The sequence below is a fragment of the Etheostoma spectabile genome, chromosome 18 (assembly GCF_008692095.1).
Source record: "Etheostoma spectabile isolate EspeVRDwgs_2016 chromosome 18, UIUC_Espe_1.0, whole genome shotgun sequence".
NCBI classification, from domain to species: domain Eukaryota; kingdom Metazoa; phylum Chordata; class Actinopteri; order Perciformes; family Percidae; genus Etheostoma; species Etheostoma spectabile.
This window is the reverse complement of record NC_045750.1, coordinates 4,919,404-4,991,492: the sequence shown is the minus strand read 5'-3', so window position 1 is coordinate 4,991,492 and position 72,089 is coordinate 4,919,404. Positions and strand designations below refer to the sequence as shown.

The 72,089-nt window shown below is 42.5% G+C and overlaps 3 protein-coding genes and 1 long non-coding RNA gene across 4 annotated transcripts in view; 1 reads left to right on the top strand and 3 right to left on the bottom strand.

Moving 5' to 3' along the window:
• Window positions 1-7,839, bottom strand: part of slc35d3 (solute carrier family 35 member D3) — a 12,559-nt gene extending 4,720 nt beyond the window's left edge. The window contains exons 1-2 of the mRNA XM_032543819.1: window positions 7,446-7,839; window positions 2,206-2,416 (exon numbers count right to left, since the gene is read on the bottom strand). Coding sequence (XP_032399710.1) covers window positions 2,206-2,416; window positions 7,446-7,670 — 436 coding nt within the window. The 5' untranslated portion in view covers window positions 7,671-7,839. The remainder of the gene's footprint in view (window positions 1-2,205; window positions 2,417-7,445) is intronic.
• LOC116706832 (uncharacterized) lies at window positions 4,755-5,100 on the top strand. Its single transcript, XR_004336318.1, has 2 exons — window positions 4,755-4,809; window positions 4,936-5,100. It is a non-coding gene; the product is annotated as an uncharacterized LOC116706832 (long non-coding RNA).
• Window positions 7,840-15,166: 7,327 nt separating the features above from the next.
• On the bottom strand, window positions 15,167-59,791 carry pex7 (peroxisomal biogenesis factor 7). The gene is given in 12 exon segments (XM_032543848.1): window positions 15,167-16,195; window positions 26,853-26,952; window positions 36,444-36,499; window positions 40,369-40,400; window positions 40,403-40,481; window positions 40,871-40,977; window positions 54,715-54,823; window positions 56,966-57,043; window positions 57,288-57,438; window positions 57,572-57,629; window positions 58,724-58,870; window positions 59,609-59,791. Coding segments are annotated over 11 exon segments (963 nt in total). The 5' UTR covers window positions 58,833-58,870; window positions 59,609-59,791; the 3' UTR covers window positions 15,167-16,111.
• A 5,845-nt stretch (window positions 59,792-65,636) lies between these two features.
• LOC116706807 (uncharacterized) lies at window positions 65,637-71,436 on the bottom strand. The gene is made up of 4 exons (XM_032543838.1): window positions 71,202-71,436; window positions 69,894-70,163; window positions 67,155-67,545; window positions 65,637-66,038 (listed from the first exon to the last, which is right to left on the bottom strand). The coding sequence occupies exons 1-4, from the start codon at window positions 71,329-71,331 to the stop codon at window positions 65,786-65,788; spliced, it is 1,044 nt and encodes a 347-aa protein (XP_032399729.1). The 5' UTR covers window positions 71,332-71,436; the 3' UTR covers window positions 65,637-65,785.
• Window positions 71,437-72,089: the final 653 nt, after the last annotated feature.

Sequence of the window (72,089 nt, the reverse complement as noted above, 5' to 3'; positions counted from 1 at the left end):
AGGGGCCGGATGGCACATGCAGGCAGGCCAATCACGAGGGAGTTGCAGTAGTAGAATTAGAATACTTGGAATAATAATCTTAGTCTGTCGGCAACAACAGAACTTTTAGTGGACGCAGACGGATGCTGAACATTTAGCCTGTGGGGCTACATGGCAGCCCGGTTCACGGCTGTCGGTTACAGCGCTCACGCTCAATACCGGACCAGTTACAAAGATTCTTGTTTAAATCAGTCACTGGGACACAAATGCATGGGAGAATAGGGTCCAGGTTGACCAACAAAGACAAAATTAACCTTTAATGATGCAGTAAGGCAGTTTAAAGCCACTATTTGTAGGATTTGAATCGCCAAATGAATGTAACTAAAATACTTTTCTCAGCTCTAATGATTGTAGTTGCACTTCTTTAGCTTTAAGTTTTGTCTTTAAGCTTTTTGAGAGTTATTTATTTATCATCTGTTCCAGCTTCGACAACCCTTTATATATGACCGATATGGAGATAATAACGGTCCAAAATAATGGAGAAAAGAGACGCAAAACTACCACAAAGAGACAAAACACGACTACAAAGAGACGCCAAATGATCAGAGACCCCAAAACAACCGCAAAGAAAACACAAATGATCCAAAAGAGAGACAACACGACTAAAAAGAGACACAAAAACCCACAGTGACACAAAATGGGTAAACAGGGTAAGTAGAATGTTTTTCCTCAACATTTATTTTGAGGAAGGCCACCTAATCACCTCACCAAATAAACACATCTAAGTCTTCCACAAAGCGAGGGAAAACAAGGAATATTTACTCAATGATCTACTTTTTAGTGACAAAATATTGACAAAATTACATGATCTCACTTGATCAATCCATTAAAAGATGTCTGGAAAATGCAAATATCAAATTATCCACAGTTGAAAGAAGGCGATTATCACCAAAGATTAAGCCCAGAGTGATGAATCAGTCCATTAGATTCATATTCTGCACATTTCACACTTTGGGTTTAGACCCCTCCTCCTTCCCGAGAAACAGCGGCGGTGGAGATTGATTCAGGAAATGAATTATGTGTAGGTTTTTGTGTTCATGACTTCAGGATCATTAACAGTAATGGAAGAGGAACATTTGCTGCTGGGAACGATGATTAAAAAGATCTTTACAGGGCCAGAAATTCATGTTCACAGCTTTACATATGAAGAAAAGCTGTTTGACTGGGGGATTTATAAAAGAGACTAAATGCTGTTAGAGGACAGAGTCTGTATTTTCTTTTTCTTGTGAAAGTCAATGACATTAAAAGGGAGAGCGGGATGGAGAAAGTAATGGAGTTATCAGAGGGAGAGTTAGGGTGGGAAAGGAGGAACAACAGAAGAAAAAGAAGAGTTCAGCCTGCTGATGATGACATTAAGGTGCAAGTGAAAGCTGTAGTAACTACAGATGAGCGTACGTTCTCTTTACCATAGATAGATGAATAGATGGATTATTTTTCTGCTGCTAAAATTCTATATCTTCTACCTTCACCTCATGATGAATCTAACTTATAACAATCAGTGCTCTTAAAACTAAAAACATTTCTTTTTAGGAGAACTTATGAATTTTATTAACCCTGCAAGTCGTTGCATTGTCTATTTGTATTTTATATTGATGTTTTTACCATGCTTTTACTGTATGATCTAACTGTAGCACTTTGAGATTTGTTTCAAATGTAAAGTGCATTACAAATCAAATGTGTTATTATTATTTGCTCTGTTAAAAGTCTACTTTTGCCCTGTATTTTGTTGTCTGTTCTGTCCCTTGTCTGTCTTAAATGTTCTACTTTAAGGTAGTAAAAACACTTTATGTATAGTCTATGTGTACACAAAATGTAGCCTGCCTCAAATGTTTTTAAATAATGTCGTTTTTATGTATTTTAAATATGTAACACCACTTGATCCATGGTGAAATGTTGTTTAGTTTCACTATATACAGTGTATATGGTTGAAATGACAATAAAACCCACTTGACTTTCAATAGATAGATAGATAATAGATAGATAGATAGATAGATAGATAGATACATAGATAGATAGATAGATAGATAGATAGACTGGCCATAAAATACTCGTGAACTGTTGCCATTTATGTTTAAAAAAGGTAAAAAAAGGAGGACGTAAAGCAAATTTAAATGAAGAAAGTGGCTCTGAAAGGAAGGTAAAACAAGGGTGTGGGTGTGTGTTTACCGGCCAGTGCAGCTCCACCGGTGGTGATGACAACAGCGGTCACCACGCCGGGGGACGGCACGCCGTTCCTCAGCACGCACATGCCGATGCTGAGGGTGAAGAGCGGCAGGCAGCGCTTGAACACGACGTACATGGGCAAGCTGAGGCCGCGCAGAGACCACAGAGTGAGAGTGGATTGTAGCGTGGAGAGGATACAAACTGGGCCGAACTCCTACACACAGAGAGGGAGACACACACACACACACACACATTTTTGTCAGTTAGAAGTAAAGCTTGGTGATTTGCTGATAGGGTAGAGTTGGCTTAACAGAACAGAAACGCAGCTGTTTTTTCCCAAATAAAGGGAGAATTTTAGCTAGCTGGGTCAAACATAGGCTTTTGTTTACAACAGCAGCAAGTATTTACTCTAAGATTTAATGATTCACCTTGTGGGGACAAGTTTTTTATCCCCAAATGGGAGAGAAGTCCCCACAGTGCGACTGTGTAAACTAGTCCCCACAATGTAAGTCTCACACTCTCTCACACACACACACACACACACACAACACACACACACACACACACACACACACACACACACACACGTTTGTGGCTCTGTGAGGCTATAATGCTCATTGCAATAAAAAGACAGGCCTACATAAAAGTGGAGTCAGCAGTCATGGTGAATTAGACGTAAAACATTGTGAGCATGCAACACTGTTTTACATGCAAATTAAATCAAAACCTAGAAACACAAAAAATAATAAATAAGTAAAGAAACACAAGTACAACTGAGGGTCATTATTTTGCCCTGATGCGGACGCTAGATTTTAAAGGAATCTCTCCTTTTTTGAGACACTGTCAAGGATGTTAATTTGATACTCCCTTCCCTTTGTAAGAGATGACTTTGCCCTCAATCAATCTGTTGGTTTGTGTGTTGCTACAATATTTTTTGCCTTGTTTACAGTGTTTTAAAACTGTTTACTTTGTTGTACCGCCAACTGCAGAACAAATTTCCCCTTTTACTGTGAAATCAGTACATTACACACAGCTTTAAACTACCAGGAACATAACAGATTTATATTTTGCCACAAACTCAGGCTCAGGGAATGGGAAAAAAACAGAATTTATATTTAAACCAAGGTTACCTCAAATAAACAATGTCGGCAAAGAAAGCATTGCATGAATGTGTAGTCAATGCACCGTGGCGCTGTTGAAGGTGCAAACTAAAAGAAACTAATGCAGGGTGGACGGAAGCTGTAGGAGGAGAGCCACTGGGAGCACATGGACCTGCTTTTACAGGCTGCAAGGCCCAGGTGAACCAGATCAGGCTGATGACCCTCACCTGTCAGCCAATTGAGAATCCTACCGCCTCGGAGACAGTGGGAGCGTGCTGTCATGTGTGATATAGAAGAGTAACACACACCGAGGGTTGTAGTGAGGTGACGTTGGCTGGAAGACAATTTCTCAGGCCTTCTTTTAAAGATGCTTTCATGATACAGTATTTTTTTTCTAGTTTTGTTGCTTATATTTTTAATCAATGACATTGCCCTCCCCCCAAAAAATGCTCCATTAGTTAGTTTGAACAAGCATCAATTACAACTCATATGTGTGTTTGTAGGGGCTGCGCCTTCTAGTGACCGAAGTAGAAATCCGTTCAGTGACTGTCAGCATCACATATGATGTAAGGGGGGGGGGGGATGTGTCCAATAACACAAAACTTGCATTGAAGAGACCTGGGTTCATTTCCCAATTATATTTTTTTAATGTCAAATTGTTGTTGTTATTAACGCTAAAATTCTTCTTTAGCATTATATGTGGGAGTGAGAATGTGTTCAAGAACGTTCAGCCAAAACTGTTTATTTGTGTTGAGACAATATTTATATTTGATCTGAAAAATTTGAGTTTGCACAATTAAGTAACCATAATGAAAGTTACCTTGGGAAAACACACTGATTAAACCAGGGACCATTAATACCAAAACATTAAAGTAGGAGGCGCTGTTGCTGACAGAAGGAGCACTGAGGATATCTTAAACAAATGTTAATATCCGTTCAGGCAAACACGACATTCTCCCCATTTTTTTGCTGCAATCAGAATCCTCCGTCCTGCCAATAAAGTTAATGAATCGCGTCAGCCAATCAGCCTCTCAGCCAATCTTTTAGCCGGTCCGTCAATCATTCAATCGATCATCAACTGGAAAACACCAACAGGCAGTTTGACTGATATTGGGAGAGGAAGAGGAGACAGTGTTGAAACCATCATGCACATTTCTCCCATTCCAAACATGAAATGTAAATCATTAAAATGAGTACTGATGAAGGAGAAACCTTTTCACCTCTGCCAAATGGTAATGGTAATAAAATGAAGGTTGTGCTTTAATTTGGATTAGTAATAGTCTACCAAACCACAACATCCACATATTTTCTAGCTGCAGGTTGAAGGCTGCGATATATTACTGGAATCCAAAAGGCCTATGGCCCCCCCTATCTTGCACCTGGCGCAGCCTGACGCGAGTTTCTTTGCTATTCAAGACCGACGCAGTTGTTCATTTCCCGTCCTACGCCTACGTCATTTAAATAGAAAATGCACCTGTGCCCATGGGCGTGCTGGTCTTACAGGAAGGTGTGTTCAGGTGCATTCTGGGCGTGCTGGTCTTACAGGAAGGTGTGTTCAGGTGCATTCTGGGCGTGCTGGTCTTACAGGAAGGTGTGTTCAGGTGCATTCTGGGCGTGCTGGTCTTACAGGAAGGTGTGTTCAGGTGCATTCTGGGTGTGCTGGTCTTACAGGAAGGTGTGTTCAGGTGCATTCTGGGCGTATTGCTATCTCGAGGCGGCGGGAAGTGATCGCGTCATTGACCAACAAAAACCTGGTCTATAAGTAAATAACGCAGCATTTCATTGTTATTTCAACAGCGCACAGGGAAGCGCAGCAGCGCACACACACACACGCAAAAGATTACACATACAAATATTACGGTGAAAATCCTTCATAATAATCATCATAATAGCAATGCACCAACTTACAAATGCTCCCTTGCTTTTAAAGGGAATGGGAGATGACACAGGCCACAACCCTTTTGAACCATGCGCCCGGACCCTTTATTCCACGGTCACACTGGCAAAAGTGGATTTGGACACGCCCTAAACGCACCTACGTCATGGCATGGCTTCACGATAGGGCCCTTAAAGTGTTTAGACTGATATTATATTCCAACCAGTCCTCTAAACCTGTCTAAAATGACAATATCGGCTGTTCAACACGACCCACAGGAGCGTTTTCCGTCTTCACATCTAAACCAGAGAAGGTAACAGTCGTGGTTGTAAATATATCGGTAGTAATTATATGTAATGTTCCATCTGATGATCATAAATGACCTTTAACATCAAACAAGACTAAGGGCACTGTCTTGCACTCAGCGCAATTGACTTCGTACACCGACACATGTATCATTCCTATTTTGCACCCGACGCACAGCGGTCTATTTCCTCCACAGACTCACGTCAGTAAATCAGGGAATGAGCTCCCGGGGGCGTTTCAGCAAAAAGAGAAGGCTTGTTCCAGCACAAACGTTCTCTAGAGCTGTTTTGCCGTTTCAGAAAACAACTCCGCCACAGACCAGGAAAATCTAGTCTAAAGTCAGTGGAACGAAACATCCTGTAACCTATTTTGACGTCAAAACTGCCGCCGTTGTCTTGCTTTAATCAAATCGTTAGCCTATATATTTATGTTTACCCATCATTCAGAGTCTTAACATTAAAACATGATGTGTAAATAAATGAATATGTCAAATATTATTTTAATAACTTAGTATTGTATGCACCATACAAAAGGTATGTGTAAAGGGCTTCCACATGATTGTAGGCCCAGTTTAATAAGCTCCTCAATTTCATATAATATGTAGTAGGGGGGTCCCTGCTCTGTTTCTCCTTTAAGGATGTTTTATGGTCGTGCGGAGGCTCCACGCAGAGCTTTCTCTGTAGCCTACGTAGGTGGCTGGTGTTTTACTTGTGCGTGGTGTGTTGGTCGAGCCAGTGTTTGTGTGTGGGGGGGGGGGGGGGGGGGGGAGGGGGGTGTGGGTAGAGGGAGAAGTGAGAGAGTGAGAGTACTGACTCTAGAGTCCTAGTGAGGGAAACAAAGTGTCTCCCTGGTTCTTTCTGACCACGGTGACACATCTGCAGCAGGAGAAGTTAACCCTCTCCTTGATTTTTTGTTGTTTATGGAGAAGGAGAACCAGGAAATGAGTGGGGGGGGGAGAATGCAATGCTACAAAGCCACAACCGTGCGTCTCTGTGACGTGTAGTTACATTTTTCAAGAGGTGCACATCAGGCTACGGCGTAGGGTCCGACGTAGACGCAGACTGGTCTGTTGGGGGGACGCCGTCGTTTTGACGCAGAAGCATAAAACGGCCTTTAGCTACGGGGAGGATGAAACCGCTGCGATACAGAACCAGACACTACACCTGCAGTGTTTTAAGCATGTCATCTGCATAAAAATATATGGGTCTCAAATTGTTGTAGCTGCGTCCATTTTTTATAGCTTTTCATTGGTTGATTTGGAAGTAATCTAAAAGTATTCAGATATGACTTCTTTTCAATTGTGTAACTTTTTACAACAAAATGCAGAGAAAAATCAAAGTTATGATTGTTTTCTTGTATGGGCCGATTATAACAAGTACAAAGCTGTGGATGTTATTAGCTACTTTAGTCATTTTAGCCTAATTTGATTATCTAGTATAATATTTAAGTATGTTATTTGTGTCTTGTTAGGTCAAGTATATGCTAATTACATAATTACACTTCTGAATAAGGAGCCTTATCTTTTTATATAGAGCTTCCTGGAAGCCAGATCAGAATACTTTAACATAATTTCAGCCTTTATACAATAAAAATATGCAGATATAAAGAGTACAATTTACAAAGTAAAACAATCATGCTACACTGCAACTCATAGGTGTCATTTACTAAACTGGCCAGTACCTCCCCCCCCCCCCCCCCGCCCCCCCGAAACCTATTAGAATTTCCTTTACATAAATAAAGACGTTTGAGCCATAAATTGTTGCAGATTTTTTTTTTTTACGATCAAAATGTCTATTTTGTCCAAAAGGGGACCCCCCCATCCAAATCTTGTGAACCCAAAGTTACCCAAAGTTACGCCCTTACTACAAACACCCTTTGGAAATCTCCAAGTTTGGGAATCCCCAAAATCCAACCGAAACTGCGATATCAGAATGTTTTGGTCACTTTCTTTTCGTTTTTACCTTGGATAGCTGCACGCTGAACGGCGGGACTTTGACCCACCCCAGCCGCCTCAGCACCTCCAGGGTGAACGCCGCCGTGCTGCTGGTCAGCAGCTGGATGAGCGTCAGGAAGTTGAAGTTATAATTACTGATGAGAAACTTGAGCAAAATATTCAGGGAGCCGGAGAAAAAGCCGTGCGCAACGGCCACGGCGATCCCCAAAAAACGGCTCTTAAACACATCCATGATGCTTTGCTGCTGCTCGCTTTAAAAACTGTCATACAGGAGAGAAAGTAGTGTTTGAGCCCGGTGGTCCCTGTTTCAGCCGGGGTTGGGGAGCTGTCAGTTTTGGAGATGATAAGGGAAGGGTCCGGTTTGGCTTTTACGCACCGCCGCCGGACGGAGAAACGGTAGGAAATGAAGGGCGCGAGACTGTAAAAAGCCTACGTTTGTGAGGGGAAATTAATCCGCCCGCAGGAGTTTTTTGGGAAGAGAAACAGCAAAAGTGAGATCGGGAAGTAGGAGAAGAAAAGAGGGACTGATGCTCACGAGGAGATCCGCTGTTAGCTTCTGCTTCCTCGCCTCTTCTTTAGTTCAAACTGCAGTTGCGTCCAGCTCCGTTCCGTCAGCTGCATTCACTTAAAAACTCAGACGCTGTTTGAATTAGTTTCCATTCACTCATTATCAGCAGCACGAGACTTCATCAGGGACTTTGCACTTCTTTCCCAAAAAGGAAAACGTCCGGTAAGTGCGAGAGAAACAGACCCGCAAAGGAAGAGTGTTAAAAAGAAGAGGAGAGAAGAAGTGGCTCCCTGCGAACAGACGCCGCAGTGGAGGACAGAGACGCGCAGCAGATGTGCGGGAGTGTTCAGTAGAGGGGAGGCCGTCCTCTGCCAGGCTGCATGGGGGGGATGACAGTTTGCCGCAGAGCCTCCTGGCTGAGTACACGAGAGGAGAGAGGGTGGGAGGGGGGGGGGGGGGGGGGGAGGGAGAGAGGGAGAGAGAGAGGGGGAGAGTAAGACAGAGAGAGGGAGGGAGGGGGAGAGGGAGTGTAAGAGAGGGATAGAGAGAGGACAGAGTAAGACAGAGAGAGAGAGGGAGGGAGGGGGAGAGGGAGTGTAAGAGAGAGAGAGGTGGGGGAGAGCGACAGAGAATGGGGGAGAGAAAGAGACGAGAGAGAGGGGGGAGAGAGAAAGAGAGAGAGAGAGGAGGGGGAAGTGTGAGGGGGGGGGTAGAAATCAACCATGAACCCATATGATAATGCAGAAAAAACTAATGTAGCCTATAAAACAACAACTCCCATTTACTTTTGATGTATCAGAAATACTAATAATCTGCAGGGTAAATCCAGACAGCTAGCTGGACTATCTGTCCAATCGGAGTTTACTGCTGCACGACTAAAACTACTTACGCACACACCATGCTTGTTACACACACAGGGACACACACTATTCCTGTTACACACATAGGGACACACACTATTCTTGTTACACACATAGGGACACACACTATTCTTGTTACACACATAGGGACACACTATGCTTGTTACACACACAGGGACACACACTATTCTTGTTACACACATAGGGACACGCAGCAGCTCACACATGCAGAAGATTACATATAAAATACGACGGTGTAAATCCTCCATCATAACAATGCTCCGAGGTCCAAAGGTGCCTGGCTGTTAAAGGGAATGGGAGAGGACCTCTGATTGGTTGATTGCATGTTACGCCCAGAACACACCTCTGATTAACGAAGACACAAAGAACAACCCTTTAGGACCAAACTAGCAAATGTGCACCTGCACCGGGCGCTTCCCACGTTGTTAAAATACGGCCCGTTGTCTCACTGTAGCGTCTCTCTCTGTCTTCTCAGTTCATTTTAGTTCACTTCGAGTCTTTATTGGCGTGACAGATAAATAATTATAATCATAAAATTAATCATAAAAATGAACAGACGCCAGATTAAATGATCAACCGTTTCTGTAAAAGCGCATTAAGCTCGTAGAAGCAGCTGAGAACATTCAGTACGAGTGAAACCGGTGCACGTCAACACAGAACGCCAGGAGGAACGAGGTTTGTTTAGAGAAATATACAGTGTATATATTTCTTTTTTAAATTAGTAATAATTTCCCTCATAAAAATCAAATGAAATAGTGAAAAATGTCCGACGCAACTCGTGCGGGGCCAAAGAAGATGTCTTTGCACGTGTAGTTTTCTTTGACCAACAGCACTAAACTTAAAGAGTTCATACAACAGAAAAACAGCAAAATCCTCCCTGTGGACCCAGAGAGTGTCAACGATTTCAATATTTCAATCAGGAGAGACTCCGTTGCAGATTTGCAAAACTTTATTAGTAATCTACATGTGAACAATATGAATGTACAACGAAATTAAAGTCTTTGGAGATTACACTCCATCGTATAAAATATGTTATCAAGGGTTAGGGAAACCCAGACATATCCCCCGGTGAGTCTGGACACTGGTGGTGCGGTGAAGGAGCATGAAGACGGGAACGAAGGAACCGAAGGATCTAACAGACGGAAGAAGACCTGGGGTGGCGTGAGGGAAGACGACTGGGGGGGGGGGAAGAAGGGGAGGAGGAGGGCCACACTCTTCCTGAAATGACAACTGACAGCAGCAGAGGAGAGAACAGCGTTAAACCAGAGATGTCCCGCTGTGATTGGCTTACCAACACATGGTCAATACTGATTGGTTTAACTGAAAGTAGCGCCTCGAAACAGCTGATCAGTTTAGGATATAAGTGATAAAGTCAGACAGAATTAACTTTCAGCTGCATTTGCAACACATTCCCAACTCATCACATCACGAGGCCGCTTGGTCGTAGAGACAGCGACCCTGCGCAGTATCCTGATGTGCACCTCCCGAAAAATGGTGTCTTGGCAGCGTTGCACCCCCCCCCGACTCATTTCCTGGTTCTCCTTCTCCATAAACAACATGAAATCAAGGAGAGGGTTTTCTTCTCCTGCTGCAGATGTGTCACCGTGGTCAGAAAGAACAGGGAAGACACTTTGTCTCAATATGACTCTGGAGTCACTACTCGATCTGAAGATAATCACCATCCCTCTCCAACTCACTCTAACACACACACACACACACACACACCACACACACACACACACACACACACACGCAGGCGCTGCTATTCTCTTAAAGAGATTGAAGCCCACACCAACACACCAGTATAAACTTCAGTCCTCTTTCGTAGACCGTTTTGCGTGGAGCCTCTGCAGGATCATAAATCAGGCTTCAGGCTACGGTCAGGGTTAGGAAAAGATCTTGGTTGGCCAAGCGTCCTCATTTTACGTGGTGGGAGAGTGAGAACGCGTCGCCACTGAAGAACCGCCGTTGTTTGACGAGTTGGGACTGAGAACGGGTTGGTTATTAATCAAATTGTTGGAGATACACGGACACGTTTGTAGGGAGATAGAATTTTCCCCTTCATTAATAGTTAATTAGTGTGCCGACTGGAGTGAGTTTGAGTTCAGAAAACCTTTAAATTTCATTTTCATCTCTTTGTCTGTGGGTGGATGGAGCTTTAGAAAGTGCAAAATCTTTAAGAGTTATTCAAATATCTTAAGAAATAGTGTGCAACAACGCAGATAAAGCATCTAAAAAGAAGAGATTCACACACAACTTGGCTCAGGGTCAGAGAAAGAACAAAGGGAGGAAGCAGCATTTTCCTCTCGTCAAGATGAAGGGATTGCACCTGTCCTCCGTGCCTCAGCTGGGAATCATGTGATCTCTTGATTAAACAGGTTAATGTGCTAAAGGTGACAACAAGAAATGAGATAATGGGACTGTAATGCACACACTAAAACGTAAAGAGATTGTAATGTAAAATAATTATAATGTAAGTTAGAATGTGAGTTAAAGTGTTGACCCAGCAAAGGGACCAACACAAACTGCTTGCTGAAATAAAAAACTATATTTGTATGCTGTAGCTTTAAGATGTCCAAGACAAAAAACGTAAAAAACAATAAAAGTGATCGATAAAAACACCTGTAGATCTGTAGATGCAAATGTTTGGATGTTTTGCCATTAACTCGAGCATCTTTTCTGTTTTTATTTCCGAGCGTCTTCCTCCTCCTCAGCAGCAGAGACGTCGCCATCTCTCATAACCGCCGTGGAAGTGGCTCGAAAAAAATGTTTTTAATTGAAATATTTCATCAGAAAAATCAGCTTCCAGGGCCACGAGGGAGGGAGATCGGCCCTCATCGAGCCCGGGCCATTAGCTTCCAATTAACACGCCGGGACAGAAGACACGGACAGAGGCGCTTTCAAAAACATGAGCAGATTAAGACAGAGGGGGCGAGATGTGTGTGTGTGTGTGTGGGGGGGGGGGGGGGATTTAGACCGAGACCGTTCTCTGCATGGAGGAGACAAAACAAAATGCATACATTCATTATTCCACAGACTATAGCTATTATAGATTAGACTAAGTCATTTTAACTTGAAACAGAATGGAACTGACCTGATTTCACTCTCAAATTGATTTCCAAATGAATGTGTAGCACACAATCACACTGCACGACTGGAACGACAAGGTGGTTATGGTTTGTAGCGCAGCCGGCGAGTCAAATTTCTGAATTTGTGCAATTAAACTGGCATGTGTGAACATTTTTCTGGTGCAGTTGGATTTGTTCTTTTGTGCATTTTGTCTTAACAATCTTTAAAATACCAACATTTTAAATCCTACAAGTTGAAGAAGAAAACAGTATTCATACAGCATGTGAAATATTTCTCCTGGCCAGTCGTTATTGTTTTTATGTCTCAAATTATTCTTTTAGCTGTTTATTGTCTATCTTGTTAATTATTTTTGAATGCGCTTGCAGTTGTTGCACTCACAATGTCGTTGTGCGAGTCCCTGCGCAACGACAATAAAGGTTTATCTTATGTCACTATGAGTAAAAAACGGTTTGATTTTAAAATGAAAGTGTTATTTTTAAATTATGAACATTATGAACATTTTCTACTACAGTCAGAAACTTTATTCCCCATCTGGGGGGTTGTGTTTCAGTCTCAACGGCCGCTAACGGAGACCTCTGGTAACGCCGACACGGGCGCCAGCGTTTCTCTTCCTGATTGGGTCTTATCGATCACGACGTCTCGTTCTCTGAGACTAAAGCTAACGCTACCATGGCAACTACCCGCAGCGGGTGGAGTCTCCACGCTGCCTCCTCTTTATGTCCAGTACACCAGGTTGTTGATGAGACACAAGGTTTTGGGCGTGTTAGTTCTTCTACTGGACATGAAACCACGTTGTGCTCTGAGATCACTTTTGGCTCAAAACTCAAACGCTTAGAAACCAAAACGTAGCGGTGTGTATGGAGCCTAAATGAAATCCTTTTAGTTCCATAAATCCTCTGTTTGGAGCTCAGAGTCAGACCGAAGGTCTTAAAGATCTCTGACAGAGCGCAGCACTCAGCACCGGCCCTCTGGGACGTTTCCGTACAACACTCTAGTTCTCGAAATAAAAGAAGCTGCCACCAAAAGTTTAGCAGTGGTTGGTTTGCTGCAGAGTCATTCAAAGTCTGTGTGAGCATGAAGAAGAGGAGGGGAGGGGGGAAGAAAAACGGGGGGGGTAAAAAGAAGACTGACAAAAAGAAAGTGGGGGAGGAGAAAGAAGAAGGACAGCTACAAAAGTAAAGGAGATGGTTAGGGAAACAGAAACCAAAGGAGAGGAGACAAAAGGATAGGACATCTAGGAAACGAAAGGGGGAAAACAGTAGAAGAGAAGAGAGAGAAAGGGTAGGACAGGAATGGAAAGAAAAAGCAAGGAAACGAAAGGACAGGGGAAGAGAGTGAGGAGAAGGGAAAGAAAGGGGAAAGAAAGGGGAAAGGAGAGGAAAGCAGGAGAAGGAAGGAATGGAAGGTAAAGAAAAGGACAGGCAAGCTCCAACTAAAAGAAGGGAAAAAGACAGGAAAAGAAAAGAAAAGAAGGAGAACCGAAGGAAGAGAGGATGACGAGAGGGAAAAGAAAACCATGAAAGAAATGCAGGTGAAGATAACGAGAAGAGTAAGAGGAAGGGAAAAAGAAAAGATAGAAAAGAGTGAATGCCAAGACAGGAGGGAGGGTGGAGAAAGATGAGGACACGAAGTGGACGACTGGCGATCGTGACAGAAAGAAGAAAACCGAGAGAGGAAAAAAGTAGTGAGGAAAGAAAGAAGTGGGGGAGGAGGAAGAGGAGGAAAAGGAGGAGTGGCAGAGAGAATCTGTCTCCACAGGGTTTCTGTGTTACAGTTAGAGCGAGGCCGGGTTTCTCCCTGCAGAGAGACTGGCTGCAGGGCGGAGAGGAAGCCTTCCCGCATCATCACCAGGAGAGCTGTGATTGGCTGCAGGGCGGAGAGGAAGCCTTCCCGCATCATCACCAGGAGAGCTGTGATTGGCTGCAGGGCGGAGAGGAAGCCTTCATGCATCATCTTCAGGAGAGCTGCGATTGGCTGCGTGGGCGGAGAGAAAGCCTTCACGCATCATCACCAGGAGAGCTGTGATTGGCTGCAGGGCGGAGGGGAAGCCTTTGTGCATCATCACCAGGAGAGCTGCGATTGGCTGCAGGGCGGAGGGAAAACCATCACGCATCGTCAGCAGGAGAGCTGCGATTGGCTGCAGCGAGAACGAGTGGGGGAGCTCCGTACAACACACACCACATCATCACCATCATCATCATCATCATCATCATCATCTGTGACAGTTCAGAGGAGAGAAACAGAGCGCATTTAAGCCCCGCCCCCACGGGAGGGGGAAACGACTCTCTGCTGTCCATTGACTTGTTTTGCATGAAGGTTTCCTCTTCTTCAGTTCCGTCTTCTAGTGAACCACAGAAAAGCCAAAAGCTGCTGTTTGGCAATATTCACTACCAACAATGTAAAGAACCCAGATCTTAAAGCTATAGTCTGTAGTTTCTGCCCGCCCCCCCCCACATTCGAAGTGTGAGTATGATAACAGCACTGTCTGTGTGTCCACATGATACAAGCCTTCTGTGATCTACCTCCCCCCTCCCCTCCACACACTTGCTAGTAGCCATGGAGGAATCGCAGGATGAGTGATGGAGTACTCGAGTCCTGGACTCTGACCCGAGTCTCTATTCTAGTCCAAGGACTTGTACTTGGACTCAGACTATGGACTACGGACTATGGTTACCTGCTCCTCAGATCTCTGCCGGGTAAATCCAGACAGCTAGCCAGACTATCTGTCCAATCTCAGTTTTCTTTTGCCTTTGAATATACACATGTTCCACCAAAACAAGTTCCTTCCTGAGAATATTTAGCAGAGGCAGCGTGGCTCCATCCGGATCTTAGCACCGCCCAAGACAATTGTGATTGGTTTAAAGAAATGACAATAAACCCGACTAAAGTTTGTGTTTTTCTCCCATCAAGGAATGCTGGGTGGACTAGCCAGACCTTCTTCCGCAGCGCCGTGGAGGGAGGTCTGGCAATGCGAGACTACGTGACGACCAATCACAATGACATTTACGTTCAGCGTCTTTACAATTAAGAGAGTAAGAGATGACGGTCTTTTTAGTGGCTGTTGCTAGTTGAGTTTAGACGACAAAAAGTGAGCGTCATTTAGCGATGACAGTTAAGTTTAGGCAACAAAAAGACTTGTTTACATTGAATACAACAAACTGGGAGAAGTTAGTATGTGGATCTTGTTTCTAATCCCGGGACGTAAATTGTACACAAAAATTTTGATAAGCTAAGATAATATGCAGTGAAAGTTTTTCATGTGATATTCACTTCTTTATTGAAGGCACTGAACACACCGTAATTACACTGAGGACATTTCAGTAGTGAAATTAGTCACAGTTGACATTTTTTTTCAGTGAGCTAGATAAAGAGGAAGTAGATAATGACATGGATATATTATGGATCACACCAACTGTAAAGCATCTCGAGTTACATAATTCCTTAACACAACTTGTTAATTATAAAAGTGATTGGGAATCTCTATGGATTTTTCCCAAAGCCTGCTGTTGATAATGTGTGTGTGTGTGTGTGTGTGTGTGTGTGTGTGTGAGAGTGTGTCCATATTTATAAGACTTTGTGGGGACTTCCAGATGGCGAGCTACAGGTCCTGACCTAAAAAAATTAAAGTACACGTCAAATAAAGATGGTTTCTGTCATTTAAGGTAATTCTAAAACTGCGTAGTGTTAATTTTTCTGAGCAGTTTGGTTTTTATTAGTTATTTTATGCCATACAAACGGGCTGATCGTCACAGCTGGGACTGACTGCAGATGGGCGGGACTTCAATACTGGGGCTCCAACGCCGATAACTACTGCGCAGACTCTGGTCCAAAACTATAAGTATCCGGGAGATTTTGTCTTCACTTGTGGGAGGAAGTGAAGACTCATCGTTGTTAGATATTTATTGTCCGTGGTTGCAACGTTTAAAAAACGTATCCACTGATTTACAGATGTCTCTTTTGGCATGTACAGTGTGTCTATGGGAGAACGTAGTGTTGGGCCAGAGGGCATCACGTGACCGACGCAGAAGTGTAATTTCCTTTTTTTGGCCGATGTGTTCAATTGGCTTCAAAGACGATCGCACTTCCTGGTGGCCAGGTTCGCACATGTGGTTGATATCAGTTTAACATGTGTTTCTTTCCTTTGTGTTTTGTAACTCCCACAGACACGTCCTCAGAAGTGTAGTGATATTTGTTCTACGGGGCTGTGCTGTGAGCTCCAGCAGACAGACAGGCAGGCGTGTAGATCTTCACCGTCTCGTCCCAGGAACAGTCCACCACCTGCAACCAACACAACACAACGCACACCGTCAAGGCCAATTCATGCTTCTGTGTTAAATCCACGCCGTGGTTACGCACGTCGTTACAGGACGATACCGACCCTACGTCGTAGCCTGACGTCACCTCTCAAAAAATGTCATTACACGTCGCGGTGACGCACAACACTCGGCCGTGGCTTGGTAGCGTTGCATTCCCCCAGAACCATTACCTGGTTCTCCTTCTCCATAACAACATGAACAACTGCTGTTCTCTTACAGAGATCCACACACACACCAGCGCACAACTATAAACTTCATGCAACTTACGTAGAAAGCTGCTTAAGAAAGGTCTGTGAGGGGATAAGTGTCTTGCTCAAGAGCACGTCACAAATTTAGCGTCAGTGGGCTGTCCACCAAATGCCATCTCGCCTCTCTTCTCTCCATTCTCGCCATTTTCTAACTTGGTATCAATATTTATTTGTGCAGTTGGAGACTAAACAGAGAGAAACAAAACTTACATAATTACCAAAGAAGCACATGAACCCCACCAATGAGAAAACCCTGTCTGACTTTATTTCTGACAGTATGTGTCCTGATGAGTAAAACACACCAGAATCTAGTGACAAGCTGCTTCACGACCATATGGACTCAAAGCTCTCAACGGCAGGAGGACCAAGACTGAATAGACAGTGTGGTCTTTTTTAACTGAGTGCAAAAACACTTGAACTTCCATCGGAAATAAACCTGAACTCCTCGGAGCTCTCTCAGAGTCTCGGTGCTGCAGGTTAAGTGGGGACATGTCAGGGAGGACAGAGAGACGAGAAGTTCGGCTCTTTGTGTCCTCAGGTACACACTTATATCAAAGTGTTCCACCTAAATTACCCTCCATTATCAGTTTTGGGACAAAAGGCATTTAGAGAGATGGCCGTCTGGCCGCCGGTCTCCACTCTGGAGACTGGAGTCTGTCTTCTGTTCTTTCCTTTGCTTCCAAAAGTGAAGAGCATACTCTGCGTTTATAATTTCCTACGAGATGGTTTGCATCAGACAAAAGTTCCCCTAATTATTCGGTGTAATTCATCCTCCTGCTTTCATCACTTAATTATCCCTGTTAATGGACACTTTGCATCGAGTCAAGAAGATGCAGATCGACAGTAAACTTGAATCATGTTGTCCTTGTGGAGACGGCCAAGCTGAGGATTATAACTTGTGTTGAAGGGAGTTCAATAAAGTAAGAATGTATTAATAAGGACACTGAGTCGGTATAATCTCTATTTCTTTATTTTAAAATCATCTTATAATTCCAATTTCTCATATTTTATATGCCTATCACCTTGGCCAAGAAGGATGTATTTTCTGTTTGGGTTTGTTCAACTGTCAGCAGGTTTACAGAAAAACAACCGGACCTATTTCCCTAAAACTTGGTGAAAAGGTGAAGCATGAAAGAAGGAAGAGTCATTTCAAATTTGGGGCGTATCGTGGATACAAATACTACTTTTTACTTGTGTTAAAATTGCGTCATTTGGCCTTGGCGGGGGTCTGCGCTCCCTGAGTGCCCTTCTACTAGTTTTTAGATTTCTTTGCAATCTGTGAGCCTTTTACGGAAAAACTACCAGCCCGATTTCCCTGAAACCTGGTTAAAGGGTGAAGCATGAAAGAAGGAAGAGCCATTTCAATTTTGGAGCAAATCATATCAAGAAGTGGATACAAATACAAATTGTACTCTTTTTTTTTTTTAAAGTTGTGTCTTTGGGCCTAGGCGGAGGTCTGCGCTGCCTGAGTGCCATTCTACTAGTTTTTATATTTCTTTGCAATCTTTGAGCCTATTACGGAAAAACTACCAGCCCGATTTCCCTGAAACCATGCGTTTAAAGGGTGAAGCATGAAAGAAGGAAGAGCCATTTTAATTTTGGAGTGGATCGAATCAAGAAGTGGATACAAATACTATTTTATCTTTTTATTAAAATTGCTTCCTTTGGCCTTGGCGGAGGCTCCCAGAGTGCTCTTCTACTAGCTTTATATTTCTTTGCAACATTTTGTTAGCCAGTGGTCCAATCTTTGCACAGCGGACGTTGTTTCTATGTGAACAATTGCTGGAAGACAACATTTAGTCCAAATGGTTGGAAAGCTTTTCTCTCCATTCGGCTGTTTTTACCTCTAATTGCTGACATAATGACATAATGGTTTCTCCACGGCCATTAGTACGCACACAGGAAGTCATGGGCTTGCACGCCTGGGCACAACTCATAAAGGTTTGGGTTCAGGTGCAAATCCTGTCCCTATTTATCCTCCTAACACAATAATAAGACAGACAATGTCAGTCAGAGGGAGTCCAACGGTTCCTAATACACTTTCAAAAACACAAACATATACACCTCTGTTAATTTAAAAACAATGTCACAAAATCTGTTCATTAACAAAATTTTTCTTTCACAACAAAAACGAGATGTTGTTGAAGAGACGAAACTGATTATTTAAAAGTTTTGGACAAAAGGTAGAAAATGTCAGAGAGAGAGTTGAGTAGCCTAAAACTATTTTGAATTAGTTTTTTTCCGACACTTTTGTCTATTTTCCTAACGTTTTTTCAACTTTTTTGTCACTTTTTCCAATGTTTGCCCCTTTTTTCTGCGTTTTTTTTTACGTTTTTGAAGCTTTTTCCGACTTTTTTCATTGTTCTTTTATGAGTTTTTTTCATTGAATGCTATAAGATTGATTAAACACAGAAATTAGATTAAATGAAAGTAGTTGGGTGGGGTTAAAATGTCAGCGCGAGTTGATGAGATCAAACAAAACAAATGCATGTAGAAGTGGTTACTATTACATGCAACAAATACAGATACACCAGAGAAGTGGATGAGACAAAACTGAGAGTTAACCAAAGTGTTTTCTAGGGCTGCACGGCATGATCTAAGATCTAACAGGATATACAATCTATGTCTGAACTGCTACTTAACTTTGAACCAGCAACTTGCGTTTGAAGAAACCTCTTTTTTCTGCTTGTGGAGAGCTGCGTGGTAAACTATATGGATGAGGACCGGCGAGTCCGACAGTAAACCAGGCAGACACACATCTGACGCCCTGCGGGTGGAGGCGCTGGAGACTCGGACATACACGCCATGTGGCTCAGGACAGACCTCAAACCCCATTATCTTTTTTATTTTTTCAATATTTCCAAAATTCTTGAATTAATGGGCAGTCCTAAAATATATGCAGGTAATCCCCTATTTTTTGCCACATTTTCCCCGACATAGCGCCACATGTTGGATAAAGACAAAAGCTAAAGAAGTCCGACTTACAATCATTAGATCTGAGTAGATCCGAGTATATCTGAGTCATTTAGTTAGTTTGAATGCTCACATTGACTTTATAGTTAGTTGCAACCCTACTAACAAGGCAACACATTTTATTTTACTGTTATTTTATCAGCAATATTCCCATTGAGATTCAGAATGTCTTTTTTGTTTTTAAAAATTATTTTTGAGCATTTTAGGCCTTTATTTTGTATAGGACAGATGAAGACATGAAAGGGGAGAGTGGGGGGGGAATGACATGCAGCAAAGGGCCGCAGGTCGGAGTCCAACCCGCGGCTGCTGCGTCGAGGAGCAAACCTCTATCTATGGGCGCACGCTCTACCAGATGAGCTACCCGGGCGCTCCAGATTCAGTCCTGGCCGCATTAAAGGTTTCACATAAAAGAACGGACAACAGACCTGAAACAAAACAGCAAATAACATTAAAAAAACAATGACGATCAGTGTCCAATAAGAGGACATTACATATACTGAGTGATCAAATAGTTCTTAATCCTGTTTTTGTAATCTTTTATAATTGATCAAATAATGTAGTTTAGGAGACTCTGTAGCTCACACAAAGATGAGAGACATAATGGTGTCGTTTGCATGAAAGTGATATTTTGTAACAAGAAATTATAGACAAAGACACTTTATTTTGTTTCTTCAGCAGGTCTTTTAAACCGTCTTTTGAGTGTCGTCCGCTGTCTGAAGCTCTTTACTTTCTAAACCGAAAGGTTTCCGACGATGCAGCGGAGGAGAAAGTACAGCTGCGTCCCCACCCCCCCTCTCCTCCTCACGCTATAATCAAGCAGGACGTGACTATCAGCTGAATAACACGCCTCTGTGGGGGACGAGGTTATCATCTGAACGACACACTCCTTCTCTGTCATCTGTCCTGGCTGCAGAACACAAAGCTCGGCTGAGTTTCATCCCTTTTCTCACAGCCTGCACAGTAAAACGCCAGTTCCGCTTCCCTCTCACCACGAGGAAAATGAAGCCACTTTGTTATTCATATAATTATATCCGTTGTTTTATACCGTCACAGGTGTTAGAACCCACTTTGGGTTTGGTTCAACAATGAAGAGGAAGCTGCAGTCTGCTGGATGAGGGACTATAAATACGTGATTAAGGGTTTGGATCCAAACTGAGAGAGTTCTTGGTCCTCACTGTTTCACTTCCTGTTCAAAAAAGATTGCGGGCAGCACAGCCAATCACAAAAAAGCTCGGTCAGAGGATATGTATTAACATGTCGGCCAGGTTTGTGTTGTTAAAAATTTGAGGGTATTTTACCTGTCATATTTGTTTCCTGGTTTCATACAGAACATTTTCTGTTGGTAAGTCTGAATTATAAAAAGGCTTAAAGCCCACGCCGCTATGAGCCGTATCACCGTGGTTGTGCGCCCCAACAATGTTAACAATTAGTCACTGAAAGATGAGAAAAAGTGTTTAAAGGTGCCCTGTCACCCTGTTACCTGCTGCCAGGTGTAGCGTTACCTAGCGTGACATGTGGCGATGTTTCGGTTGCCTCTAACATCCGTTAAGGAGCATCACAGAGAAGTGGCAGCAAATATTCTATCTCATGATGAAAAAGAGAAGATTGTAGACAACAGGAAGTGAGATGTTATCTTAGTTTTTATTTCATGCAAAACATTTTAGTCTCGTCTTTTTTCGTCAACAATAATGCATGTTAGTTTAGTCTTAGTCAGCGCTTTTGGACATTGGTACAGTCTCGTCTTAGTCATGGAAAACGCGGGTTGAAATCAAATCACCGGCAGATTGGGTGGGGTTGGGGCGGTGTGTGTTTGTGTGTGTGTGTGTGTGGTGTGTGTGTGTGTGTGTGTGTGTGTGTGTGTGTGTGGGGGGGGGGGGGTTACCCAGTCTAAGTCCAGCTCATCCGAGATCAAAATTAGGGTGATGTGGCCCTAAACTAAAATGAGTTTGACACCCCTGGCCTAAACGTCCAGTATGTCCTCAAAAACAATGTGAAACGTGTGACGACACCTTTGTCACTCGGGAAGTGTCACAAAGCCCGTTACCATGACAACTTAACAGTGATAACAAGTGCATTGTACTCTGCATGTGCTTTTCCCACTGAGAGTACATACCGGCCACAAGCCTATTTTAATTATTGTTTCTTCATTCATCTTTTCCCCCTCATTATTAAGAAGACGTTAAATATTAGCCAGACTTTGAACTTTACCTTGCTTTTATATTTCCTTTAGTCTTTGGGTCTTGTGTTCCTCCTCATTACAAATCTCTCTCTCTCTCTCTCTCTCTCTCTCTCTCTCTCTCTCTCTCTCTCTCTATATATATATATATATATATATATTACTCTCTCTCTCACTCTAATTCTCTCGCTCTTTCTTTCTTTCTCTCTGCTTCCTCTCTTTCTTTCTCTCTCTCTATATAGATATATTACTCTCTCTCACTGTTATTCTCTCTCTCTCTCTCTTTCTCTCGTTCTCTCTCTCTCTCTCTCTCTTTCTCTCTTTGTGCTTTTGCTGCAGTCTTGGCTGTTGTGTGTGCCTTTCCATTACGACCAGCTGTTAAAGTTAATTAAAAAGGGCATTCCTCTCCTCAGCGGCTGACTCACTGCATGACGACTTTGCCTACTCATGCTCGGAAAGGACATTCAGCTTGTTGACTCGCTGCTTCAAAGATCGGATCAGGAGCACGGAACCGAAGCCTGACGGTTCGGAGGGAAGGGTGACACGGTGATGAGGAAATGCACATGTGTACAGACCAAACACATGATGTAAAGCATGGCCATCCATATTTTGTAAAGAGACAAAAATATGCTAGCTAGACCCACATCCAGATGTTGGGTCTGGGAGCTCCCCATTGGCTGGGCTCAATCCGAGGGGCGGGATCAACGGTTGTCTTTTAAATTCCCTCCGCAAGCAATAGGACAGCGCTACAACCAACCAGAGCAACGCTGGTTAATAGATTAAACTTTAAACTCCGAACACATCTTCCTTTTTTAAGAATGACTTCAGAGCTTCTAGGCCAACAAACTGCATGTTGTCCTTCCAAAGAACCCCAACAAACCAGATCAGATCATATCCGATGTAGTCTATATCCACGACGTTCCACTTCCCTGATTGCTCTGGTCCTTTTTGGCCGGATATAAAATCACATTCCTCTTTCTTTGTGTTGCCGTTCTAAACTATGGTGGATTTATGAGGACTATGGTTGACTGCCCCTCAGATCTCTGCACACATGTATTCTCCCTTGTGAGGGGAAGGGTTTAGGAGACTGTTTTGGGTTTTAGCAGAAAGGAGGGAGGGACTGAGAAGTTACCTTCTTAACATGATCCAACGTAACTACCAACATTGCCTAACGTTAAATGTAGCCTACTTGCTACTTGCTGGAAATCTATGTTCCTCGCATATACTGTAATGCACTGTTGTTGCCTCTTCCCACACATGCACGCACAAACACACACACACACCACACACACACACACACACACACACACACACACACACACACACACAACACACACACACACACACACACACAACACTTTATTCTGCTCTTAGTTAGTCATTTTGGTGTCTTAACTGTCATTGTCACATGACAGTTACCTTTTGTTGGCTACATTTTATTTTACTTTACGGACGCCCTACACCATGTGACCAGCCAGCGGCTGCTGTAATTTTATAGGAAATCATATGTATCGTTGAGCGTATATTCTGGGACGCAAGCATATGAATCCGTTCATGAGAATATGTTGCTGAGTTCACTTTGGCGTCACTTTTTCCCCCTGGAACATAGGGTTGGGTTTAGATTGTGCTTTGGAGTAAAAATAAAAAAATATGTACTTAAAGGATATTAAAGGATATATTATTATACAGTATGTATAAAAAAGTACACACAATAAAGAAACAAGCACACACATTTAGCAAAGACGAGAGAGGGTTGGCCGAGAGACAAAAAAGGGCAGTCCGCTTCTCTGTAATGACATGTCTGATAACAAAAAACAATAATGCAGCTCATTACTGTTGTTGCCTCTTCACACACACACACACACACACACACACACACACACACACACACACACACACAACACACACACACACACACACACACACACACACACACACACACACACACACACCACACACAGTTTCCAACATCAACAGCAAGGACAATACAGACACAAATGGCTCTAACTCTGTCCGTCACGTTGTCGAGGGAAACTCGGTCAGGACGGCTTGAGCCCTATGATTGGTTGCCGTGGGAAACCGACGGTTTACCTTGATGTTGTGGGTTCAAGCTATGTCTGGTGAGGCGTTATCACGTACGCACTTCCACCTTCACGTCATTTATCTGCGTCCTGAAAAAAAGTCCTCGCTCTGATTTTTCCAGCGAGGTATTATTGGTTTCATGTGAAAAGTCCTGATAACAAGGAGCAGGGTGTCAACGTAAAGCTGTGACGTGTAGAGGCAGAAAGGTTTATGTAATGGCAACTAGAGCTGCAAGGATTAATCTATTCATCGGTTTAAAAATAAATAAAATAAAAAGTACAACTTGTGTGATGTCAGATTGTTAATTGTGACTTTCTTTTCTAGTTTCTGCTCTCCTCTGTGACGGGAAACTGAATATCTTTGAGTTGTGGACAAAACAAGACATTCGAGGACGTCATCTTGAGCTTTTTGGGAAACACTGATCCAGATTTTTCACCATTTTCTGAAATTTTATTGAACCAAACAACTAATTAATTCCATATTCTCTAATCTCCAAAGACTCTGTACATTTCATATCATGCGTATGTACAATAAATCTTTGCATATCTACACCGAAGTCTCTCCTTATTGAAATGGTACGCTTTGGAAAACGGTGAACAGTGGTGTATCACCAATGGGCTGCAACATGTAAAGTCAGTTTTATATTCTATTAGAGTAATCATCAGATGAAAATACATAACATTAACCCTTGTGCTGTCTTCCCATCAACCATCATCTTTTTGCACTTTTTCCAATGTTTTTGCTGGGTTTTTTCTATGCTTTTTTTAACTCATAGCAAATAAACCTTTTTATGACATTATACAAAACCAATTAATTTCTTCTTGAGGTTTTGGTCACTTTTTAAAATGCCATACAATTCAATAAAACAACCAAAATTCAATGGAAGTAATCATTCACTTTACCTGAAGAGCATTGTTTGGCATCCATGTTATTTTTAGGCAATATGATTGAAAGAAAGCCAAGTTCCTGATATTAAAAATTAAAATTTGACCCAAGGACAACACAAGGGTTAAAAAAGACTCGAGGCAATGTAAGGGCTGTGGACTGAAGAACGCGAGAGTTTCAAAATGATGCAGTGATGTAGGAGCGATGACCTCAGATCGTTACGGAGTCTGCAAACAACTGACGCTGATTTCAACACTCATTGAATCGTCATTGGTTTCTCGATTCAATTTGATTTTCCGGCCGACGATTAGTCCGTTTACAGTCTGATTTCTTGATGCGTCACCTCCCCAAATTCCTCATAAATTGCTACACATGGCTTTCATCGACAAATGCGAGCAGTTACAGTAGATGTAAAGATGGGTCTGCTCTTAAGAAAGACACTTCCTGAATGCAGCGGAGTCTGAACACAACAACGAAAAAACAATAAAAGCACGAACAAAAAACGAGCGAGCAACATCAGTCGGAGATAACTGGTTATAGTCTGTCGCTGCGGAATCCTCTACGCCTGCATCCCGATGCATCGATGCAATCCTTCATTTCACGACCACCTACTCGTTCCCCAATCACAACGTTGATCCTAGGATGTTTTATGTCACTATTTCCCACGCATGTATCCCTAAGGTGATCTCATTGCTGGCTGTCATTCTCACTACATTTTCTTCTCTGGGACACCGCCAGAATAAATTAGCCAAAGAAAAACTGAACTAGACACCTGTGGCCTTTTCAAATCACTTCTTCTTTACCCCCACACATTGGAGCACACACTCCCCGACATCCCTGCGTGTTGCTGTGTGTTGCAGCAGGTTGCTGTGTGTTGTTGTGTGTTGCTGTGTGTTGCTGTGTGTTGCTGTGTGTTGCTGTGTTTTGCTGTGTGTTGCTGTGTGTTGCCAACTTTCAAGTAAAGAGTTCAATTCTCCGTAATTTTACAGTTAGTTAATCCAAAATATAATGTGAGTAAAAAGCAAATCAGATTCTACTTCACTTTCTGTGACCTTTGAAGGATCCGCCACTGTTAATAGAGCGAATACACAGGTATCAAACATGAGGCCCGCGAGCCGAATCCGGCCTGCATATCAATGTAGGTTCACAATGGACTTTGGGCCGCGTAGTTGTGTGCCAAACAAAAAAAAAACGTGTAAAATGTTTTTCAAACTGTACTTATTTGACATTCAGAGGAGACTTTTGGCAGATTTGTTGACTTAGAGACTCATAAATTTCCACAGATGCAGAGAGACAGTTTTCATATTTAGGCTGTAAAACAGGAGCTGTTAAAACATGTGATCAACGGGTGCCCGGTAGGTGACCCGGCAGAGCGTGCGCCCATATAAACATTAGTCCTCAACGCAGCTTTGTCCCGTTCTGCGGCCCTCTTTCTCCGCTTTCAAGTCTAAGCTGGCCGGTCGGATATAAACGCCTAAATGTCCACAAAAATAACCTTAAAAAAAAAAAATTATATGCTCTATATATGTTCTTATCTTTGTTTTGCTTAATTTCCTAAATTCTAGGATGGCAAAGGAAATTTTGCTGACTTTTGTAGGGCTTTATGTCTACAAAAATGTCAGAAAAAGAGAAAGAAATTCAACAAAAAAAGTGACAAATGTTACAGAAAGCTACAAAAAAATGGTAAAAACTACAAAAATAGTGAATAAAACTACTAAAATTATGATATGAATGTATAAAAAAATGCAAAATGCAGTAATAAAGTCAAAGATGTTTGACTTTTTCAGTGTAACAAAATCAAAAAAAACAACAGGATCTCTACAGGTCTGGCCCTTCATGTGATTCTCTGTTTCCAGTCTAACGGGCGACCTCGCCGTTTCTTTTCCTCTGACATGTTCAGTGAAGCGTAATCTCCACAGGCAGCCAACCCCCTGTTGTATGATAATGGACCAAGGGCCCCGGTCTCACTGGGAGCTGTCTGGTTTCTCTGTGGGCACGAAGAGCTGCAGTGAGCCGGGAAATAACCACTTAAAACAAACACCACTGCTTTGTTATTGTGTATACCTTACGGAGAACTACATACATACTATGGGCTCTCACGTGGAACCTTTTTGATGCTTGAAACCAAAAAAACAGGCGCTCCAAAAAGCAAAACTCCAAGGGTCATTGGGTTAGGCTAAGGTGGTTATTCTCAGAGGCGCATCTCTGCAAAGTCCACTTCAATTTCAAAACGGCCGTTTTTGTGTGTGGGTTACCTGGTTGGGGATGTGCAGGTTGAAGTCTAGTCCACAGACAAACTCTGAGTGATGTTCCACTGTGTCCAGGAGAGGCTGGTTCCTACTGTAGTCCCAGAACCTGCACACACACACACACACACACACACACACACCACACACACACACACACACACACACACACACACACACACACACACACACACACACACACACCACACACACACACACACACGGCTTACTAATTAGATCAGACGATGTGGATGGGCCCGACCAGATGGCGCTGTGGACCAGTGCACAACATGATCAACAATTCAATGTAACTAATAATATCTAATTTAATATGTATCTTCTTTGTAACTAACGATGTTGCTAGTTGTCTTGCATTTAAAAAGGTAGCGCTGTCCAATTCACTCGAAATAGCCTTAAGTAGATCTACCGGTACAGGTGCCTTTAGGGTGTGTCCAAATCCACTTTTGCTAGTTTGACGGCGGAAAAAAGGGTCCGTGTGCCGGGTGCATGGTCCTAAAGGGTTGTACGTAGTGTCTTCATTAATCAGAGGGGTGTTCTGAGCGGAACATGCAATCAACCAATCAGAGGTCATCTCCCATTCCCTTTAACAGCCAGGCACCTTTGGACGTTGGCACATTGCTATTAGGAGGCAGATTTGCAACGTCATTTTTTTTTTTGCTGTGCGTCCCTAGCATAGTGTGTGACCCTATGTGTGTAACTGCCTCAAGGTAGCAATTCTCCCAGAATGCATCTGAACACACCTCCCTGTAAGACCAGCACGGCCATTGGCGCAAAGATAGGCACAGGTGCATTTGCTGTTTAAATGATACGGGAGCGGGACGGTGTTAAAATAGCAAAGACACTTGCGTGGGGCTTTGTGTCGGGCTATTTGCTGGGTTCAAGATAGAGCCCAAAGCGATGGAGTGAAATGGTACCACAAAATCAGTACACAACATGTCAGATTGTTCCAACTTTGTCACAATTTAAGTCTGACATATTTACAGTAAGTTACTGATTAATGATTCAATGTACATGGTTATAAATCCTATGCATGAGTAGGATTCAACACAGAAAAGGAGGGAGGAGGATGAGTTAGAGATATGCAGAGAGAGAAGAGTTTAAAGATGTTAAGGGGAAGAGATGTAACAAAAAAATCAAAAAAAGAGAAAGCAATCTAGAGAGTGAGATGCAGAAACATAAAGATATATAAGAGGTAAAAGAGAAAGGAGAGCAGGAGACGGCGAGAGATTAGAAGTGGAAAGAAACAGAGAGCCAATAAAACACTGCTGCTAGACGTCAGGCAGCAGCGGCCAATCAGACTAATTGAAAGACTGTGTCTCTTCCTGGTCTTGACCGAAGTGTGTGTGTGTGTGTGTGTGTGTGTGTGTGTGTGTGTGTGTGGTGTGTTGTGTGTGTGTGTGTGTGTGTGTGTGTGTGTGTGTGTGTGTGTGTGTCCAAAGCCCTGACTCAGCAAACACTCCCTCCAGACTCATCCACTTTGTAAATGTAATTAAATCATTTTCAGAGGGAACACTGCAGCTCCCATCGGGCTCCATTAGGCCCTTATTATTATTATTATTACACACACACACACACACACACACACACACACACCACACACACACACACACACACACACACACACACACACCCTGAGCGATGGGTGTCTGGGGAGAGTCAGGCATTGAGAGATATTATATATTGAATGACTTCTCAGTGTAAATCACTGCTCACACTCGATTTCGCGGTTGGTACACGTGTGTGTGTGACGCCCCACACGCTGGTTTCATTCTTAAGGAGCAGAATGGGTTGGTTTCTGGGCTTTGGCGACCATTGACGAACTCCAACTGTTGACCAGAAGATGCTTCTTCAGAGTGGAGAACTAAGTGGACACAATTAAACTTCCTCTAAGGTACAGCACATTGAATTGCCTTGTGGCTCAAATATGCTATATAAATAAAGTTGCCTGAAATTTTGCTTTATCAGGGTGTTGTATGTGAGAAAGGAAAAGTAAAAAGTTCAGTAGCAGATACAGCCACCTCTGGTCAATGTGAATGAGACTTACGGAGTATGTGTCATTATGTAGACATTTCCTGTAAGTTTTGTGTTGACTGGACAAACATTTAGTCATTTATAGCCTGATTTGCGATGTATCACCTGCAGTTTGTTTGCATTTATAGCGCCCCCTGGTGTTTAATTTGGATTAAACTTTCAGGGCGTGGTTCAAATACTTATGAGGACATATCCTGAGAGATTTGTGATGATTGGACAATGAATACGGGATTTTTAGTAAAAACGTGTGTAATGCTACTCACTTATCTTGTGCTTGTAGCGCCCCCTAGTGGCGTATGTATATGAAACTGTCTGGGTGTATCTGGGGCAATTATCTGAACATACACTGTGAGTTTGCGGTTGCTGATTTTTGAGAAAATCTTTCTGTACATATCTTTCAAATCTTTGCGGTTTGAACCCTAATAATAATAATAATAATAATAACAGAAAAACATAGAAGGGATCTACCACTTCGCGGTTTGAACCCTAATTATGAACCTGAAAATTAGCATAATATGGGTGCTTTAGGTACATTTTTCTTTTATTTGTACTTTACTTAAGTAGAATAAATAGTGCATACTTTTGACTTTTACTTTGTTACATTTTGCTGCAATTATCTATACTTTCTACTCCTCTACATTTCTACAACGTGTGTCCGTCCAGACTACAAAGCAACCGCGGATTTTCAAACCAAAAGGGGCTGCAGTAGCCTGGATGCCAACCTGACGTAGCTCCGCCCACAACATTTGAGGTTGGGCAGTTCGGTCTGGACTTGATCCGTTGTGGAGCAACCAGAGCTGTTCGGACCAATCAGATTGTCAGGGCGGGCTTTATGCGATGATGAACAGATGATCAACAGTAACGTAATCAACCACGTCACCAAAGAGCGCTTGGGTTGAATCCGTTTACGACAAAGACGGCTGCCGCTGGAGAACTGAGATGTTTAAATGTCTCCATGGTGTCTGATAGAGAAGATATCAACAGCGCTTTCATTTTAAAAGATGAACAGAGAACGTGATCGAGGCATTTGTCGTTGGATATATGTTTTTGCCGTCCTTCCTACGGGATTCGGCAACGGTTGAATTTATCAGCTGGCCCCAACGGTCGCTTAGCCTGGATGCCAGCCGTCATATACTCCGCTGTTCTGATTGGTTGTAGGTCTATCCGTTGCTCTGATTGGTTTTAAGTCTATCCAATTAAGTGCAGAGGCATTTTCTTTCCTGGTTGGGTTGAAACACGTCATATAATCACAGCACGATGGAGCAGAATCAGACGTATGACCCCATCAGGCTAGGGCAGCAGTGTTTCAACTGTTAAAGTTTTAGGGTCTCGGAAACGCGGCAGTAGAGTAGTGTGGACGCCAGGCCTAAAGATAGCAAACTATATCCGTTAACCTTAAAGATGGGACAAAGAACCTGCCATTACAGCGTCCTTTGGGTTGCATCCCGCTGCCTCCCTGATCTCTCTCCAAGAACTCTTTGTCTTTGTAGAATCATCCCTAATGGGGATAATAGTGCTTGACAGTTTAAATTACGTCGACCTTTACTCCGTCACAGACTTGGCCAATTGCGGCAAAAAGTGGCCGTTATTGTCCAGTTGTCTGTTTCAGAAAGTTACCAAAAATTGAAGGATGCACCCATCCTACAATGTCACACTTAAAAGGAAGGTTTCGGACGCTGGTGGTCAATACAACAAGCACTTTATTTTAGGTATACTGTGACCTTAAACGGATGAATGTACGGCCCTAATCCGGCACTCCAGAGCTGAGTTTAAAACGTCTTAAAACTGCCACTGAACATTTAGGCATCAACATGCCTCTTAGGACAAACTATACAGGTTTGGTCCTAGAGGTATAGATTTAAAAAGAGCAGACTTTCTCCTGCTTTTTCACCCTTTTAATAATTGTGATCTATTGGAGTGAATTGAGCATAAAAGCCTCACAGAGATGCTCATGTGTTTGTGACTAACATGTCCAAAATGTGATTACGTTGCTGCTTGAAGGGAGTAAAAATAAAAAGCAGACATGAAAAGAAAGTACTAGCCCAGAGTCTGTGTGAGCAAGCAGTCAGAAAGCAAGAAGACAAAATGATTACAGCCTCTCCTTCCTGAACTTGTGTGTGTGCCGAGATGTAAAACAAACTGACTTAAGTTATCATCTATCCCATCTATCAAGCTGCTGAGCTCAAGTAGTAAGTCTTAGCACAACCGAGCAAAGGTGCAATAAACACACCAGCACTTTGCAAGTAGCACTTTAATTCTTACAGTCCCCTTTTAAGATGTCGTCTAGTCTGTGAAGTCACATGTGTCCTTCCTTTATGTCCTGAAACGCTTCGTGGATCTTATGATCTTACTGTTTTTATTTTTTTATTTTAAGTTGATTGTAGAATTTTTCTGTTACTTGTTTGTGCTGCAGCACTGCACCCAAGACAACTTTCCCCTTGGGGACAATAAAGATCTATTCTAAAACATTTACTAAGGCCTCTTTTCTGTCTTTATTAGTCTGAATATCTTTGTGACCACAGTGAATGGAGGTTTCTGTGCTCACTCATTCACAAATATATGCAAGAAAATGAAAATCCAACACATTCATCACCTAAAGTGCGGCGCAAAACTTCAGCAGCGTAATGAAGTGCAGCAGCAATAAAACAAAATTCCTACTGGAATTGATGCATTTCAGCGCTCCCATTGAGGCCATTAACAACCAGCCGTAATAATCCTGCAGCCAAGAGCCACTATGGGCTTGATTGGCGTCATAAAATGAGCAACACCAGTTATTTACTGCCGACTGTGGTGAATCGGCTTTTTAGATGTTGATATTTTGACACAATGCAGCATCAAGTAATTGAGAAAATCTAGATTTTCAAAAGACATTTAAATCAGGTGTCAAACTCATGGCCCGCGGGGCAAATCTGGCCCCTCGCAGACTTTGATCCGGCCCGCAATATATCAATTTAGGTCCGCAATAAATCATGGCCTGTCTACTTTTTGTTGTTTGTTCAGCGTTTTGTCACGTTTTCTGAATTTATTGTCACTTTTGCAAACGTTTTTGGGCGTGTTTTCCGACATTTTGTCTGATATTTTTGTCAATTTTCAACTTGTTGTTGATGTTTTGTCACTTGTCGCTTTTTCCCCACTTTTTTCAACTTTTTCCAATGTTTTGGGGCATTTTTTCCGACATTTTGTCCGATGTCTTTGTCAATTTTCAACTTTTTTGTAACAGCTTTTTTCAACATTGTCAATATTTCTGAAGTTTTAGTCACATTTGCAGATGCTTTTTTTTTTTGCCACTTTTCAACTTATTGTCACTTTTTCAACGTTTTTGTCACTTTTGGCCACTTTTTTGCCACTTTTTTCATAGTTTATTGCCACGTTTTCCGACATTTTGTCCGATGTTTTTTTCAGGTTTTTTATTTTTACCTTTTTTGTGGCTTTTTTCTTTGATGAAGTTACTTTTTTGGGGCTGCATGTCTACCAAGCTATAAGTAAGAAGACAAGAAAATAAGGTTTGACTTTTTGTGATGATGTGAATAAACCAAACATGTCTGGCCCTTTATGTGATTGCTATTTTCCAGTGCGGCCCTTAGTGAAATTGACTTTGACACTCCTGATTTAAATGTACAGAAGAACAATGTGACCTGTGTCCGACTGTGATTCAGATAAAAGGGTTCGATGACGTTCATGTGTGCAAGCGTGTGTGTGTTTAGGACCAGATGAGTTCCCCGGTTAGACAAACGATGAGGCTTGTTCTGTCTTTTTGTCCGCAGTTTCCAGAGTTAATTATTTAGCTTCTATTGTGTTTCATTCAGTGGAAACGTCCATTCACCTGTCAGCTTTGTTTGTGCGTGCGTCTCACTCATTGAAAATCATTGAGTCACGGGCGGAGAGAGCAGAGAGAGAAAGAGGGGGAGGGGATACAGGGACAAAACTGAGAGTCATAAACCAGATATAAGACAACAGATCCGATCCTCTCTTGAGTTCGTGTTATTGATGCTTTTCATTTAAACCGGAAATGACTGTTTAGAGTCACATAAACACACCGACAGCAGTGAGGCAGAGGAACTGATAACACGTTATATAAAGCAAACATGAAGGGCCAAGCAGCTGTTTCTCACTTTCATACTAAATACGAATGAGTGAGTGTCCAAACATCCATTAACAATTCTTTGAAATATAACTTTAAAGTGTACTAAGAGCGCTACAGTTTAAACTCAGTTCAGGGACGAGACAAAATCTGGGAAAATTCTAGGGGTCTGAAGCGGCCCGTCTCAAACCAGCTGATGGTGTCGCTGCGACTCAGCAGGTCGAGTCTCCAGAGGCTGGTTTCACAACGTAAGAGACGTCTCCTGTTTCAGCAGCCAATAGAGAAGTCAGCTGGTGGAGTCTCCAGAGGCTGGTTATAGAACGTAAGCAATATTGAGACACTGAAAATCCCCAATATACCCAACAATGCAGGCGTGGAAACTCCTCATGAGAGTGACAGCATCATTTGGGAGTGGTGATGGTGAGGATAAGGGGCAAAGAGCCTGAGACACTGGGGATATGGAAATACTTTATGGTCCACCTGACTTCTAACTAGTAGCCTGATTATGAGATTGTAATCAGATTTTTTATGCCATATTTATTTAATTTACTGATTTTGTCTGATTGTTTTATTTAACTATTACTACTACTTTTTGTCTGCTCAGCTTGTACATTGTACATTTTTTCGTTTTCACATTCCTTGTGACCAGCATAACTCATGCTTTGACTGAAATGTTATTTCACTTTCTGACCTACTCGTCTTATTTGTCTTCTGTAAACTGTACCATGTGAGCTGTTGTTCGTCGTATTTGCAAATAAAAATTCAAATGACAAAAACTGCCAGCATCAGAGCATTCAGGGGTTTTCCCCACTTCACTCAAAACCTAGTCAATCAACTGCGGACTCAGACTTAAAGACCTTAAGCAAGGTGGTGGCGGGTGGAGAGAGGAAATGAGATCCGAGAAAGGGTTACCAAGCTGTGTGTACACGTAGCTGTAATGTGCTCAGATGTATTTGGATATGACTGGAACGCATGTGCTTTCATGTCTTATTGTTCTGTGTGTGTACAGGTGGATTAAATCAGTATATGTTCACGGGTTTCAACACACAGGACGGCCAACAGAAGCAGGCGTGTGTGTGTGTGTGTGTGGTGTCTGTGTGTGTGTGTGTGTGTGTGTGTGTGTTTTGTGTGAGCAGATGGAGTTTACACAGTGGAAGGTGTAAAGAGACAAACACAGCAACAGGTGGATGTGCGGGCGCTCAGATTTCAGATTTCCTACACCTTCATTTACTTCATTCAACAGGCTTTACTTTCAATATTTGGCAGCAGGAAGGGATATCGTGCATTTTAGATCATATAACATTTTAGATTTTAGAGTTATGATCGCAAACACAAAGTTGATAAAAACAAAAGTTTAAAAAAATTGCAGCAAGGCTGCTGATCAACGAACAAAGAAATTACTAATGTGTTAACGATGTAGGCTTCTGTTAAGGAGGCGATTAGAGCTTCCTGCAGTCAGCCATGATGGATGGGCACGCACGCACGCACCACGCACACGCACACACACACACACACACACACACCACACACACACACACAAAGAATGGGTGATAATTAGCTTGATAACCTTGTGTTTGGTGTTTAACACAAAACAAACCTACGTGATGTTGCTACAGAGAAAGTCACGCACACACTTACACGCATGCACAAACACACACGCACACGCACACGCGCACACACAGTTCATGTTTTAATAAGATAAAATCAGATGAAGTAACCCCACTGAAACGGTGTTAGTAATTAATGGATTAAGGATTATCTCAGAGAACGGACAGTTAATAAAGAAGAACACAGTGTGAGTGTGAGATTAAATTAAAGATACAGCATAATGTATGAAGAAGGCTTAAAAAAAGGTTGCTCTGCTGAGCCTTCCTCCACAGCGCCGTGGCGATAGAGGTACCTGACGAACGTCACTCCAATATTCTCTCTCAACTCGGCTTTTACTCTTCACCAGCTCCTGAGGGAAATGCCTGCCTCTTTAGCTGCTAAATGCTCTGGTGTGTTCAGTGACGTTAAGGTTGAATCCTTCAGACACTCCCCTGAAGTGTTGAATGTGAAACTGCCTTTGAATTCAGAAATCCTCCCTCTGCTAATTAAAAGGATTCCCAAAAGTAAATTGGCATTAAATTATTTCAATGCAGCCTCTGGGCTTCTTCTTGGAAAACAAAAATAAATGTTATTTGATACTTTTTGAGTTGTTCACTAAGGAGTATTACTGCAGACGCTGTTTAGTGTGTGTGTGTGTGTGTGTGTGTGTGTGTGTGTGTGTGTGTGTGTGGTGTGTGTGTGTATGTCAGGGGCAGCCTGTAATGAAATCAGTACTCAGCATAGAGTATTTGAGCCAATCAAAGCATGGATCAATAAAACACGGTTTGGCACAAAGCCAGCTCTCACCACATTTATCTTTCCCTCTCTCTCTCTTGCTCTCTCTCCTTCTGTCTCTCTCTCTCTCTCTCTCTCTCTCTCTTCTTCTGTCTCTCTGTCTCCCTCTCTCTCTCTCTCTGCCCGCAACTCTGGAACTCGGAGTTGAGCTCTGAAGTCATTCTTAAAAAAGGAAGATGTGTTCAGAGTTTAAAGTTTAATCCGTCAACCAGCGTTGCTCTGACTGGTTGTAGCGCTATCCTATGGCGTGCAGAGGGAATTTGAAAGACAACCGTTTATCCCGCCCCTCGGATTGAGCCCAGCCAATGGGGAGCTCCCAGACCCAACATCTGGATGTGGGTCTGGCTCGTCACGCTAGAAAACTGGTTGATTTTACCAGAACTTTGAAGTGTTTTTCAGAGACTTCGGGCCCCCCTGATTTCCTCTCTCGCCGTCTTTCATCTATCCATTCGTCTCATCCCGTCTATGAAGGTAGTTCTCATTAAACCTCTGACACACATACAGACTGGTAAAATAGACCGGTCAGCAGTTTCACAGAACAGAAAAGACTTGGCATATTCTCATAGATCCGTAGAGGCACTCTGGCTTGATATTACAGATTTTTATCAACTCAACCTCTGCTACTCTCTCTCTCTCTCTCTCACACACCAGTTAACTTTATCACACATTATTACGATGTCCTTCCTTTTCTTCGTTCGTTGCTCCTTCAATGATGACACCATTCGTCACATCTACTCAGGCTGGTAATTGAAAGAAAAGAAATGTAAGCAGAAATACGACTCCGTGCTAGAGACCACAACCGCCGCTGCCCTCTCTTATACTCTAGCAAAGATGCTTTTCAAATTAGTCTTCTAGTTTTTCCTCGCCACTGTCGCACTAAACGCTTCCTCTTGGGGGAATAACTGGAATTATTTGGGTCTTCGTAAATTGCAGAGTGTGGTCTAGACCTACTTTATCTGTAAAGTGCCATTCTTCATTTTAAAGACGCAGACGTTCACAGAGTGCTTCATGATCGGGACAGAAACGGTGTAAAGTGGAAACGCCACACAAACACAGAAGAAGAAAGTGATAAAAGTGTCTCTTACCTGACAGTAAAGTCGTACGAGCAGGACGCCAACATCGTCTTACTGAACGGAGAAAACTGCGGGAAGAGGAACAAAAAACGTTATAATTAGGAAAGTAATAAAGAGCATGGTCTTAATCTGTTCAATAAATTAATTCACATTGCTAAATTGTCAATAAAACGTGAGAGGCACTTGTTTGTGTATCTTATTGTTATTTAAAGGGGGCATTTCATCATCCATATCCCCTCGAGGAGGGAGAGATTGTGTTCCCCGAAGAGCGGCGCCCTCTAGTGGCACTAACGTTACACCCGGCAGCAGGTGACCTCAGAGCGGAGTTCCACAGGCGAGTGCAAAATGAATGGGAGTCTATGGAGATAGACGGCTAAATTGCCGTTGAGAAATCTCAGATTTGATTGTATATTTTGCCAGTTCAACAAGGACTATAGGTCGAAAGTTGAATGCGTACTTATGTCCTTTTGATTTCTCACAGGTTGACCAATATTGTCCTATGGTCTGCAGGATTTCTACATCAACATGCCGTCTACTTTCAAAACTCAAAAGTCAAATACCTGACCTCCATTGACACACAGAGATATTTGCGTTTTAGACAAATTATATAAAACATAATTCTTTGCCACATATTCAGTTTATCATCGTAAACATATGCAACTTTGGCTTAGATACTTAGTCCTTTGTCCTTACAGATTCTTTAAACAAACCCAAAAATAAAAGAATAGTATGACATTTGAAGGTTTAACTTTTAAGAAACGTTAATTGTTTCTTTCAACCTGGGCCCTATGTTCCTAAATATGTTCCCATGTGTTTGTGTCTGAGTGACTGATGGGAACAACAATCTTTGGCATCGGTCCAGTTTTAAGAGAGATCGCTGCAGTCGACAGCGGAGAACGAAGCTACGATGTAAGTTAACAGGACAATTGTGCAGCTTGTATTAGGGTTGCACTATATTGACAAAATGTGATATTGCTTATCGATATTAATTTCGATATTTTTAAACATATATAATTATAAAAGTTACAGGAAAATGCATCAAAATAGATTTTTAAATTACAGTAAACAAGTTTTCTTACAACAGACTGTCATATTGGAGCGGTCCAACATGAATAAATAAATAAGGACCACGTCTACAGAACAAGCCATGTTTTACTGGTTAAACAGTATAAAATAAATAAATAAATGAAGAGAACAGGACACAACTTTTCTTTTGCTTCTCTGATCCGTTCAGTTTTGTCGTCTCTATCTCTTTCTTCCCTTAAACTGTCACTCTGTTGAAATATGCACACACGTGGTACGCTCCATGGGGTATGTCACGTAGTGGCCCCGTGCGCTGATGTGTAGTAACATGGCACGGTAACCCCGGTAACTGGTCAATGAAATATGATCATTATAGCGTTTCAAACGGTCTTTATATCAAACACAACTAAGCCATGAAGCCAACGGACGGGACGCAGCGCTCCACAAAATAAACTAAATATTGCATACATACGGCAACACTTTCGATAACAATAATATTGTGATAACGATATTGAGTCGATATATCTTGGACCCCTAGTTTCACAAAAGTGCTTGTTTTGCCGCTGACAGACTCAGATTAATATTCTAAGAGTCTGACAACATTATGGAAAGGATTTCTAAGGAGCTCAACCTTTCTGATAAAGAGTAAGATTCTTTTTTTTAAACATAAGAACATCCGCAAAACTGCGTTTGCTAAATCCACCAGACTCCATGTAAATAAACAGTAATTTTAGCATCGTAAAATACACTTCATTCAAAGTTGACAGACACAAAATAAAAGTATGAAAAGGCAATCTTTCGACTTTTCCAGCTATCACAACTCTAGTTTTTTTTTTTTTTGGTTGAAGTAAACACAGAGTTTACTCATTTGCTCTCTACACACACTAAAATTATTGTTTTTTAAATGGACTCTGGTGGGTAAAGCGCTAGCGACCTCAGAGCTGTTTCTGGTTAAACAGAAAGTTTTAACAAGTGTAAGTGTGTGTAGGGTGTGTGTAGGGATCCTTTCAATAATGTTGTCAGAGACTTATAATAATAATAATAATATTAATCTCAGTCTGTCAGCAGCAAAACTAAACTTTTAGTGGACCAAACTGTCGCTGAACATTTGCCCCAAAGGGTTACATTGCAGCCCGGTCTGTGGTTGCTGGTTACAGTGTTCACGCTTAATACTGGACCAATGTCAAAGGCTGCTGTTCCCATCAGTCACTTACATGCAAAAACATAGAAAAAAGGGTCCAGGTTGAAAAGAGCTAAAATTACCCTTTAAAATAGAAATGATACAGCGGCACCTGCGGCGTTGTTTATGGTTTGCTCTGCTGAAATGCTTTGAATCCTGCTGAGTAACATTTCCATCTGTTCAAGGGTTTATTTTCATGTTGCATTGAAGTCTCTGCAGTCGGAGGCAGTCCCTCAACATGTAAAAAGGTGTGAATGTTTAAAAAAAAAAAGTCACATTGGCTTCAGGCAGGACGAGCAGACCTTTGTGCTCAGCAGTTATGCGATTGTGCCGACACAGAGAGGCTGAAAAGAGTCCACAGAGAGTACTTTCTCTGGCTGTCGGCTAAGCACTCTTAAATGAATTTATTCGTTCATTTGTTCCGCCGCTGTGCTCCTGACATTTTCACCTTTCTTATCTGACAGATTCAAACGGAGTCTCTGCCTCGTTTTCCACCCTCTTCTTTTCTTTCTCTCTGTCTCTCGGTCCAATTTACAGCTGCTTTATTGGCATCATCAAAAAGCTAAAAAGTCATTTGTAACCAAAGCAAAAACCTGATAAGAGGCGGTGCAGCTGGGATGATGGAGGATGAAATCCTCATTCTGTGTGACAGAAGAACAGTAAAGTATCTTCATCTCTAATACAGTCATTCCTTCTAAATGTAATTTAGTTTTTTACCAACAGTAACAATACATTCCTTATACTGTACATATTTTTATTACCCTATTGTATTTAAAGTGCCCATATTATGAAAAAAATCACTTTTTCTGGGATTTGGGGTGTTATTTTGTGTCTCGGGTGCTTCCACACACATACAAACTTGAAAAAAAAACTATCCATGCTGTTTTGAGTGAGTGAGTTTCTGACTGTCCTCTGCCTTCAGTCTCCGGGTGAGCTGTTCAAAGTCGGCTATATGTCACTAACCGAGACGAGGTGGCTAACCATAGCATGCTAGCTCAATAGCACAACACAATAACACACACTAGTTTTGTCAACCCTTCTGATAGAAGTGTGACAGAAGTCCTGATACTGAAATCCTGTTGATAAGATCCATACAATGATCCTAAATATCTCCGCACCGATACTGAACGACTGCGGTGGTATCACTGACAACGATGTTATTCAAAGGACGGCTTATGTGTATTTCTGGGGACTCTTTTCTTTCCTTTAAATGATCATGATTCCCTTCACTTCCTCTCTGCTGTCTCCAGCAGATCTATACAAGCAGACAGAATTTGCAAACACACACACACACACACACACACACACACACACACCACACCACACCCCACACAACCACACTAATCTCGATCGATTGGTGACACCTCTCCTGAAAAACACATCTTGAGCAAGACAGATTCTTGATTGGATGAACTGAGGTGTGTATGTGTATGTGTGTGTGGTGTGTGTGGTGTGGTGTGTGTGTGTGTGTGTGTGTGGGGTTTTGTGTGTGTGTGTGTGTGTGTAGGGGGGTTCTTATTAGATCTATTTAAGTGGGTGTTTTGATGCTATGAGACCCTGAACTGTCATCTCTGCCATCACACACACACACACACACACACACACACACTGCTCTCAATCCTAAGAAACAAGGCTGTGTGTGTGTATGCATATGTGTGTGCCTGCATATGTGCGTGTGTGTGTGTGTGTGTGTGTGTGTGTGTGTGTGTGTGTGTGTGTGTGTGTGTGTGGTACCTTGACCCTGCGGATGGCGTAGGTGTGTCCAGCAGCTGATTGACAGGCTGTCGGACGTTCCTCAGGTCCCACACACACACGCTGCAGTCCACCGAGCCCGTGGCCACGACGTTCTGCACACACCACACACACACACACACACACACACAAAACACAACAACTCACTGTTCCAAACACTCCCAGGTATTCAGAGAAGATCCAGTTACATGTCCTTAAATGGTAAGGTTGCACCTTAAATGCATTTAAGGTGGACTAAACTTGATCAGCTGCAATTTAAAACTACCAGGCATCTGGCAGACTGGATCTTAAAATAAAATTCTGCCGGCTAAATGCATTTCGAACTTCAATAAACATGTTGAAATGTATTTTAATCTGAAATCACGTTGGTGACATGCACCTTAAATAGATATAATTATACTTAACACAGTTCTACCGTTAACTACATTTGTCAAGGATGAAAGAAAACACAGTGAAGCCAAAGTTGCAGTGTAAGGGCGGGTACCTGGTCATATTTGCACCAATCACAGCTAAGGATCTCAGCCTTGTGCGCTGGGATGGCCAATCGACACGCAGCGCTCTTCACATCCCAAACTCGGAGCGTCCCGTCACCTGGAATCAGACACAGTTCATTAATACGTCCTAATCCCTCAAAAATAAGAAGATTTACGTCAAGCGGTTGTATTGTTTTAAAAAATACTATAATAAAAAATATAATAATAACAAATGTATAACTCTGAGAATCTGCAAATAGGTTCGAAACATGTCTAAAATGTTTAACATTACTAAAGAGTATAGAAGTAAAATAGACAAATGTATTCTCTGAGCAAAAGAACATGAAACAACTGCAGAGAGAGAATACAAGGCAAAATAGATAGAGAATTTTATATATTATCTTTTTTTAATTCTTTTATATTTTTGTTTCAACATACTCTTTGAGGGACATGCACATCATTTACTATATAATGTATCTACATTTATACCACAGTTATCCTGTTTACTTGTATTATTATATCAGATGTATTTACTCCTTGTTGTTATTTGTTCTTATGCTTTGGCAACACTGATGGATTTTTTGTCATGCCAATAAAGTAACATGAAATTTAAATTGAAAGGGAAAGAGAGAGAGACAGAGAGAAAGAGGGAGAGATAGATAGACAAAGAGACAAAGGGAACAGGTTAATAGAGGGGAACACGGCTGTATGTGTTCATTCAGATTGTTGTACTCGTGTGTGTTTGTGTGTGGTGTGTGTGTGTGTGTGGTTGTGTTGTGTGGTGTGTGTGTGTGTGGTGGTGTGGTGTGTGTGTGTGTGTGGTGTGTGTGGGTGTGTGTGTGTGTGTGTGTGTGTGTGTGTGTGTGTTTGGACAGAGGTTGAGGGTCTGCAAACACACTGCGACAATCACAGAGCAGAACCTTACACTCTTTCTCTCTCCTCCTCCTCCTCTCCTCCTCTCCATTAATTTCACAGCCAGCAGGTTTCAGAGAGCTCTATTCCCACTCTGCAGTCTTTATGCCAAAGTCAGAGCGAAAGCCTCAGCGGCTTCAAACCAGCCCTCCGACACACGGGGCCTTTTCATCCTCCTGCTTTTTTCTTTTTCATGTGAATTTTCTATTTGAGCAGCAAACACCTGAGAGGAGACTCCAGAGAAGTCACAAGCTTGGAGAACAGACATAGAACGACAACGTACTGTACACACAACAGGCAAAACATACATACATTTTTTGGGAAAAGTCCAGGCTTTTTTGGAAGTTTATAAATGATATTTATGTGGTCCAAAAGGAAAAAGGAGGAGGTTGATAGTTGGAGTGACCATCTGGAAGCCGCCAACAAAATAAATGAGTTTAACAGGATTAGGTGACTGGGACTCTGAAACAGAAGCAGAGGCTAACTGGCTTCACCTCGTGTTTACTGACCAGCAGACTAGTCCCACTTCCTCTCCTCCCGTTCCCCATTTCCTCCGCCTCCTCTTTAATCTAGCGTTAAAGGATGGATAAAAACCTGACCCCCCCTTGCCACCCCCCACCCCCAGTATCGGCCTCCACCAGACCACATCCTCCCGCTCTTTATCGATTCTGTCCTAACCGTTTTAACAGTCCACATCCTTCTGTTATTTATCCTCTTCCTCGCTCACACACTCCACTTTTCAGCTGTGTGTGTGTCCATTCTGCAGCACATTAGAGGCTGACTTCTGTAAAAAAAAAGTCTTGCTCTGTTCCACTTGATATCTCTGCCTTATCAGCAAATAGTTCAGCTAAAACTCACACAACACACACACCACACACACACACACACACACACACACACACACACACACACACCACACACAAAACACACACACACACCACACACACACACACACACACACACACCACACACACACACACACACACACCACACACACACACACACACACACACACACACACACACACACACACACGTTTCCTGTACAGCATACTCATACACGTGGATAGAGAGAATTTTTTTTTTAGTATTCGCGAATGTCGCAGTTGAAACCTGCAAAATAGATCTGATATGCAGATTCAATTCAGATTTTTTAAAAGGTTTCTCACCCAACGTCTCCACTGAAAACTGTAAAACCTGAGAGGAAAAGCACTGACTTTCTGTCTGTTGAACCGTAGAAGGGACTCTGTGAGGAACACACTTCACTGATTGGCTCATACTGGTCCCTTCTGAACTAAATCTAAAAATCCTCTAAAAAGGGACTGCAAAAATGTGTCTGAAATAAATAAACCAAGAAATCATATTTGGAAGAAGACCTAACGCGTCTCAAAATCCAGATTCCAAAGAATCATCCCGTTTTAAAGTGAATCTAGTTCCTGTTGCTGATGGCATCTCTGCAAGCTAATCCTTCCCTTGGTTCGGGAAGGGGGTGGGGGTGGGGGTGGGGGGTGGTACAGTATATCTCTCACCCACCATGCATACTGAAGGTATTTGCATTTCAAAACATCTTGCTGGTTCCACTAAACGTTCAACGTGGAGGCTAAATTCTGATCGCAGCGAGCATGTGGGAGACGCTTTCAGAGAAGCTGCATCGCACAGATTTACTGGATTGTTTTTATTAGCTGATGAAGGCTGAGATCAGCCACCTCCCAGTTTATCTGTAAACTGGCACCTGGCTGAAAACACACACACACAGACACACACACACAAAATATTAAAGTCTGGGATTGTGCAGAACACGAAATGGTCTACTGAATAAGCATGCAGTCAAACCTTTAAATGAAAAACTCTCATTAATAATTGAAAAAATGTAACCGCTAATGAAGTTTACTTTTGAGCATTAAAACTCGTTTATTGGCTGTAACTCTGTGATAAAAGGAAATAACAGGGAGATGTTTGGCTGATAGAAGGAGTTTAACATGCTATGTTCTCACCTAAGGAAGTCTGTCTCTCATCATCGCACTCGGACAAAACTGGAATGTTTCATCCGTCCCGCGTTGTTTTTTAAAAACGAGGAGGGCTCGGAGGGGGGGTTATTCCATACGGTGCTATGGAAAACCATCACTTCCTGACCCCCCCATTTGCACTGTCACATGCAAACAACCTACTGTGTGCACAGTTCCATGTTTTGTGTGTACCGGAAATCACTTATTTCATCACACCATACACCGGTCATCAGCATTATTCTTCTTGAAACACAGACTTAACGCCTTATTTAAAGAATCTCAGATTACAGCTTAAACAATACTATTCTCTTATAGTCACCACATGTCACACAATTGTATTCATATTTAGTCAGACACAGATACATTGAAAATTAATTTAATTTGTTTATTTGTCTTTGGTAGTGGTAAAAACCTGAGCATGGGGAACCCATGGGGGGGTGGTGGGGGTGGATTGGGGGGTTGGAGAGGTGAGGAGGAGGATAGAGCTTCATATTCTACAAATCACATGCAGTTGTTTCTTGCCTCCGCCCTTATTAATTTGGCTTTGTTACACTTCCTCCTCCACCTTCTCCTTCCTTGGGGGGGGGGGGGGGTGGGAGGATTGAAGTAATGATAAGCTTCAAATTCTACACATCACGTGCAGTTGTCTTTTCCTAATCCGACCAGTAGAATCCACCGTACGCTTTACCCACGCCACGTCTCCTATGTACCACACACACCCACTCCCACGCATCCCATCTTGCTGATCTGTCTTTTACCCTAACCCTGAACCTTGATAGAATCACTCCCAACTATCCACTGTCCCCGTCACACAGCACACCCTCTTGCGAAAAAACAAAAAACCTCCTCGCATTCAATTTCAAAACAGAAGTCTTACCAGTCCATTCTTCTCCCCTCCAATCATTGTCCATTAATCCCAGCTTCGTGTTCCCACCAGTCTTTTGTGAACTTTTCCTCCAGTCCTTCTTCCCTCCTCCATCTGTTTGGCTTTCTTCAGCCAGTTTGCTCTCAGCCTGTTCCCTCTTGAGGTTCTCTTGCAGAGAGTGCCATCGTCTGCATAGCGTTAAATGTGTCTCCAGCTCTTTTCTTTCTCAGCCAGGTCTTTTGTGAACTTTTCCGTCCAGTTCCTCTTCTCCTCCTCCAGTTGTCTTTAATTCCCCAGCTTCGTTGTTGTCTCAGCAGTCTTTGTGAACTTTTCCTCCAGTTCCATTCTTCTCCTCCTCCATCTGTGTGTCTTTAATTCCCAGCTTCGTTGTTCTCGCCAGTTTTTGTGAACTTTTCTTTCGTTCCTTCTTCTGCTCCTCCTCGTTTGGTTTCCTTCTCTGGCAGGTCTTTGTTCTCAGCCTGCTCCATCTTGAGGGTCTCTTTGCAGAGAGTTGCACATCGTCTGCAAGCGTTAAATTGTGTCTGCCAGCTCTTCTTTCCTCAGCCGGTCTTTGGACTGTCCCCCAGGAGCGGTTGCATTTTGCTGACCAGTTTTTCCTTGCTCTGTTGGAGTCAGCTTATTGGTGTTCACTCGAATACTTTCTCCTTGAGCGTGCTGAGTGAGGATGTTGTTCTTAGAGTTGAGATCCACGATTTCATAGCCCCTCTCGATGATTAGGTTCAGATGCTGTTTCACCTTCCCCTGGACTTTTCTTTCTCTGCCTCATACTTTTCAACCTACTCATTGTATTTGTCTTTTGAAGCTGGATTGTTTTTCTAGATGGACAGATTTCTTGTCTGAAATGCATCCGACCGGTAACCAGAAGCTCCTCCAGAACGGCCACTCGACCTTCTAGGGACAACGTCACAGTGTCTCCGGTGTAACCTGGGATTGCTCTTATTCTTCTCCAAGGCTACGTACCTTCAATTTTCAGCTCATCAATGTACTCGTTGAGCATGAATTGAGCATGATTCTGACAGCTGTGCGGTTAGGTTGGGGGAGGGGTGGACAGTCCGTGGACCGCCACAAGGCTTCCTTGTTTCTTGGGTTGTTCTTCTATCCATGGCTGTAGTCGCTCCAGACGTGTGTAGGAAACTTTCTGTCTGTGAAAGACTGTTTCTGTCGTATCAGACTTGTTTGTCGATAGAAGCGTTGTTGGTTGTCAGGAGACGTGAAACAAGGACACACGTGTGTACTGGTTACAAGTTGAAATGACCTCTATTTGGGTTTAACCCTGATTAACATAGAGTTCTGGAGTCTGACACATCATCGGGTTGCCTTTATCCTTTGATGTGGTGAGTCACACTGAACACAAACATTCTGACAGTTTTTGTTTGTGTTTAAATTTCCTGTAGAATTCAAAAGGGGGCGGGGCTACTCCAGCTACAACTGGTTCCACAATTTCATTCATAATTTCTTCTCACTCTGCACTATATACACTCAACATGTAGGGGAGAGCCGGGACAGTTGAAACACTTTTTAATTAAACGTAATTTACAAAGCGGTAGTATCGCACTGAAAGCTGATATTTTGTCACCAGCAACCTACACCTGTCATCTGTTAAATACAGCTGCATTTTCAGCTTTGAACAAAACCGTTCAGGAGTTATTACAGCAAAAGTGGGACGTGAGTAATGTTTAATCAGTCCCTCCTAGACGGGACGAATGAAACGGCATGGGGGGATGTATGAAACATACAACATACAGGGAAACACACACAAACACAGACACCCACACGCACACAGAGAAAGAGAGAGACACACACATACAGACAAACACACACATGCACACACAGGCACACACACAGGAGACACGCACACACACGCATTTACCCACACACACATGCACGCACCCACGCACACACGCACACACGCACACACACAGGGAGCACACACACACGCATTTCACACACACGCACACACACATACATACACACCCACACGCAGAGAAACACACACACACACACACACCACACACACAGCTGTCTTTACCCTAACCCTACACCTGAAGAGAAAGACACACACACACACACACACACACACACACACACACACACACACACACACACACACACACCACACACACACACACACAGAGCGACACCACACACACAGAGCGACACACACATACACACAGAGATACACAACAGTGAAAAAAAACACACACACACACACATACACACAGAGCGACACACACATACACACAGAGATACACAAAGAGTGAAAAAACACACACACACACACACACACACACAAAGACACACACAGAGCAACACACACACACAAAGATATAGAGATCTGCATATCAAGGCAGAGTGTGCCACACGTTATATTTTCATAATTAACTAACTGACCTATTAATGTGCGCCTAGTTTGTGCGTTCGCAGGCTCCCAGGAAGTGCGCTGGGCTTTGACATAGTCCGCCCAGGGAGTAACAGCTTCCGTGTCCGTCGCCCTCCGGCACCAAAAAGACTTTTCCCCACAGACTTACATGGAGAAAGAGACGTCTGTAAATCAGTGGACACATTTCTTTGAGTGTCACAAGTTACGAACCCACTGCTAAAACCCTGGAGGGTGTTTATTTTCTGCTTGGGTTTGTTAGTATTTAAGGTTAACTGATGCTGTTGTCCTTGTTTCATTGGCGATCAGCTCACCTTCGTTTGTTGATGTCCTTTGCTGCTGTGGAGCAGCGTTGCCCATTTCTGCTTGTATTGTTAAAAAAGCGTACTGATCATTTTGTTACAAGCGTAATAGTTACGCAATGGGACATGACAAAATTGACAATTGAAATTGACAACTGTGTTGGTCTTAAGCTAGCAAAGACACTTGCATCGGGCTTTGCGCTGTGCTGCCCCTTAAGTGGAAGCTAATTCCCCCCTTACGTGCAACCTATTGGTAGTGATACAGTCTTTCTCCCTCCTTGTCATGCTCCATGCCTCGAGCGAGAAAGAAAAGAAGTTAACGTGGAACACTATCACACTTTCCTTTATCCCCACATTGGACTAACCTTGTGGATGCTACTGTGTGCGTGCATCTGATTGAGCCTAGATTTTACGGCACTGTAGTTAAGTGAAAGTAGGTCAAGTTGTAATTTACTGCACCTACCAGCGGCAGCATGCAATATTGTCTATTTACAGAGGGCATTTAAATGTATATCTGATTGTTTCTATGTTAACTGTTAGCCAATAGTAGGAACAAATAGATTAAAATGGACAGATGCATCGACAACATCCACCACCAGGGCAGAGAGCTCCACCAGTGCCCTGTCAGAAGCAGATAACAACAGTGAAGATTGGAGCTACTAGACGGTTGGCATTGATTCTTCATTTCCCCAAAAGCATCTTCAATCCTATCTGTGTTTCCTAAGGTTCTGAAATGCAAGCATGTTTCGACTACTTGTTGTTTTAAAGGGCGTGCGCCCGTGAGCACCCACCAAGGAAAACTGAAATCGGTGCCTTTGGCTGCAAGGCCCTAATGTGGGTCGGTAAGAAAGGAAAAGCTTCTTAAAAAAAGAAGGCGAAGAGTGTAGCTGCTGTTTTAATGATGCTCGGATTTGTTGCAGAGCTGAGAGCAACTCTGGCAGCACGAGCGACACTGGAGAAGATCTGGAGGGCAGACTCACACACACTATCCCTTTCTCTTGTTGATGCTGGGGGGGGGGGGTGGTAAGCGAATGGGGGGGGGGGGGGGGGGGGGGGGGGAGAAGAGAGGGATGGGAGGACACAGAATAGGAGGAGAAACATGAGAAGGTGTGAGGAGGAGAAGCAGTGGGGAGTATGACCCCCCCCCCCCCCGCTCTCTCTCTCGCTTTAAAAGCCGGCAGCAGCAGTTAGCATCCTCGTGCTAACCGACTGCAAAATGTCACCAGAGGGGAGAACTCTACAGGGAGATAAGGCAGCAATTCTCCACCGTACGCTAATGCTAGCTAGCACTGTTAGACAGCTCATTATCATGCATCCATCCATCCATCCATCCATCCATCGCTGCTGCACATCATGCCAATAACAGGTTTTTCCACATTTTATTTCCAGGAACAGAGTTTTTTAGACTTTGTTACAACAGGATTTTTTTGAGTGATGTAATTTCTCTCTTTTGTGTCCTGCTGAATATCCATATTTACAGTTATTATGTAAAACGGCTGGAGGCGACTCCAGAGGGGACAGCGTTTAACATGAAAACCGAGCAGGCAATCAGAGGACACGTGTGTGAGATACATTTAAACTTACAGGATACCGTACTTCCATTCTTCACATTGAAATGGCATGTTTCAACCACTCCAAGTTCCCTCTTTGAATGCAAAGTCAAACCGCCACCTGAGCGTCGCCCAAGTGATCAATAACTGTGCAATTCCATAACTGTGTAATATTATTTACATGCGCATACAAACCATATTTTTCTTTCTTACTATCTTTTATATGTATATAGTTGTCTCAGGAACTGTGCACCCACCAAGCAGGGAAAGGCTTTTCCATGTTATTTTCCTTCTTGTTGACAATGGAAAGGGGTCGCTTCAATCTCGTTGCACAGGTATTGCAAATGTGTATAATAACAATAAAGGCATTCTTTTCTATTCTATCTCACTTTGTTTTCTATTATTAAAATCGCTTTTATGCACTAATTAGACATGTAATGGTGTACATGTATGAAGATCCACATGTAGATTCTTCAATGGGGGTGATCGACCAGGAAAAACCCAGCGAAAAAGACCAGGGGAACTGCACAATGAATCGCTATAATATCGCAATCTTGATTCACCCCTGGTCGTGATTTAATTTTGAAATTACTATGATTCTCATTTAATTTTACGAGCCGACTGCATCACAATCAGGGTGAAGCAGCATTCAGTTTCTATGCTCCTTATATCTGGAATAAACTCCCAGAAACCTCATGGTAGCAGCTGTCGCCATGGTCCCGCTACACGTTCTGCGGTGCCAGGTTCATCTGCTGCACTCTGCGGTGCCCTGCTACGTCCTGCTGTGCCTTGTAATGCCGCACAGTGCCCTGCTATGCCATGAACTACTACAAAGTACTGCTACAAACTACAATTTTTTCTATTTTTGTTATTTCCACTAACCCCAACCGGCCCGTCAGACGCCGCCTACCAAGAGCCTGGGTCTGGGTCTGGGTCTGTCCGAGGTTTCTGCCTAAAAGGAAGTTTTTCCTCTCCACTGTCGCCCTGTTTCTCTGGAGGAAACTACTAGACCTGTTGGGTCCTTGTAAATTCTGGAGTGTGGTCTGGACCTACTCTATCTGTAAAGTGTCTTGAGATAACTCTTGTTATAGATTAATACTATAAATAAAATTGAATTGAATTGAAACCTGCAGATCCGCTGCTACTCTCAGTTCTTTTAAATCAAGGCTGAAGGCCTTTCTTGTTAATGTTGCCTTCCTTTAAATGACTGTTCATTTCTTTAATGTTTAATTTCTTATGCTGCACTGTAACTTTTATTCTTGTGTTTTATGTGTCTTGATGTTGTTGTTTTTAACCGTTTCTTCATGTGTTTTATCAGTTTTTATTTTTTTATTTTTTAACTGTTTTTTAACCGATTTTGTGTAAAGCACTTTGAATTGCCCTGTTGCTGAAATGTGCTATATCAAAAAGAGCTGCCTTGCCTTGCCTTACTTTCTTACGTGAGTTTTAAACACAGAATAGATCAAATCGGTGTTAAAGCGCTCCGAGCGCTGCGATCTCTCCCCTCCCTTCTAGGTTCTCACAAAGTTCAGGGCGTCACCCTCAGCCAATCACCAAGTGCCTTTTAGTCACATGTTTTTACTCCATCGAGCGAGCCCGGTAGTTCAGAAAGCCTTCGAGGTATAACCTCGTCTAACTCACAGGTGCCCAAATTCTTCCATATGAAGAGTTAAAATGTATCTGGATGGAAGACAACAGACCACAAACAAATGCTGATGTTGAAGAATACCGTAATTCTCAGTAGACAAAAACGCTAATATGTAATTTAATTTAAGTTTACCAGCACTGTGCTTTACATTGTTGTTAAACTCAGATTACATGCTTTTTAACTTAACAAAATGTACATTTCGTAGTCATTACTTTTAAAATAAGAAAAGCATGAGCATGTCAAATCCATGGCGGGCAAAAACAAAGAGAGCAAGGGCCAAACTTGGCCCGCAGGCCCCAAGTTGGACAGCCTTGGTTCAACTAGTGCGACAGGAAATAAATGAAATGGATATTGATGAAAACCCAGGTACTAGCCAACCACTTGGTCTCAAAGCAAACTGGTTACACACGCACGCACACGTGCACACACACACACACAGCTTGTGTGTGTGTGTGTGTGAGCTGTGTGTGTGTCTTTCTCTGACAAATGCCTGCTATCAATTATTTAACCAGACACCTGGTATCATTCGACAAACACAAACAAACACATAACAGAAGCAGGTAGGGGTGTGTGTGTGTGTGTGTGTGTGTTGTGTGTGTGTGTGTGTGTGTGTGTGTGTGTGTGTGTGTGTGTGTGTGTGTGTGTGTGTGTGTGTGTGTGTGTGTGTGTGTGTGAGCGTTCTGCAAAACATCCCTTGGCTGATGGGCACTTTACTCTATCTGGTCTCTATTATTGCCAGTGTGCATCACACCCCCAACCGGCCCCGTCAGACACCGCCTACCAAGAGCCTGGCTCTGTCCGAGGTATAACTGGAATTATAGAGTGTGGTCTAGACCTACTCTATCTGTAAAGTGTCTTGAGATAACTATTGTTATGATTTGATATTATAAATTCAAATGAACTGAAATGCTTAATTTCCTGCAATTTGGTGAATTTTTCTTTAACAGTTTGTGCCTTTGTTGCATGCAAATGACTCTATCCATTTGAATATTATTACTATTTATTTTTATTTCATTTTTTTAACTTTTATTTATCCAGGTAAGTCGATTGGGAACAAATTCTCATTTGCAACGACGACCTGATCACAGTCACACAGCTACAGCCACAGTCTGATCTGCTGCCCGCTGAGCAGCTCCACTGGAGTGGTTGGAGGTTATTGCTCAAGGGCACCTCAGTGGTGGTGAGGAGGGAGGGACAAGCACTGCTCTTTCACTTTCCCCATCCAGATTTTATCCTGTCGATCTGGGGATTTAACCTTTAGGCCACCACTGCCCCAAATTATTGACTCTGTGTTTTTGTCTTTGTGCAGATTCTAAACATTACACGTGTTTCGGGATGGTTTTGTTTTAGGAATTACGCACATCTCAACAACAAATTATTGCCTGCCACACAGCAGATTAACGTTCTTTTTGGCCTAGCAAACTTTGTAGTTTTTTCACATGTTGTTGCAACAACTAGTAACGTTACAAAAACTACAACACCACACCGGATCTAGCTAGACCGGAAACAAAACAACAGGCACCCCGTACACACTTGTTTGGGCTTGCGAGCCGGCCAAAGAGTAGTAACGTTACATTTTGAGTGGATGGCGAGAGCAAGATGCCGAAATGGACGCCGATAGGATTCTGAATGGAAGGTTTACTCTTTAAAAGTTGCCGGATGGTTCCAATGACAAGACCAAAGTGATCTGTGTGTTTTATAGTTGAAGTTGAAGTAGTTTAGTAGTGAACTGAGCGATCATCACAGCACGTCCAGTCTGAAATACCACGTGTGTGTGTGTGTGTGTGTGTTGTGTGTGTGTGTGTGTGTGTGGTTGGTGATTTCAAAAACAAAGATAGAAAGAGGTTTTAGCTCACACACACGTGGCGTCACACTGGACTTTTTACTGCTAATAAACTTTTAAACTAACATTTTGATATGTTGTCTTGTATTTACTGTACAAAATAAAAAATACTAAAACTACCAAACAGATACTGTGACGGGGGTGCATCAGATCAGATGTGAGCGTGGACGTGAGCCGCTGTAACTGCTGCTAACAGTAATGGTTTTATTGTGGAGCTCGTGCTCAGTAAATCATTTAGCAGAGCTCCAGAGCTCCAGAGCTTAATCTGATCTGGCCTCGGGTCTAACAAGCTCAGTGATCCCAACCTCAACAATAACACTTTGTACCCCCCCCCCCCCCCCCCCCCTCCTGATGCACCGGCATTCTGAACAAGGGAGTTGCTGGGACTAATTCTGCTTACATGCTTTAAAGGTAGAGCTGGGCAATTTATCGATATTATATCAATGTCGTGATATGAGACTTGATATTGTCGTAGATTTAGGATACTGTAATATCGTAGTATGACATACGGGTTGCCTTGTCCTGGTTTTAAAGGCTGCATTACAGTAAAGTGATGTCATTGTCTGAACTTACCAGACTATTTAGGTTTTCCATTATTTGCCTTTACCCACTTAGTCATTATATCCCCATTACTGATGGTTATTGTTGCGGTATCAATATTAAGGTATTTGGTCAACAATATTGTGATATTTGATTTTCTCTGTCACCCAGCCTTATTTAAAGGGTAACTTTATCAGCCTGGACTCTGTTTCCCCATGTGTGTAAGTGACCGATGGGGACAACAATCTTTAAAAAAGGAACAAGCTGCAATGTAACAATAAACCGTCAGTCTGCGTCCTCTAAAAGTTCTTTTGTTGCCGCTGACAGACTCAGATTATTATTCTAAGTGTCTGACAACATTATGAAAGGATCCCTACAGAGATAGACCTTTTAGTTAAAGAGTAAGATCCTTTTAGTTTAACATGAAACAGCCATCATCAGTCACCATCACCAAACCCACCAGACTCCATGTAAATAATCACTGCTTTTAGTATCGTAAAACACACTTCATTCAAAGTGAACAGAAACTAAATAAAACTACTTAAAGACGTCTTGGTTCATCTTTCCACTGTTCCAACAATCACCACTCTGGTCTGGTTGAAATAAACTCTTAATTTTTACCATTTACATGTGGAGATATGCTGTTCTATACACGCTAAAAGTAGTGACTATTTACATGGAGTCTGGTGGGTTTGGTGATGGTGATTTCAAGGCTGTTCCATGTTAAACAAAAAGGATCTTACTCTTTAACAGAAAGGTTTACCCAGGCCTTGGTTTACACCTATCACCATTTCTAGCCACTGGGGGACTATAGACAGGCTGGGGGAAATGTTAAAAAACCTCATAAAAGTAAAATGTTCAGGCCATGGGACCTTTAAATAAAACACTCAAAATCCAATAAAAGTAATGATCAGTAATTGTACTTGCAGAGAGCATTCCATGTTATTTTTGGGAAATTTGCTTAAAAAGAAACCCATATTTCTGACATTTAAAAAATGGGTCAAATTTGACCCGATGACAACGATGTCCAACGCCCTGAGCAACAGGAGCTGAACATCTTCCCCAGTCGGAAATATCTCATCAGAGATTCCCGCTCGCTCTCGCAAACCAATTAACCCAAAACTCATTAGCAAACTTGTTTAGTGAGCGCTTCACGGACTGATACTGGGCTGAAGACGGCTGCTGCAACATCCGACTCCAGCTGGTCTGCAGTGTGAACCCAGAGCTGACGAAAACGCACATCCATCAGCTGCGCGGCTCCAGCCCTCTGATAAACACATGATCCCAGCGCTCCCTCTGGGTCCAAACTGATTGACTTAAATGGCTTTTGAATGGAGCTAATTTCTAAAACTCCCTTCCTGAGAAGAACTAGAGGAGAAGCAGCGGAGGACGGCTTCATCCGAGTATCATTCTTGAATTTGTTTTTCAAAATAAAAAGCAAAAAGCAACAAACCTCTTTTGTCATATCAGTGTTTCCTTTAGGATTTTTGTAGAGCAAAAAAAATGTTTTTCACGTATTAAACGGAACGGACACATGGCTGCAACACAACCCTTTAAGAAGGACTTTGGACTTTTTTACTTTGTAAAGCTGCACATAAGAGATATTACACAATAAAGGACAGGGGAAAAGCTAAAAAGCATAAAATGAGCATTTTATGGCATCAGACCTTCCCTGCTTCCTTGATCATTGCTTTCCTTTCTCCTTTTTTTTGTGATCCTTTCTTTCTTTCCGTTGTTTCCGTCGCTCACTAAAAACAAACCCTCACTGCTCAGGCTGTGTGCGGTGTGTTACCTGACGCTGACGCAAAGCATCCTGGGATGTGAGGGGACCAAACGGTGCTGTAGATGACCCCTTCGTGTCCCCTGAGCGTGGTCAGTGATTGGCTGAGAGCGGGGTCCCACTGGAGGAACGGAAACACACACGGAAATAAAAAACATGGCACATTTTGTTCTGTTCAAACTATTTTTCAAATATGGACACCAAGTCCCGATCCCATACTTGGATTCACTCAGATAATAGAGCTTTTTTGTTTACAAAAGTTACAAAGTTATTAAAATATGTCTTAAGCTTAAAACCCATGTTGCGGGTTAAAGGCCATCTTTGTTGTTTTTTGTATTAGCGTTTTTTTAACGTGATTTGGCGATGACGTCACGTTGGGGAGACGTGGAGAAGACTAGCCTCATCCTAGTACTAGAACTATGGCGACGGGTTGGGATGAGAAGATCGACTAATAACATGTATGATGGCCTCACCTGTCAGCCGTATAACCCCTCACCTGTCAGCCGTATAACCCCTCACCTGTCAGCCGTATAACCCCTCACCTGTCAGCCGTATAACCCCTCACCTGTCAGACGTATAACCCCTCACCTGTCAGCCGTATAACCCCTCACCTGTCAGACGTATAACCCCTCACCTGTCAGACGTATAACCCCTCACCTGTCAGACGTATAACCCCTCACCTGTCAGACGTATAACCCCTCACCTGTCAGACGTATAACCCCTCACCTGTCAGACGTATAACCCCTCACCTGTCAGACGTATAACCCCTCACCTGTCAGACGTATAACCCCTCACCTGTCAGACGTATAACCCCTCACCTGTCAGACGTATAGCCCCTCACCTGTCAGCCGTATAGCCCCTCACCTGTCAGACGTATAGCCCCTCACCTGTCAGACGTATAGCCCCTCACCTGTCAGACGTATAGCCCCTCACCTGTCAGACGTATAGCCCCTCACCTGTCAGACGTATAGCCCCTCACCTGTCAGACGTATAGCCCCTCACCTGTCAGCCGTATAACCCATCACCTGTCAGACGTATAGCCCCTCACCTGTCAGACGTATAGCCCCTCACCTGTCAGACGTGAGACTAATGAGGAATTGTCCGAGGAGAATGAGTGGAGAGTTGGTGAAGCGTCCTGGTGAGTTGCTATCATTTAGCAATGCAGCAACGTCTACGGTAGAGTCCGACCAATATATCGGCCGATAAAAAAAAAAAAATTAAATATTCATTTGTCAGAATCATTTATAATGACAAATAAATGATTCATCTGATTTTTAAATTACCAAAGAGCTGTATCTGTATCGGCCTTAAAAATCCTTTAGTGGTCGGCCTCTAGTCTACGGAGGACATTCTCTGAGCTAGTCTGCACCCAGTAACACCCTGCAGCGCACTGCTACTCCGTGAACTACTACAACTTCTATTTCTAGTCATAGATTCATTATCTTTATTGTGACTTTAATTTGCCACTGTTCATCACACCGTCAGACACCGCCTAACAAGAGCCTGGGTCTGCATTTGGTACATTCTGGTCTTACAGGGAGGTGTGTGATGGGCGCAGGTGCATTTGTTATTTAAACGACGCGGGACGGTCTTAAAGTAGCAGAGACACTTGCGTCAGGCTTTGAGCCGCGCTGCGCCGGGGGGGAAATGGGGCCGACAGAATCTTATGTCAAAATGTTGAAGCTTCTTCTCTCCATGTTTTAACAAAATCATTTTCAGTCGTATAGATAGCCTTTATTATTTAGACTCATGGTCCATAAAATACAAAAGCAACAACAGAGAAACATACAGATACACAAGACAGACACCAATCAAATAAGACAACTATACCAGTAATCCCATAAGGGGGACTGGTATCATAATTTGCATAATTTGCATTAAATTAATTTCTCTTACCTGCCTGTTTTACCACTATATTAGGAAAATATTGTGCTGCCGTGAATAGCGCAATAACGATATTACTCTAGCAATAAATGATTAAATATTAAAGTGATCTCAGTTCTGCTGCTTTCAGTTTTCTGCTAAAATAGAACAATCTGTTTGGTGGATTTAAAAATAATGAAAGGAAATCATTAACATAGAATAGAATTAAGAAAGTCAACAACTGTTACATTTTAAAGTGCCCTTTTCTAAACATATTTTAACTAACACAAAATTAATTTAAAGATGTGTTTATTGCGCCAATTGATATCGCTATGACAATAAAAAAAAAAAACTTTATTGTGCAGCCCTGATTTAATAAATAAAAACAAACACAACTGACCACTTTAGCAGTTTGATCCCACGATCCAGAGACGATGAGGTTCTCTCCTCTGGTTTGACTCCAGTCTAGAGAATACACCTTCACACACACACACACACACACACCACACACCACACACCACACACCACACACCACACCACACACACACACACACAGTACATTGCGGTACATTTACCTAATCACGTGAGTGATGATCAGTGTATTTTCATTGTGTTGTCAAATAGGAGAAACGCCGCCGTCTGTGTGTGTGTGTGTGTGTGTGTGTGTGTGTGTGTGTGTGTGTGTGTGTGTGTGTGTGTGTGTGTGTGTGTGTCTGTCTTACCTCTTGTGTGTGTTCTTTGGCCACTCTCAGCGGAGCACTGTTATTGGCTGTGTCCCACAGCTGCAGGGTGCCGTCCCCGCCCCCGGCAACCACGATGTGCTCGTTGGCTTCGCTCCACGCTACATCGAACAGACCATCGCCCCACTCCCAACTGATAAAAAACAACCACACACACAAACACACACACACACACACACAAATTTTTTAATTACATTAATACCCTGGGAACAGAGAGAGTGAAATAAATTAAGAAAGACAAAAAAAGAACAAGAAAGAAAGTTTACCTTCTCACTAAAGCAACCCCTGTTTCCGTTTCATCCAGTACCAGGAGAGTGCCACAGCCTATACACACACACACACACACACACACACACACACACACGCACACAACAGTTTTAGAAAGGTGCTGAAAAACAATGGACTCTATACAGTAGTGACAACAATGGACTCGAACAACAGTTAATAAAAACATTACTTTCCACGGCTGTAAAATGTGAAGGCGCTCAACAAGCAGATTACATTTGGCTCTGTTTGTTATTTTGTTTTTAGAGTGTAACTAACTACCGCTTTTTTAATCTGGACTCTATTTTCCCATGTTTTTATGTGTAAGTGACTGATGGGAACAACAATCTTTCAAACTGAGGCAACTGTTCAGCGTCTACTAAAAGTTCTGTTTCTGCCGCTGACAGACTCAGATTATTATTCTAAGAGTCTGATAACATTATGGAAAGGATCCCTTTAGAGATTTAAAACCTCTTTGAGACCCTTCTGAGGTTGCTAGCGCTAAACCAACCAGACTCCATTTGAAAAAACAGTACTTTTAGCGTGTACAGTGCCAACATATTTACACATGTAAATTCGTAAACTTTGTGTTTATTCAACCAAAACTAGAGTTGTGATGGCTGGAAAAGTGAAAAGACGACCCAAAACTGGTTTTCATGAATTTATTCTGTTTCTGTTGACTTTGAATTACGTGTATTTTACAATGTTAAAATTACTGTTTATTTACATGGAGTCTGGTGTGTTTAGCAAATGCAATTTCTAGATTGTTTTTATGTTTAAAAAAAAAGGATATTACTCTGTAACAGAAAGGTCGACCTCCTTAGAAATCCTTTTCATAATGTTGTCAGACACTTCAAAATCAGAGCCAGCAACAAAACAAGCACTTTGTGGACAGTTGTCCTATTAACTTATACTGTAGCTTGTTTCTCCGCTGCCGACTGCAGCGATCTCTCTTAATACTGGACCGACGTCAAGGACTGTTGTTCCCATCAGTCACTTACACACAAACCCATGGGAACATATTAAGGAACACAGGGCCCAGGTTGAAAAAACAGTAGTTACCCTTTAAGAAACCATTCATGTCTGTACCGGAGCATTCACTCATTCAGACTTTTATGTGTCCCCTTCTTGACTCTTGACATGGGCGTACTAACCGGCTATGCCATAGAACTGCGAGGTGGCGCAGGCCACTCTGCTGGGGATGAACGGAGACACTTTCACGGCGTAGCCATGGCGACCCGGACAGCGAAACACCTTCTCCATCAGCAGCAGCAGCAGCTGTAGCCGCGCTGGGCCAGCGGCTGGAAAGAGAAGCCAGGGTGTTATCCCTGGTGCACCCTTAAATAAACGTTCCTCTGGTATCATTAGAGGACAAAAATGTCCTCTTAAAAACTCTGCCATCCAAATTATTCTATGTTAATATTCTTTTTCACTCTCACTCGGTTAAATACAACTGTCATTATCATAACTAAGAAAAATCCATTCATTTTTTGAATTTGAACCCTTTAAATGTCAGTTTATTTACAAAAAGTCACTGTCAATCCCAAAGTCAATTTAGTCCCTTTAAACACACACACACACACACACACACACACCACACACACACACACAGAGACACAAACACGAGGGGAGAGGGGAGAGAGAGAGAGAGAGAGAGAGAGAGAGAGAGAGGACACACACACACACACAGAGAGACACACAGAGACACACACACACACACACACACACACACACACACAGAGACACAAACAGCGAGAGAGAGAGACACACACACACGATGATGAAGATGTGTTTAGGCTACATGTGTGTATTAGTAGTGTAACTGCAGTAAAGTATCTATGTACTTCCTCAAGCACTGTTAATAAATGTGTAACCAAACACGTATTATAACTCTTTATATTTTACATCTGCTATTGTGACACAATCATTCCAAAAATCAAAATAAACAACATAGAAAATGACCAAAATATCCGCTGTAACGGCACCACATTACACACACAGGCAGTTGTAGTTAACAGGTGATTTTTCGCGGTACTCACAGGTTAAAAACAACCAGCTTTACACTCCACCGTCCCGTCGAAACGTTAAAACTACCGGAAACCGGTTCATAAATCCATAAAAACAATGTTTCCAGCAGCTTTTCTCTTCCGAATACTCCCGGCCGACAACTTCGCAACGAAGTCAGCGCTTCCTTGTTTTGGTCAGCTGACCCAACTACCCGGATGTTGACAGCTGACGCTGTGATACCCTAGAGTGGCCGGCACACGGCGGCGTTTCTCCTATTTGACAACACAATGAAAATACACTGATCATCACTCACGTGATTAGGTAAATGTACCGCATACTCGGGTAAATTATGTATGTCAACTAGAAATTATACTAAATCAGTCATATGTATGCAAAAATGTTACAAATATACTTTTTCTTATGTATCAGTTATTTTAATATTATGTATTTTCTGTTTGTTTTTTCTGAATTTGACACACACACACGCACAAACCCACACACCACACACACACCACACACACCCACACACACCACACACACACACACACACACCACACACACACACACACACACACACAATCGTTTTAACCCCTTTACCAAAAAAACTCAACACCTTGTATTTTCAATGCAATTTATTTTGTAGAACAAATCATACAAAACATGTTATTAAATTCCTTAGGGCTCGTTGTACACTAACAGAGCTCTTTCTGTTGACTAACAGTGACAATCACCTTGGTAAATAAGTGCACACCAGTACTCCCCTGTGTCTCCCGCTGACATATTAGAGATAACCAGGGTACCTTCATCATCGTACCTGCTCACTCTGCTCATTTGCTGAAAAGACGCAACACTAAAGATTCGGGGAGACTTGATAAACCAAACATGGTCCCTACCCTCTCCCCTATCTCTGCATCTGAGAGTGACCTCCTCTTCCTCTGAGAAGAACTCTACAGCAGGGGGGCAAATTTGGGGCAAACATACTCTTGCTCTCTCCTAGAGGCTGTACAGGAGTCCAGACCTGAGTGATGTAAGATTTTAATCATGAGAGACATGTTTGCAGATATGCAAATGAGATTTATTGTACAGCTCAAAAAAAATGTACAAAGTCTTTGGCGATTAGACTCCATTGCTATACAAATATTTTGTATATCTATATAGGGTTAGAGAACCATCAGACCCCCACCGATGGAATCTATAGACACGGTTGGTAGCGACAAAGGAGCCCGAAGACCAGACCAAGGTGGAGTAGATGACTGGAGGTGGAGGTGGAGGTGGAGGTGGAGGTGGAGTTGGAGGTGGAGGTGGAGGGTTGTTCTCTTGCCTGCAATGACAGCTGAATGGCAGAGGGAGAAACAGATTTAAAGCAGGGTCGTGACTCTGTGATTGGCCCTTGCCATTTATGTAACGATTCTGATTGGTTTAGCAGGAAGGTGACCGCCTCCTACAGCTGATTTGAGTTAGGTAGAGCACTGATTAAGAGTGACGTCGTCCTGAAAGGATTTAGCACATTAACATTTCACTAAGGATAGACTAGTTGTGGATATGCGACAGTTAAACACAGCATGATAAAATATACATTAGATAACAGCTGAATTGATTTAGGAGAGCATTGATTAATACTTAGATGTTCCTGAAAGAATTTACGCTGAGCTACATTAGAGATAATAAAACACCAAACACTCAGCTCAAACAAGCAGAGATAAGAGGGGTGTGTGTGTGTGTGTGTGTATGCGTGTGTCTTAATGTGTATGTCTGTATCACAGTTTTCAAAAATCTACACGCTTATCCCATGACTTTAACCACAACTTGCACAACACTGTGGATCAACAACACGCTGTTCTAACACACTGCTGTCACACCTGTTAACCACACACTCAAACAGAATAGATTTCATCATCAAAAACTGCCGTTTCAGCTGAAAGCCTAGGCAGGTGTCTTGTTTTAGACTAGTTAGAGAGCACATACGGTATTAACTGTTCAGAAAGTAATGGATGTGAAAGCAACGGGAACACGGCATTCATTAGTATTTAGAGATGATGCAGACATCCAGTGTGATGAAGATCACTAGCTGCATGATGCTGAGAGAGGCAGCACCAATCAGATCAGTATTCTATGTTACTGTTATGAACCTTTAGTTTTTTTTCCAGTACTTCCATAAATCACTGGAGACAAAATACTATATTGATTAAAATTGCTGATTTTCATTCCTTTGTGTTTACCTTACATAACAATTGTTATATTACATAAAATCTTTTCTTTAAAGAGACTATAGAGTAGTGTGAAGTCACTGCTTCTACAGATTCAGATATGTGCCATGGATCAGAAGAAGAAGGGCGTGACTTGGGCTTGTTTGTGACCTCCTACTTCTGAATGTATCGACTGGAACACGCTGAAGCGTATAGCGCCCCCATCAGTTACAGTTAGAGGCGCAGCGCCGATGCTGCTGACACTGGTAACGGCGCTCACGGGGCATTCTGTCATTTTAGAACCGAAAGTAGTAGTAGTAGTTTGGGGGGCAGTAGCTCACAGCTCAGTCCGTAGGGAGTTGGGTCCGGAACCGGAGGGTAACTGGTTCAAGTCCCCATATGGACCAAAAAGTACTGAGTGTGGATTGGTGACTAGAGAGATGCCCCTTTTACCTCCTGGGCACTGCCAGGTGCTCTTGAGCAAGGCACTGTAACCCCCCCCCCCCCAACCGCTCAGGGCGCTGGTCCATCTGGACATGGACATCTCTCCATTAGTGCAAGTATAGGTCCTGAGCATGTGTGTGTATTTCAGGCCTGTGTGTGATTAGATTTTTGCTCTAATTACACATTCAACTTAATTTTTAACGTCACTTACACCGCAATATTGTTTCTCTTATCATGGCAACCGCACTTTAAAAATCCTTTTGTTTGACGGCATTTTACTTACTCAGTCTACCATATTTTCATTGTCTATTTCTTGCCTTGTATTTCTTGCCTTGTATTTCTTTCGTGCTTACTTGTTTGTGTGTTATTGTTTTGTTTTTTGTTTTTTGCTGTTGCTGCTATGCTGCTACTGTAACGACAGAATTTCCCCGTCGTGGGATAACTAAAGTATAATCTAATCTAATCTAACAAAAAGTGTGTACACAGAGTGTAAATTGCAATTTCCCCACTGGGGATTAATAAACAAAAAAACGTACTTAAAAAAATTAAGTATCGGTTGTAGTGACATCCCCACTCTATTTTACTGTAAACTTGTTTTATAATTACAAGGCTGTGTAATTTGGTTTTTTTTGTAGCCAGTAATATTTTATTATTTGCAATTAATTTTCAATGCAGATGTAAGGGCATTGTGCGTTTGTTGTTTTTATATGAAGGCTTCATTAATAAACACAGCCCCAATTCTCACCATGGGTTTTGAGATGTTATTGGCTGTGAATAAGTCGTCTGATTGGCTACAGTACTGGCGTAGTTATGGCGTAGTAGTGGTTGTATCAGGCTAGGGTCGGATGGCCGGATGATGGGCCTATTTGGGACAAAGTCCGTCCCTGGAGTGGTCAGAATTCAATTCAATTCAATTTTATTTATAGTATCAATTCATAACAAGAGTTATCTTGAGACACTTTACAGATAGAGTAGGTCTAGACCACACTCCAGAATTAACAAGGACCCAACAGGTCTAGTAGTTTCCTCCAGAGCAAGCAACAGTGCGACAGTGGCGAGGAAAAACTTCTTTTTAGGCAGAAACCTGAGACAGACCCAGACCCAGACCCAGGCCCAGGCTCTTGATAGGCGGTGTCTGATGGGCCGGTTGGGGTTAGAGTGAAGAGTGGCAATAACAAAAATAGAAAAAATTGTAGTTTGTAGCAGTTTAGCAGAATATACTGAACAAACCTGTGTGACTATCTGGTGTTACCTGGACTGTGTGTGTGTGTGTGTGTGTGTGTGTGTGTTGTGTGTGTGTGTGTGTGTGTGTGTGTGTGTGGTGTGTGTGTGGTGTGGTGTGTGTGTGTGTGTGTGTGTGTGGTGTGTGTGGTGTGTGTGTTTTCTCTATTTGTGTGTTAAATTCTCAAAAAAACTTTAAGTGACTTTGTGCAGTTTGTTTTGGAAATAAAGAGGAAATCAATCTGAATTCTTTTTTTCTTTTTCTTTTATGAAAATGAGAATATTTGTCCAAATAGGAGCAAAAATGTTGAAAGCATTAAAAGTGTAATTCATTCATTAATTCATCTTACTGGAGTATCAGCATCAAAATAAAACTCTGACACAATGTGTTTGATATGTTTATCAAAATATTTCACTGTACAATCTTTACAATGTCACATTCACGTGTTCTTCTTCTACACGTCTTTTTTCTTTTATTTTCTTTGTGTCGCTTGTTTGTCACCTCTTTCAAGGATTTCATCCCTTCTTCTTTTTCGAATGCTATAAAAATGTAATAAAACACCCTAATTTATTGATCATTTACTTGGCTTCTAAAGAGCTTTTTTTTTAACAATTCAGTTGAAAGAAACTCAAATTTCTAATATAGAAACTTTGAAAATGGGTAAAATTTTGACTTGAATAAAACAGGAAAACAGGAGGTTTTTTTTTAATATCCCATGAAAGAGACACAAAATGTTGGAGAGGGGGCCCATATATAGAGGATTGCTCCTCAACGCAGCGGCCGCAGATTCGACTCAGACCTGCGGCCCTTTGCTGCATGTCATTACTACTCTCTCTCCTCTGGAGTCTAAGCTGTTCTATACAAATAAAGGCCTGAAATAACCCAAAATAATCTTTTAAAGTGCTCATATTATGCTCCTTTTCAGGTTGATACTTGTGTTTAGATGTTGTACCAGAATAGGTTTACATGGTTTCATTTTCAAAAACACTGTATATTTGTTGTACTAGACATTGGTGCAGCTCCTCTTTTCACCCAGTGTGTTGAGCTCTCTGTTTTAGCTGCAGAGTGAGACATCTCACTTCTCTCTCATCTTTGTTGGGAGTCACACATGCTACGTAGCTAGGTAAGGACTACTAGCCAGTCAGAAGCAGAGTATGAGGGCCCTGACAGTACCTAGGTAAGGACTACTAGCCAGTCAGAAGCAGAGTATGAGGGCCCTGACAGTACCTAGGTAAGGACTACTAGCCAGACAGAAGCAGAGTATGAGGGCGTGCCCTGACAGTACCTAGGTAAGGACTACTAGCCAGTCAGGAGCAGAGTATGAGGGTCCTGACAGTAGCTAGGTAAGGACTACTAGCCAGTCAGGAGCAGAGTATGAGGACGTGCCATAGAGCAGTTTGCGAACAGTGCTTTCTGTTGGAGACAGACTTTAGGTGTTTTCAAGCCTATTACGTGAACAAAAAAGATATTTAACACAATAAAGGGGAAAAAAGCATAATATGAGCACTTTAAAATGTAACATCTCCTAACATCTCCCTGGCGAATGACGCCTTTAACCTCTCCACCAGATATAACACCTAAAGGCCACGACGCACCAACCCGACAATCGGCCGTCAGTCTGGCGTGGTCGGTGGCGTGAGTCTGTTCGGTGTGTTCCGTGTCCTCGACAGTCGGAGGAGCCGTCGGCCTTCATCGTGGCCGACCTGACATGTTGAGTCAGAAGGCGGGCAGTCGGACTCAACGACTAATCTGATTGGTGGAATGACGAGTGGGATAAACGTGACTTGAATCTCTCAAAATGTGAGGAGAATCTTTCAAACGACCCTCTGTGGATCTGGAACAAAGACAGATTCAGCCGCTGTACGGCCTATTTCTCCTTCACCCTTGTGTTGTCTTCCCGTCAACCACGAAACATTATTATCGCTTTTTCCGACATTTTTTGATGTTTTTTCCAAAGTTATTTGATATTTCTAATGTTGACATTTTCAGCACCCATTTTTTGTGATAAAAAAACTGAAAACGGGCCAAATTTGACCCAAGGACAACATTAAAATGTTAAAATGTTTTCAGAAACAAGAAATAAACTATGTTATTGAAATATGATATTGTCTCTCTAATGAGCCGCCATTATGCTCAGTTGTAAAATCCGGGAGCAGCCAAATCCACGTGATGCATTCATCCAATCAGCTGCCGGTTTAGATTTTTTTAGGTACCAATACAGATTAGCGTCTGATGTTATGAAGACGTATTCCACACACTCAAGTCGGCGTCACTTCGGTGTGTTCTGAGGCACTTTGTGGCCTCGGGGAGGCGGTCGGTCCGACGGCCTATAAAATGTCAAATTAATTTCCCGGGAATCACTGAAAACTCGCGGCGCCAAACTCGGCTTCGTGTAGAAAGTGCTGCATCTTGGTCCGGACCCAGGACTGTTTCTGTGGGGGGAGCCTCCTCATGGCCGGAGCCAGGCTCAGCAGGAACAGGGTGACGTCGTCTCTGGGGTCCAGCTCGCGCTCGCGCTGAGCCTCGCGGGCTTCTGTCCTCTGCAGGAAGTCCTCCAGCAGACCGTCCACGCCGCTCTTCCTCCGGGCCCGGGCCGGCCGGGCAGACAGGCTGCAAACCGTACAACAACGTACGTTTTTATTATTGATTATATGGTAAATTAATCTGACGACTATGAAGAGAAGCAATGTCAAGAGGACTGTGGATCGTTGAACTTTCACACCCATACTGATAACAATATATATTATTGATTTGATTCTTTCATGATCAGTGTATAATATAATACACTGGGGATAAAGAAGAAGAAAAATGTATTAGAGGGCAATGGAAATTTAGGCGGGCCGATATTAGACATTTCCCGAACTATCGGTATCGGTAATGATAATGGCCGATAAAAAAATAAATATTTTTATTTTTAAATATTCATTCATCAGAATCATTCATAATGACAAATAAATTATTCTGATAAATGAATATTTAAAAAACAACCGGTCAACCATGTAATGAGTGTTGGCGTTGCATAGTTTGTCCACCAGAGGGCGCTCTACAGCGTCCCTGTTGGCAACGCTGACTATTTTTTGTGATATTGTGTTTTTGTTTAAAAGGACTTTAAGTGTCATATCTTAAGTTTGTATGTTTATACATTTTATTTACCAGAACTTTAATATAATATATATATATATATATATTTTGATGTTCTGTTGGGCCAATAAAACTAATTATTATCATATTATTTTAGTGAGAACTCATAAATAGCTACAAATAACTGATGTTGGATGGAATGGAAATCGGTTTATGTTTTGTTACGCGTTTCTGGATTTCAAAAAATACATACAGTATATCGGCCGATATTTCGGAATATCGTATTATTAAATAACCAAATATTTGTATACGTATCGGCCTTAAAAATCCTTTCTCGGTCAGGCTCTAAAATGTCCACACATCATATTGACAAATTCTCATTAAGTAGACATAGAAGTAAGGGGGGGGGGGGGGGCATGATTACAGAAGGCTTGTATCATGTGGACACGCCAACAGTTTTGTCTTTTGTCTTCAATTAGAATTCCTCATGGGGGCGGAAGAAACTCCGCACCATAGCTTTAATATCAGAGGAGGAGATTAAAGAGATTTTATATATATAATATATATATATATGTGTGTGTGTGTGTGTGTGTGTGTGTGTGTGTGTGTGTGTGTGTGTGTGTGTGTGTGTGTGTAACTATCCACCTGTGTCTGGGAGACGCGGCGCCGCGCTCCGCCTCGCCGTCCGATTCGTCCGACAGCTCCACCACCTCGGCGTCCGGCTCCTCCGTCTTCACATGCGGCGTCTGCTCCGCGGGCTGCGAGGACGAAGGCTGCGAAGACGCCAGGGACGCGGCCAGAGACGTGACGGACTGCATCATCATCTCAAACAGCTCCTTCATGTTGTCGTGCGCCTGCGTTTGGACGCCGCAGTCGTCTCTGGCGTCGGCCACCGCCACCGCCGGGTCCGAGCCCAGCTCCGTCTTCGCCGCCTTGAACCGGACGACGTCTCTGTGGGCGGAGAAGGGACGCTTCCTCTGCGCGAACTCCGAGGAGGACGAGGACGTCGTCGTCGTAGCGTCTGCTACAAAGATGTCTACAAAGACACACAAGACAACCACATTTCCAGGGTGGGAACTTAACTTTTTTGCCCGCCAGCCACAGTGGCTGGTGGAGGCCCAATGTTACCAGCCACTTTTTCCAGAATTCAAATTTATGAAAGAAAGTGCAGTAGCATATTTTGAATTTCTTTAGTACATTATTTTGTATTATTAATACATATTGTGTTAATCTAAGCAAATAAAAACTGATGTGAAAAACAATTTGCCTTTATTGCCACACTCTGCTCCCGGGGTCTCATCTTTGTTCAGCAGTGCACTTGATATGAGACTTGGATGACTCGTGGTCTTTTATTGCCCCTAATTTAAGGTTAATAAATAATAAACTGTTTTCATTTTCTGAAGACGAGTAGGTTCGAAACCAAGTACGGTGCATGGACTGGTCTGTATGATGATATTTCATCGTGATGGCTGACCAACATCACAATGGAGCGCCACCGTTGTGATGTGATGCCACGCCCCCCCCCCCCCACACGCTAATCCTAGTGCACAGGAAATTGACAACCGTCTGTCTTAAGATGGCAGCTGGGCTGCTCCTTAATTGGAAGCTACTCACCCCCCCCCCCTTACGTGCAACCTATTTGTTATGATAGCCTCTCTCTGTCTTCTGTACTGTCGCTACGCAGATCACGGAGCTCTGATTGAGTCTAGACTGCACCGTAGTTTAGTGAAAGTAGGTCAAGTTGCAGCATGTAATACTGTTTATTTAAGGGCATTTAAATGTCTGATCACCTGCCAATTTAGGGGACATCGCCCAACCCTAGTAGGCTAACCATCCCTCATCATCTCTTCCTCATCACCCTTTTCTTTATTTCGCCCTCAACAGTTGCTCCTGCTGACTCTGCGGCAGGCCTCCTAACACCGGGGACATGTTGCCACATTTTTTAAACTGATGTTTAGCGCTGAAAACCACTCCACCGACCACTGTGGTTAGTATACAAGGCTAAGTTACCCGCTATTGGCTGGAATACAAGGCTAAGTTACCCGCCATTGGCTGGTATACAAGGCTATGTTACCCGCTATTGGCTGGAATACAAGGCTATGTTACCCGCTATTGGCTGGAATACAAGGCTAAGTTACCCGCCATTGGCTGGATTAGGGGTCGGGTTGGCTGGGTTTGCATTTAGGAGATTATTCACACTCATTTTCCCCGGCTTTTATTTGTCTGTGTTGACCACGCCCCCGGCCACCATATCAGACGCCCGGCGTTTAACTGACTACCAGTTTTTATTAGAGGAATTACGGTAGTTATGACGACACCTCCAATATAATATTGTGCAATGTGATATTGTGATAACGATATTGAGGCGATATATCAGGCACTCCCAAAACACACCCACCAGAATTCAAAGCCTGTTTCACTAGCAAAACGGTGGTCTCTCTCTACCTCTTCTTCCTTCTCTCTCTCCTCTTCCTCTCCTCTTTACTCTCTCCCTCTTCCTCGCTCTCTCCCCTTCATCTGTCTCCCCTCCACCTGTCTCCCTCTCCTCCTCCCTGTCTCTCCCTCTCCCACAGCGCTGTGGAGGAAGGTCTGGTAATGTGAGACTACCATACTTTATTAATTATGTACTTAATTACTAACTCACTTACTTACTTAATTACTAACTCATTTATTTACTTGCTTACTAACTCATTTATTTACTTGCTTACTAATTCATTTATTTACTTGCTTACTAACTCATTTATTTACTTGCTTACTAACTCATTTATTTACTTGCTTACTATTCATTTATTTACGTTGCTTACTAACTCATTTATTACTTGCTTACTAACTCATTTATTTACTTACTAACTCATTATTACTTGCTTACTAACTCATTATTTACTTACTAACTCATTTATTACTTGCTTACTAACTCATTTATTACTTACTAACTCACTCATTTATTACTTACTAACTCATTATTTACTTGCTTACTAACTCTATTTATTACTTGCTTACTAACTCATTTATTTACTTACTTACTAACTCATTTATTTACTTACTAACTCATTTATTTACTTGCTTACTAACTCATTTATTACTTGCTTACTAACTCATTTATTTATTACTAACTCATTTATTACTTACTAACTCATTTATTACTTGCTACTAACTCATTTATTTACTTGCTTACTAACTCATTTATTTACTTACTAACTCATTTATTTACTTGCTTACTAACTCATTTATTTACTTGCTTACTAACTCATTTATTTACTTGCTTACTAACTCATTTATTTACTTGCTTACTAACTCATTTATTTACTTACTCTCTCACTCACTCACTTACTTAGTTACTCAAGAAATGAAGACCTCCTATTCAAGACATCCTAAAGTACCGACCGTAGTCATCGTCGTCGCTGCGTGTGTCTGTGGTCGTGCTGCAGCCCATCTCGGCCGGGTGGAGGTGGGAGGGCTGCGGGTCCAGCGCCCAGCCGTTGGTGCCGGCCGCCCTGGCATCGATAAACGGGTTCAAAAACGACAGGATGGCCGAGTACCTCCACGGCCGGTAATTGAAGAGCCCGATGCCGCTCTCGCGCCTCTCTTTCTCCCGCTGGCGTTCCCTCCGGTGCTGGTCCCTCAGCGTCTTCCACTTCCTTCTGCACTCAGACTCTGGGAAAACACAGGAAGTAGAAGATTATACTGTATGTCCACGTAGCTACAGATTCAACATTAGTCTTTGAAAACACATTTCTCTCAGACCCACGGTGCAAATGTGACAATAACGGCTTCAGAATTTCAATGTCGATACATTTTCAGCCCTTCCGTGTTCAAAAGAGTTCATTTAAAGCCATGATCATGAAAGAATCAAATCAATGATATGTATTATTATCAGTATGGGAGTGAAAGTTCAATGATCCACAGTTATCTTGAAATTGCTTCTCTTCATAGTTGTCAGATAAATTTACCATATAATCAATAATAAAAACTAGATGGAGGCAGGGCAGTCCAGCCCCATCCGGCAGGGGAGAGTTCTAGCCCGACCAGCCTCCTCCCTTTAACCTGTCTCTCTTAGTTGTGCTGTAATAGTTTTAGACTGACGTCATACCGGTGTGTTTTTAAGGTTTACATCTTTAGTTGGATATAAATAAAGCTGCCTTGCCATTCTTAAAACTATAATAACCATTAAACACACACACACACACTGTAGTTTATTTGGTTATATGTGTATGGTCAATGTGCTGTTTTGTGCATAACTGACCGGAAACTAAAATAATAAACTAAACTGTAAAACCCTCACAGGGGTATTTTTCTGCTTTATGAGAACTTCTAACTTTTTCTTTCAATGTAAGACTTGTAACGGTGTATTTTAAGTCTGTAAGTGGTCAGCTATTTTAGTAAATATAGAGTCTCTTTACTTTTTTTTAACGAACTACACATTTGTGTTATTAAGATGTACAATACGTCTTCAGTAGGAACCAATGTGCTCGGAGCGGCAAGCGGCAGACAGTCGGAGGGGTTTGAGGGACGGACTCGCTGTTGTTGTGATCTTTTCGAGAGGAGATTTGTTGTGATTTGTAACGAATAAAGTGGTTTAACGGAGTCTCACTTCCCGGCCACCGGGCGTCAGCTCCGTGCGGGCGAGTCGGTGGAACAACCCGAGACTTAGCAGAGGGACTGTCGACGATATTAAATAAATAAACAACTTACCGGGAACACCGACGATCTCTGAGACTTGTCTCCACGACTCGGCTCTCATGTTCAGGTCCCTGTAGGTCGGAGAGTTGGTGTCGTAGAGACTCGGGAAGCCGGAGACCGCCAGGATCAGTTTGTGCTCCATTTGTGTTTAATAACTCCCGAAACCCTCCTGGTGGAGTGAAAGGAGACGAGAAGAAGAAGAAGAAAACAACAACGGTGCGTTTTCCGCTTCCGGTGCGAAGCTAAGCGACCGCTATTGGTTCTCCCAGCCGCGCGTCACAAATACATTTACATTTTTAGAGCAAATTAACAAAAAGTTTTGTGTTTATTTATTCAATTATCTTAATAATCTTTTTTATTTTTACGGGGTATTTCGTTTTTATTTATTACATCTATTTAAAAAAAATGCAAAATGTAATTTTTTTTTTTTTTTCTGTGTGTGTTTGTGTAGGGGGGCATTTGTGTGTGTGTGTGTGTGTGTGTGTGTCTGTGTGAGTCTGAGTGTGTGTGTGTATATGTGTGTGTGTGTGTGTGTGTGTGTGTGTTAGACTGAGTGTGTCTGTGTGTTGTGTGTGTGTGTGTGTGTGTGTCTGTGTGTTTGTGTGAGTCTGAGTGTGTGTTTGTGTGAGTCTGAGTGTGTGTGTCTGTGTGTTTGTGTTAGTCTGAGTGTGTGTTTGTGTGTGTGTCTGTGTGTTTGTGTTAGTCTGAGTGTGAGTGTGAGAGTGTGTGTGTGTGTGTGTGTGTTAAAATCTCCTGTCTTTGTTCCAAGCTTGTGATAAAGATGAAAAACACACATTTTGCTGCTGCGTTCCTTATAGTCTTTTATTTCATGTTTATCTCATTGGGGCTTTTGATGAAAATATATTTAGACGAGAGCAGGATGGCAGTTTTTTTTGCTTT

Coding starts and splice junctions, on each gene's coding strand:
- LOC116706807 (XM_032543838.1), bottom strand. CDS start 71,331: ATGGAGCACAAACTGATCCTGGCGGTCTCCGGCTTCCCGAGTCTCTAC. Junction 67,546..69,893: donor CAGCGACGACGATGACTACG/GTCGGTACTTTA, acceptor GTGTCTTTGTAG/ACATCTTTGTAGCAGACGCT. Junction 66,039..67,154: donor GCCGCGTCTCCCAGACACAG/GTGGATAGTTAC, acceptor TACGGTTTGCAG/CCTGTCTGCCCGGCCGGCCC.